The sequence below is a fragment of the Erythrolamprus reginae genome, chromosome 3 (genome assembly GCF_031021105.1).
Source record: "Erythrolamprus reginae isolate rEryReg1 chromosome 3, rEryReg1.hap1, whole genome shotgun sequence".
Taxonomy (NCBI): domain Eukaryota; kingdom Metazoa; phylum Chordata; class Lepidosauria; order Squamata; family Dipsadidae; genus Erythrolamprus; species Erythrolamprus reginae.
Genome location: NC_091952.1, coordinates 99,598,610 through 99,668,802, shown reverse-complemented (window position 1 = coordinate 99,668,802; position 70,193 = coordinate 99,598,610). Strand labels below are relative to the sequence as shown.

Sequence of the window (70,193 nt, the reverse complement as noted above, 5' to 3'; positions counted from 1 at the left end):
GTGGGAGAGAAAACCCCGGCTTCCTGGGCTCTGCCGTCAGCCGCGCCCATCTCCTCCCACGCCCTTCCGCTTCCCCTCGGCGTCGGAGGAGGCGTTGGCTTCCTCCCCAGCCGCTGTGCTGGGAGCTGCCCCCTGGAATCGGGGGCGACGGGCCCGGAATCGGCCTACTCCGCCTCCTCCCCCGCGCCGTGCAGGCCAACAAAGCGTCAAGGCTTCTGAGGTGAGCTGCGTGGCGGCAGCGGGAGGCAGAGCCAAGGGGAGGGCATGCCGGTCAGCAAAGCTGGCTGCCCACCAGCCTGATGCCCGTCCATGTGTGTGTGGGGGGGCGAATCCACCAGCCATGCTGCCAGCCTGATATCCGTCCGTGCGGGGGAGATGAATCCGCCAGCCACACCACCAGCCTGATATCCGTCCGTGCGGGGGGGGGGACGAATCCGCCAGCCACGCTGCCAGCCTGATGTCTGTCCGTGTGGGGGGGCTCTCTTTCTTTCTCTCCCTCCTTCATTCCCTCTTTCTCATCGAGCTGGCGGTTTGGCAGATGGACTCACCCCCACCCCGCACAGACGGACATCAGGCTGCGGGCATGGCCGGCGGATTCGCCCCAACCCCACACGGACGGACATTCCGGGAAAGCAGCGCGCTTTTCAAATTCGCTGCTTTCCTGGGCAGGGGGGGGCAAGAAGGTGGCCGCCTCCCCCCCTGCCCAGGAAAGAGGTGCAGGAAAAGCGCGCCCTGATGTAGCCAAAGCACAAGCTTTGCTTCCTCTCCCGCCGCCGCGCTGGGGGCTGCCCGCCGGTGGGTCCCCTCCGCCACCCAATCCCAGTAAAAGACTTCCCTGGGCATGCTTTCAAACGCGTCATTTACCCGGGCAGCCGGCTTCGCCTTCTCCTCCCCCGCTGCCATGCTGGGGCTGCCTCCTGCCCCCGGGGGCGACAGGCCCGGCCTCGGCCCACTCTGCCCCAGTGTGCCTGAAGCACAAGCTTCGCTTTGTCTCCCGCCACCGCATCGTGCAGGCCAGCAAAGTGTCAAGGCTTCTGAGGTGAGCTGCGCAGCAGCGGCGGGAGGCAGAGCCAAGGGGAAGGCATGCTGGTCAGCAAAGCTGGCTGCCCGCCAGCCCGATGTCCATCCGTGTGTGTGTGGGGGGCGAATCCGCCAGCCTGATGTCCGTCCATGCGGGGGGGGGGGCGAATCCGCCAGCCACGCCGCTAGCCTGATGTCCGTCTGTGCGGGGGGGGGTGAATCCGCCAGCCACGCCGCTAGCCTGATGTCCGTCTGTGCGGGGGGGATGAATCCGCCAGCCACACCGCCAGCCTGATGTCCGTCCATGCGGGAGGGCCCCGAATCCGCCAGCCACGCCGCTAGCCTGATGTCCGTCTGTGCGGGGGGGATGAATCCGCCAGCCACACCGCCAGCCTGATGTCTGTCCGTGCGGGGGGGGCTCTCTTTCTTTCTCTCCCTCCTTCATTCCCTCTTTCTCATCGAGCTGGCGGTGTGGCCGATGGGTTTGCCCCCCCCCCCCGCATGGACAGACACCAGGCTGCCGGCATGGCCGGCGGATTCGGCCCAACCCCACATGGACGGACATTCCGGGAAAGCAGCGTGTTTTTCAAATTCGCTGCTTTCCTGGGCGGGGGGGGGGGGCGAGAAGGTGGCCGTCTCCCCCCCTGCCCAGGAAAGAGGTGCAGGAAAAGCGCGCCCTGGTGTAGCCGAAGCACAAGCTTTGCTTCCTCTCCCGCCGCCGCGCTGGGGGCTATCCGCCGGTGGGTCCCCTCCGCCACCCAATCCCAGTAAAAGACTTCCCTGGGCGCGCTTTCAAATGCGTCATTTACCCGGGCAGCCGACTTTGCCTTCTCCTCCCCCGCTGCCACGCTGGGGCTGCCTCCTGCCCCGGGGGGTGACAGGCCCGGCCTCGGCCCACTCTGCCCCAGTGTGCCCGAAGCACAAGCTTCGCTTTGTCTCCCGCCGCCGCGCCAGGGGCTTCCCCGCCACCACCGGGTCCCCTCTGCCACTCAATCCCAGTACAAGATGGTGGCAGCCCACATCAAGACGTAGCCGGCCACCGTTAAACAGGTAGGAAGAGGGTGGAGAGAGAAAGAGGGGGGAAGGAGGGAAAGACAGAGGGAAGGAGGGAGGGAGAAAGAGCAAAAAAGGAAGGAAGGAAGAGAGAAAGGAAGAGGGATGGAGAGAGAGGGGGAAAGAAAGATGAAGGGAGACAGAGAGAAAGGGGGAGGGAGAGATAGAAAGGAGGGAGAGGGGGATAGTAGGATAGGGGGAGGGAAAAGGAAGGGCTTGGAGAAAGGCGGGGAAAGATAGAAAGGAAAGAGGGAGGAAGAGATAGAAAGGAAAGAGGGAGGGAGAGATAGAAAGGAAAGAGAGAGAAAGGAAAGAAGGAGGGAGAGATAGAAAGAAAAGAGGGAGGGAGGAAAGAGGCAGGGAGAGATACAAAGGAAAGAGGGAGGGTGGAAAGAGGGAGGGAGAGATAGAAAGGAAAGAGGGAGGAAAGGGAGGGAGAGATAGAAAGGAAAGAGGGAGGGAGAGATAGAAAGGAAAGAGGGAGGGAGGAAAGGGAGGGAGAGATAGAAAGGAAAGAGGGAGGGAGGAAAGGGAGACATAGAAAGGATAGAATTATGGATGCAAGAACTCGCTCATGTGTGATAGCGCACACCCACACTTACTTTATTTGGGTTTTTAAAAAAAATTATTTATTTATTTATTTATTCTTATATGCCGCCCAGTCCCAAAGGGACTGCCGCTCAGACACTATACTTTTCCGCCCACCCCGAAAAAAAATTAGAGGGAACACTGGTCCAAGCTATCCGTCTTTTTTGTTGTTTTTAACATGGTTTGATATCCCCCCCCTACTTTTTTAAGTCGCCCAGAATCTATTGGGAGTTGGGCAGCGAATAAATTCAAATCAAAAATAAAAATAAAACAAATATCCGCTTCGATATGGCGCGGAGGAGGAAGACGGCGGACCACATAACCGTTTGAAGACGACAGCTAACGGCCCTTCGCGACTACGGGCACGCGCCTTCCGCCGCTCTGATTGGTTGCTCGCATCGAAGGCCTTATTGTCCCGCAATAATTCATTCCCGTCGAGCGAACGGTGTGACATCCTCGTGGAGGTGCCGTGGCGGTCGCGCGCCAAAAAAAAAAGAAAAAAAAAAGGCGCGAGCCGGAGAAGAAATGGCGTCCGGCGTTTCGGACCACCCACAGAAGGAAAGTGGCCCCAAAGAAGAAGAGGGAGCGGCCGGCACGTCTCCTGTCTCATTGGAAAGCCCGCCTCGAAAAGCTAAAGGCCACCGCCTCTTTCGCCTCGGCGGGGAGGAAGACCATGGGGAGGAGGAAGCGGGGCCCCTGCCGAGGGAATTCCCGTCGTACCTGGGAGCGCTGACCGGCCGGGAGAAGGTGGCGCTCTATTGCGACGATCTCTTGAAGGGTTGCAAGGTGGGTCGGAAGCCGGGAAAGCCGGCGAAGCCTTCCCTCTTACGCCCCGCTCCCCCACCCCTGGCCTCGTGTGACGGTGGGAGCTTTCTGAACTTCGAAGGGATCCCATTCATTGTACACATTATGCTTGCCTGTTTATATCTGTTCTTCCAGAGGAATGTACATAAGGGATGGGGTTGTTGTTGTTGTTTTTGGTTTTTTTTTTCAATGTCCTTTTTTTGAACGTTTGTGTGTATGTGTGTGTGTGTGAGAGAGAGAAAGAAAGAGGGAGGGAGGAAGAGGTGGTTGTGAGGCTGAGAGACTACATAGTGCATTAGACAGAAAGGCAAAGAAAAGCTACACCTTTTATATTCATCCCAGAAATTATTTATTTATATTTATTTATTTAATTTATTTATTTGTTTATTTTGTCTAGTAAACAATGAAGGTTATAGAGGATATAGTAGAGAAGAAATACAAGATATAGGAGAGACTATAGGACAGGGGACGAAAGGCACTCTAGTGCGCTTATGTACGCTCCTTACTGACCTCTTAGGAATCTGGAGAGGTCAACCCTGGATAGTCTTAAGGATAAAATGTTGGGGGTTAGGGGATGATACTACAGAGTCCGGTAATGAGTTCCACGCTCCGACAATCCGATTACTAAAGTCATATTTTTTACAGTCAAGTTTGGAGCGGTTAATATTAAGCTTGAATCTGTTGTGTGCTCTTGTGTTTTTGTGGTTGAAGCTGAAGTAGTCTTTGACAGGCAGGACATTGCAGCATATGATCTTGTGGGCAATACTTAGATCATGTTTAAGGCATCGTAGTTCTAAGCTTTCAAGACCCAGGATTGTAAGTCTAGTATATAAATTATATGGGAGTAATTTGGCATGTTTGGAAATGAACTGCCTAATCCCAGTAAAAGTTTTTCACGGGCATGTTTTGTAATGAAGTTATGGCTTCTGAATATTAAAACATATACCATGTGTTATGGTTAGAATATGAATCACTATGGTTAGAATATGGATCATTCCCCCCAGATAAGACATACCAGAGATATCAGCATAAGGGGTTAGAAAATGTTTTGTATCAAAGAATCCCTTAATGAAGCATTTTGGACATGTTTGAATTTGATTCTCAAAAAGAGATGCAGTCCCTCTTCAATTCTACTCCTCCTCTGTCATCACTATGTTTAGAATAGAATAGAATAAAATTCTTTATTGGCCAAATGTGATTGGAGACACAAGGAATTTGTCTTTGGTGCATATGCTCGGTGTTCGTAAAAGAAAAGATACATTTGTCAAGAATCACGACAATCATGACAATCATTTAATGATTGTCACAGAGGTAAAAAGCAATAGGAAAACTTGATAAAAATCATAAGGATACAAGCAACAACTTACAGTCATAAGTGGGAAGAGATGAGTGATAGGAACAATGAGAAAAAAGAGTAATAATAGTGGTGCAGACTTAGTAATAGTTTGACAGTGTTGAGGGAATTATTTGTTTAGCAGATTGATGGCGTTTGGGGGGAAAACTGTTCTTGTGTCTAGTTGTGTCTATATAGAATCTGTAATATTAAACAAGACAGGCTTGTTTAAAATATATTATCCACAGGATTTTCTTCACCCATGTTAAAGTGCTGACTGCACACAGCAATAAACTCAGTAGCATGAAATCAGCTGCTCCTTTTGCCAGTCCTTATCCTGGTGATTGATTCTGCTCTGACTCACTGCTAACTGATGCTGTCCTGATTTTCCATACTTAGTGATTGATAAAACAAAATAGTTGGTTTTAATGGATCAGCAGATGATGGTAAAAACATTCACCTGCCAGGTACTGATTGGGGCAGGTCTGAATGCATTACTGTAACCTTATTCTCTAAGCTCTTACACAATACCTCACCCTGAGGTAAGAAAATCATAAAAATAGAACAGAATTATGAAAAGAGCTCATTAGTGAAGATTGTGCATCCCTTTCTTTTCCTTGTTTATATAAGTTGCTTTTTGAAACTTGCTGATGGTGAATTTGTCGATGCAATGGTCTTATTAATAAATTTATTTTCTGCCCATCTTGAAGTTCGAGGTAACTGACAAATACAGATCTATCATTGAATGAAAGTGCTAATTTGGACATTTTATATATATTTGGATATTTTATATATATTTCTGTTACTTAAAAGGCAGAAGATGCCAATGAAGCTGTGAGTAAGTATCTAGTAGAAAAACTGAAGATGAAAGAAAATTGGCTTGGAATTTGGAAAACCAACCCAGAGCTTTTTTTTGTCAATTCTGAAGAAATTCCCATACCTTTTATTGGGGTGCTTGTTGAGGTAATTAAATGTATTTTAATATTTTAAATGTTTTTAATAAAACTATAGCTATCATTAAAAAGACTGCCAACCAGGCACAATTAAATTGGAGGCCATCCAATCCATATATATTGACTGGAACTGCTATAGTAAATTTTGATTATAGCACATTTTTAAAAATTTGTGGCTTATATAATTAGTGTGTAGAATAGCTTAAATGTTATTGAATACCAATACAATGGGTAGACCCTTTCCAGGTATAAGATAAGACCTTTCTAAATTAGATATGTTCTTTGGGGCTTCTCATCTGCTTTGCTAGCTGTACTTCCATTGTATATTTTTTCTTCTGAGTAATTGATTGGATATAGAGTGGTACCTGTACTTACGAACTTAGTTCGTTCCGTGATCAGGTTCTTAAGTAGAAACATTTGTCAGAAGAAGCAATTTTTCCCATAGGAATCAATGTAAAAGTTCATAAGTAGAGGCGTTCTTAGGCAGAGGTACCACTGTAAAGGGTTTTCAATATCGAAACCAATTTATTGATACTACTATAGGTTTTTTAAATAGAAAACTGATAAGTTACAGTCTCCTCCTCATCTTATGTTTCAGTTGTTCAAAAGGTTGCTCCTTATGCCTCAGTTTAGAAAAATCATTCCTACTACCCTAAAGTATGATACATGCTATGGTTACATACTGAGTAGACAGTATTTTTGGCAGTATTGTATATACGTGAATGAGATTTGTTTGTGAAAGCAGCCCAGGAAAAACTTTGACATCTATCTTGTCTACCACAGACATGAATTGTCTTCATTCAAGATAAGCCCTGATAAATTCTGTATCATTGCTATATTTCAGTTATGCATGGGGGAGGTGAACAGAGCAGATTCATATTTCTTTAGTAGTGATGTAGAATAAGAGCTATTATATACTTCAAATATATGACTGTCCTGAATTGGGTTTCTATATTATAAAAATCAAAAGAATTGTGAAATATATAAGTTTTAATATCACTTATATTTTATAATTGTTTTATTTCTGTTTTACATTCTAGGTTACTTGTAAACTGCCCAGCAACCCTTCAGCTAATTTCAACGTTTCCATATCTATAGCTGAACCTTTTTCCTCTAATATTGCAAATATTCCAAAACAGTTAGTTGATGAAATATTAGAAGAAATGGACTATTGTGTGCCTCTTTTAGAAGTATATCCTGTTGAGGGACAGGATAGTGTCGTTTTTGATGTAGCCAAGGCTTTAGAAATTGTGAGGTACGTTTTTCTGAAGCTTAATTATGTATGTTGTTTTAACACTTTAATGTGTTTCTTACTATATTAAGATGATGTTAAGTTGCTGTTAACCTATATTTATAATTAATTTGTTAATTTTAAAGCTAAAAGATTTTATTAAGATTCAAATATTATGAACATTTATTTTACAATTCTTAAAGTTGGGAAAGAAACCAATAACCACCACAGAGCACATAAAATTGGCCCTAGCATCTGTTTGAAATATTGGAGATTTGTTAACCATCAACAGTACTGAGCTGAATAGATAAACAATAAAGAAATAATACTAGAATATGGTACTCTTAATATTTTTAATAATTTTATTCTACTAAATGGTGATATTGCTTCTGTTGTGTATTATTGATGGCTACTATGAAGTAGTCACTTCCTTTTTGAACTGTAACACATACATTTAATAAATAACATTATACACAGTATTCTAAATGAAATCTGAGAAGGGTAGAATATAGTGGAACAATTCCTTTCAATAATCTGGATTTCAAAATCCTAGTATTGTATCTCATTTGCTTATTTAAAAGGTACATTACACTGTGGTTCATGTTTCATATCTAGATGCAGAACTTCACGTTTCTGTCAATATCAGCTGTAAAATGTAATCACACCAAGAAATACTTCCAAGCTTTTTTTAAAGATTAGTTATAGTAATACAGTTGTGCAAGTCTGATTATGCTTTACACATTTTCTTTCTGAAACTGATATAAATTGATGTGTGTGTATGTGTATATGTATGTGAGTAATACATTGGGTTTTTAGCTATAGTTTTTTTAATGTATTAGATTTGACTTGTATGCTTTGTTTCTATATTTATTCTGTGAGCTGCCCTGAGTTTTCGAAGAAGGGCGGCATACAAATCTAATTAATAATAATACAGTAGTAGTAATAGTAATAAATAATAATAATAATAATAATAATAATAATAATAATAATAATAATTCTCTGTAACTTGCTTCATTGTTGAATTTCACCAATATTTTCTCTTTCATTGCTTTGGTATTAAGCATTTTCTTTCTCTCCATCCATGGCATTCTCTTTACATTAAAATCCTTTCTGTTCATTTCATCCTATTACTTAGATCTTTTTAAATCCTTTCTAATCTAAAGTATTAATGCCCCTTTCAACTTTATGTCATCTGTATTCTGTATAAGTCTTTGAAATTCTTGAAAGAAAGTGTTGATAAAAAATAAAGTTGAATAGGACAGAGCCCTTTAGCAATCCACTCAGTTTTGCCTTTTGGCTGAAGTGTAACTGTTAATGAGCTCTCTTTGGCTTTGGGCATTTTGCCAACTATGTTAAAAGTAATCTCATTTAGACCTTATTTATTATTTTATTAAGTAGATTATTATGAGGCATTCTCAAAAAGATTCTGCTGAAGTCCAAATAAACTATATAGTATGTTGATATTATTTCCCAATTTAAAATAATTAAGAATATTTTAAGAATAACTCAAAACAAAACTTTAGAATATATTTACATATATAGATAGATCCACATTTGGTAAAGTAGCTTGTAAGATTTAAAAAACTGATAAAATTATGCAGTTGTGAAATGAACAATGTAATATGCATCATCTACTATAGCATCAATAATGAGGTAAATGAAAGGGGTCAATGTATAAATACTGTTCTGAAAATATTACAACAACGAAAACAAAAATTACAACAAAGGCTATTTTCTATATTTTGAAATAGTTTTTCACTCCCTGCACCCTTTTTATAGAACATTAAAATATAAATGTAATATCACTGGTTTTTATTTAGATTTTTCTATGATTTCCTTTGGAGAGATTGGGATGATGATGAAAATAGTGAGACTTATGCTGCATTAATAGAAGAGAGAATTAAAATGTAAGTAGAATAGGTTTAATTATCACCAAAAGAAGATGATGTGTTAAGCCAGAATTTTAACCGTCATGAGTAGTGCTAGAAGCTTTCATGTTAAAATGTTTTCCTACCAAAATATATATACTTTCTGACATGCATATTAAAGATTAATCGTTTTCATAGTAAAGCAGCCTGTTTGAATATCTTCAATTTATTTTTATTTGTTTACTAAGGTTATATGTTGCTTCAGTCATTGATAACAAATAGAATTAACCAACATTGATAAATCTGGTTAAAATGTATATAGAAACATATAATCTTCTGATTTATATTTCACAAATAATCCAAAACATGAACATTAAAACATCGGTGATGGTGTAATAATTAGAATGTTCACTGCCAAGAGTTTGATTTTGACCTACTCAAGATGATCTTAGCCTTCCATCCTTCCAAGGTCAGTAAAATGATGATTCAAATTGTTGGGGGCAATATGCTGTAAAGCACAGTGAAGTAATATAGAAGTCTAATTGCTATTCCAACCTGCAGGACCTACTGGAACATATATTCAAGTTGAATATGCTGTTTTCCTCTAGACATAGGTTCAAACGTACACTTTAGAGTTGGGATTGCTTTGTAGTATTCCAACCCATAGTCATCACCTTATTTGCAGTTATAAAAATGATTTTATGATGTGCACTTTCAAAAGTTGAATTCCTATTTGTCTTAATTTTTAGTTGGTGTGATATTCAGAATGGAATTATTCCAGCTCCAATTGCCCATCGCTTTAGAAGAAATTTGGAAAAATATAAGAGCATGCATTTGGAACTAATTCAATACCAAAGTAACGTCAAAGAGGAGCCCACAGCCGAAGAAGCTGTTGAATGTTGGAAAAAATACTATGAATTAATAATGCTGTGTGGCCTGTTGAAAATATGGGAAGATTTACGTTTAAGGTAATTTCATTTGTTGTGTTATCTAATTTTTTATTTGATAACTGTCAAGATTATTTTATTTTTATTAGTTATTACATGATGGCTTAGTAATAAATTTGATAATTCTTTAATGCTATTCTTGGACATGTTTTTTTTCCAAAAATAAGTTCCATTGCATTCAGTGTTTATAATTCCCATTTATGGTAATAGAGATTGATTCACTATTGTAATTTTTATTTAGTCAATGAAATTTCTATTCAAATCAGTGAGAAACACATTTAGGCTTTTCTCAGGCAAGCTTGAGATAAACAGGAATGCAATAATATAAAAACTTACAACTTATTGTAGAAATGCTAAGAGCATCATTACGTAAGCTGTGTATCTAATGCTAGTTCTGTTTATATTACATCAGTGTTAAATTCTATTTGCATCTATTCATTGCTTGATAAAGATCAAATCTAGTATCAGTCTGCTTGATTTTGTCCATCTGAGCAGTAGCTCCCATGCCATAAATATGTTTCAAATGCTGGTAATTTGGAAAGATGCAATATCCTAAGAAACAATGTTATCTGTTAATACATTTTCAAAATACTAGTATTTTCATAAGTAATAATAGGCCATACTTTGATAAGTGCAAATTTATTCTCCACTGCACTGCTTCAGAGAGTCCAAGGTGGGTTATTATTCAGCCTGATTGGCAGGGACTAAGTTAAAAATTAGCATAATTGTTATGTCCCGCCCACCACTACCCTCCTTAGGTCAGTCTGAAAAACTCAGTCATAGTGTAGGGACACTGAGTTTTTCTCCTCTACGGAGAGTAAAATTCTTTTAATAAATACATGTTTTTATCTAATTGTTTCTTCTCTTTTTCAGGAAGAAGAGAGAATGGATTTCCTTGAGAGCCTCTTCCCTCTGGGGTACTGCTCTCCAACGCTTCACCCCTGAGAGGCCTCTGCTCTCCGGAGCACTGCCTTGTAGACAGGGAAGATGACTATGGGGTCCCTGACGTTCGCGCTCAGACACCCCCCCCTCGCCGTCGCCAGATCACCTACGCTTCGGCTCGGCTGTCCTGAAGTGGATCAGCTGTTTGGCGGCCTCGCAATCGGCCGCGGAAGACTGGAAACGGCAGGAGAAGCCGCGCCGTTTCCCGCCGCTGGGATCAGCTGTTCGGCGGCGTTATAAGCGGCCGCCGATGATTTGCAGCGGCATGACGAGCCGCAGAGGCCCAGAATAGCCGCAAAGCCGAGGGGGTTTCCAGTGAGGTCACAGAGCTGACCGGGACCGCAAGGGGCAATACGGTGGTAAAAACCGCAGAGGGGGCTCCCAGTAGGTCACGTTGCTGACCGGGAGGCACGATCGCCATTTTGGGGCGGTACCCACCGAGCTGCCGGCATGAAAGCAGGGTGAGTCCTCAAGCCACCGAGGGCAGCATAGTTCCGCCCCTCTTTGTGGGGGCTGCCATTTTGGAGCAAAGGTGGGGGCTAGCAGCCAGTGAGTCAGCAATTGCTAGCACTCCACGGCGGCCATTTTTCCTCCACAGGAGGAGAGGGGCGTGGCCAGGGCAATTCAACCAATCCCAACCACAGGAAGTTGATGACTACTTCCTCTGGAGAATGAGATAGCATTCTCTCTAATTGTGATTTCCAGTGCCTGTTATATCGAGCCCTTGGTTTTTACTGTACCGTGAGTGTTGATCATTTATAATGTCTCAACAACAGATTAATCCAGTTGAACCGGCTGTCCCCTCCACTAGTAAGGGGAAGGATAAGAGCCAAAGCTCTAAGTCCAAGGGGAAGTCTTCCCAATCTTCAGCCTTGAGGGAGGCTGAGAAGAAGATCAAGGCCCTAGAGGCCCAATTGGAATTGAATAAGCCAAGGCAAGGCCCTAGCCCTTCTGCCACTTCCATTCCACAACATCAGCACAGCCCCTCGGTCTCTGTTGCTCCCTTTGAGGGACCACATCTCTCTGCAGCTGGGGAATTGTCTCCTGACCGACCAGTGAGTGCTCCACCTCTATCAGAGGGGATTCAAAGAGCAGAATGGTCCAGACCATCCCAATCATGGTCCCAATCTGGGCAGCTGCCTGCAGCCACCTTTACCCCAACAGCTGCGGGGCTCAGGGGCCCCATGGACAACTGGCAGGCTATGTCCCCCTCAATACAGGACATGATAGCGTCTGCATATTCCCAGGGAATCGCAGTGGGTGCCCAGCAACGCCCATCTCCTCAGCCACCCCGAGTCACCAGGTCAGATCCTTGGACAGCTCCTGCTCCTTCCTTGCATGATTCCTTTCAGGAAGATTTGGATCCTGGAGAGATGGCCTCAGATGCAGAGGATGAGCTCTCAGGGGATGAGGCCACTCTTCCAGAGCAGCCACCCTTAATAGGATTGTTCAAACACTCCTTGTTTAGGACCCTCTTGAACAAGGCCAAGGCCACGCTGTTGCCAGATAACTCATTTAAGCCAGCTGGCCAAGAAGTAGGCATCATGCCAGCGGCCAGGCTAATTAATGAGCCCCAGAGGGAATCAGAGCATATCCCTGCCGTGCCTATCTTCGCAGAAAACATTAAAAAGCCCTGGCACAACCCATCAGCGGCCCTGGGTCCATCAGTTATTGACAGATTTTATTCCTTTGATCCGGAGGTGGAGGATTTACTCCAGTACCCTTCAGTGGACACTCCTGTCACCTCTCTGATGTCCAACGCAGTGGTACCTTCAGAGATGGCAGATGGCCTATGCCCAGAGGATAGAAGGGCTGAGAACCTGATCAAGAGAATGCACTAACTTTTGGCCTGGTCCCTGAGGGCTGCTTCGGCGGCCTCCTTCTTCAACAGGGCCTCCATCTTGTGGCTCCAGGATATGCTCTCCAGGCTGGGCCCAGAGGACGCTCGCCTACGTCAAGATGTTAACAAACTCATTGCCACTACTAAGTTCTCTGCAGATGCCACTCTAGCATCTGCAAGATTCTCATCTCGAGCATTGACGATTAATCTCTCTGCCAGAAGATTGGTTTGGCTAAGATCATGGCAAGCAGATGTAAAATCAAAATGGCGCCTTGCCACTGCACCATATCAGGGTACTAAACTCTTTGGTGAGTCGTTAGACACTGTCCTGATCGAAGACAGGGACAAGAGAAAGGTGTTGCCACGATCAGCGAGGAGACATGATAGGCGAGGGGCCCCCTATTTTCGCAGGCAGTCCTTTCGGCCAGAGGCATCCTCAACCTCATCCCCAGTTGCTCGGACCTATGGACAGGGGACATATACCCAACCGTCCTTTTGATCTGACAGAGGCGGATACGGAGATAGAAACCGCCAGTTTCAGCAGTCTCGCAGACCCTACAGAGGTGGCAACAGAGGGGGATTCCGTAAGCAGAAGTGACTTCGGCCACGACCCGCCCATAGGTGGACGCCTGCAATTCTACACCGGATTTTGGGGCTCCATCTCCACCGACGCATGGGCCTTAGAGACTGTGAGCCAAGGTCTGCGGATAAACTTTTGGCGGACCCTCCAGTCAGATTTGTACAATGCCCCATCTTAAGTCATCCTCAAAAGAGATCTCTTATTCTTCAAGAGGTCCAACACCTCTTGGACATTGGGGCGATAGAACCGGTCCCGGCAGAGCAGAGAGGCAAGGGGTTCTACTCCATAGTGTTCGTGGTCCCCAAGTCCTCTGGCGGCTGCCGCCTGATCTTGAACCTCAAACAACTGAACATTTACATCCGGTATCAGAGGTTCAAGATGCATTCACTACAAACCATCCTGGCCTCCATCCGTCATCGGGATTGGATGACATCCATCGATCTCAAAGAGGCGTATTTACATGTTCCGGTTCATCAGCACCACCGTCAATTTCTCCGCTTTTGCCTCCAGGACACGCACTTTCAGTACAGGGCCATGCCCTTCGGCCTGTCCTCAGCACCCAGGGCCTTCACCAAGCTCCTGGATGCGTTAACAGCCAGTCTTCGATCACAGTCCATACGGCTCCTAGCTTATTTAGACGACATAATCGTCCTTTCCAGCAGCCCTCAACGGGCCAACCGGGATTTGGCCCAAACAATAGACTGTCTTCAAAAGGCAGGATTTACATTCAACCAGGACAAGAGCCACTTGCACCCAACCAGGTGTCTGCTCCATCTGGGAACAACAATAGACTCTTCCTCCGGCATTGTCTTCCTGTCATCAGAGAGGCAGAGGAAAATACGGACACTGATATACTCAATATCACGCCGCACCACGGTTCCCCTGGCACTGCTCTCCCAGTTGCTGGGAGTCTTCATTTCATGCATCAATATCGTACCATGGGCTCGGCTGCACGCCCGACCCCTACAGTGGCTCCTTCTTCCATTCCAAAGGGCTCGGCTAAGCAATTCCAAGCATCGAGTGCACCTGACCACAGCAGTTCGGCTTTCCCTACCCTGGTGGACATCTCCAGCAATAACCAGGGGTTCCCCCTTTCTGTTCCATCAGGAAGTGACTATCACCACAGACGCCAGTCTGTCCAGATGGGGAGCGCATTCCGGATCCCAGGTTGCGCAGGGCAGATGGTCAGCCTCAGACCTGACAGACCCCAACATCAACCTCCTGGAACTACGGGCAGTCTTCAGAGCACTGCAAACCTTTTCACAGACTGTAACGGACCGTCATGTCCTCATACTAACAGACAATGTGGCAACAAGAGCCCACATAAATCACCAGGGGGGCACACGGTCGGACCGCCTAATGCAGGAGGCGCACACCCTGATGTCCTGGGCGGAGATTCACCTCGCCTCCATCCGTGCGGAACATATTTCAGGAGTGGACAATACGCAAGCGGACTGGCTCAGCCGCACAACAATAGACCCGGGAGAATGGTCCCTGAATCCAGAGACATTCCAACTGATAGTCCAACGTTACGGCGTTCCAGTCGTGGACCTGTTTGCTTCACACCTCAACCACCAGGTTCCACGGTTCTTTTCCCGGTTCCCAACACCGGGAGCCGAGCAGACGAACGCACTCCTGTCACCATGGCCGGCCGGTCTCCTTTACGCCTTCCATCTGGTCAGTTTAATACACAGAGTTGTAGCCAAGATCATCGCCGAGGGAGCAGACATACTCCTGGTAGCTCCTTTCTGGCCCAGGCGCCCCTGGTTCGCCGACCTGATGGACCTATCGCTGTCTCCCCCATGGAGGATTCCATGCCATCAGCTGACTCTGACACAGGGCTCCATAGTTCACCCGGAGCCGCAGTGGTGGAAGCTTGCCGTGTGGCAATTGAGGGGAACCGCTTGAGAGAGAGACAGGTGCCGGATAATGTCATCCACACCATACAAGCGGCACGGCGCCCCTCAACCACCCGCATATACCAGGCGACCTGGGCAGCGTACAGCACCTTTTGTAGGACACAAGGAGTCTTACCCTCTGCCTCCTCAGTCCTCAATCTACTGGAATTCTTGCAGAAGGGCCTTGACAAGGGGTTGACTCCTAACACCCTTCGCAGACAGGTAGCTGCCATCGCAACTGTACTCCGGCCGGACCCACTCTGCCCAATCTCTCACCATCCTTGGGTCAGGGATTTTCTCCGAGGAGCAGCGAATCTGTCCCCACCGGTGATTCACCATTTTCCATCCTGGGACCTACCCTTGGTTCTCCAGGCCCTCACAGCTCCTCCTTTCGAACCTTTGAGGGAGGTTTCACTGCGCATCCTTTCCATCAAGGTGGCCTTTTTAGTGGCCATAACCTCCGCACGCAGGGTTTCTGAGCTAGCCACCCTATCAGTGCGCCCGGACTTATGCGTGTTTCACCCGGACAGAGTGACTCTCCGCTTGGACCCTAGCTTCATGCCTAAAATCAATACTCGATTTCATAGGTCACAGGACATAGTGCTCCCGGACTTTTGCACCCATGGCTCCCACCCATCGGAGCTCCGTTGGCATAAAGTGGATGTTCGCAGAGCAGTGAAAATATACGTTCGCCGTACAACTGCATTCAGACGATCAGAAGCTCTCTTTGTTTCCTTCCTTCCCAGTTCCATGGGGAGGAAAGTTTCGCCTAGAACAATCAGCAGATGGATCCGTTCCGGTATCATTGAGGCATATAGGGCTAAATCAACTCCATTACCGGACAGAGTTACAGCTCACTCAACCAGGAGTGCAGCCACCTCAGCGGCTTGGACCACTCAAGCACCAATTGAGGACATTTGTAGGGCAGCCACTTGGGCTGCGCCCACAACATTTATTAGACACTATCGTTTGGACTCGTTTGCTTCTGCTGAGGCAGCCTTCGGGAGAAGAGTATTACAAAGAGTTTGTGTTCCAGTACCCCTGGGCCAGCCTAACCCTCCCTAAGGTGTTGCTTGGTTATATCCCACCTTGGACTCTCTGAAGCAGTGCAGTGGAGAAGGACCGTTGAACTTACCTGAACGGTCTTCTTGCTGCACTGCGAAGAGAGTCCAAACCTGCCCGGCTTTTTGCCCAGGTGCACAGTTCAGTTAATTTCTATAGTTAAAGTTTGTTGAATAAATTTGCCTTGTTTCACTATTCCTTCGTTTTTTCTTGACTGACCTAAGGAGGGTAGTGGTGGGCGGGACATAACAATTATGCTAATTTTTAACTCAGTCCCTGCCAATCAGGCTGAATAATAACCCACCTTGGACTCTCTTTGCAGTGCAGCGAGAAGACCGTTCAGGTAAGTTCAACGGTCCTTTTAAATGGAATATATTAAAATATTTTTTCAGGATTTTTTGCCTTTGTTTGCTTAAATTAAGCATTAGAAAATACGAGTAAAAAGAGTAAAATCAAAGTGTTGGTTACTACCTATAAAGCCCTACATGGCTTAGGACCAAGTTACCAAGTTACCTATGGGACCATCTTCAGCCTCACGTATCCCAGTGACCGGTCAGAGCCCATGGAGTCAGCCTTCTCTAGGTGGAGTCAGCCTTCTCTAGGTCCCGTCAGCCAAGCAATGCTGGCTGGCGGGCCCTAGGGGAAGGGCTTTCTCTGGCGGCTCCGACCCTCTGGAACCAACTCCCCCTGAAGATTTGCACTGCCCCCACTCTCCTGCCTTCCGAAAAGCCTTAAAAACTCACTGTTGCCAGCAGGCCTGGGGCCATTGAGCTTCAATGTTTTGATCCGGCCAATAATTTGAAGTTGATTGGGGTGTGAATGAGTGTGAATGTGAGTGTACATTTTTTAAATGGGTTTTTTAGATCATTAATTGGGTCTTTAAATGATTTAATATTGGACTTAGAATTTGTTTATGTATTCTGTACTTTTATATGCTGTAAGCTGCCCAGAGTCCTCAGAAAGGGGTGGAATATAAGTTCAATCAAAAGAAAAGAAAGAAAAAAGTAATAAAAAATTAAATACATTTAATTTTGCAGATTAAAAAAATACCCTTTTGTTACTCAGTCCTTGTCCAATTTATTTTATAGAATAAAATTTATTTCCTTGAACTTCACACTACTTTTTTAAGCTGCAAAAATTAAACTCATTTAAAAATATTTAAGCTAATTTAACTTGGAAATTAATAATAGCATATTATTTTTCATCATTTTTTTTTTAAAAAGCAAACATTTTACTTAAATGAATTGTGTGGGGCGGCTTTTAAAATCTCTTGCTAGTTGTATTCCCAGTTCAATAATTCACAATTGTAATAGCTTCCCATTTTAAAATAATTTGTCTTTCAGAATATCTTGTACAAATAAGGTCTTGGCTAACAATTTTAAATCAGTTTTAGAATAGTTAAGTGGTTTCAAATGCTATTTAAGCCACAGTTTAAATTTTGAGTATTAAAAACACAGATTTTATTTTTTTTAAAGAGAATATGTTAGGATTTGTGGCTTACTTTTTAATCTGGTCCATTCGTTATTTAAATTATAGGTAAGCCCCATCAAAAAGTAAAAATCCTAGGAATTTAATTTTACACATATATTTGGGATGTGTTTTCTGAAGGGGATTTCTCTGCCTTTAAGTATATCAAAGCCTTTTTTCCCCTCAAGTGGGACATATTTATATTTAAGACATTAGCTAATTAAAGCCTTATTCTGTATTCTACCTGTATTGTCTAACCCGTGATATTGATATCATTGGTGGGGAACCAGAGGTCTAAAGTTAATTGTGATAGAGTTCATTTCCAAATTTAGAGCTCATGGACCCCTGGCCCCAAGGATACTGAAGCGTAGAAAAGGACAGAGACATGATGGAGAAATTGTAACTTACATTGTTGCAAAAACGGTAACAGCAGAAGTGGTAAGAAATTTTCAAGTAGATGATACATGTTCCTTAATGCTGCATTCACTAGCAGAAGCCTTTTGTATAATGTGTGTAATTATACTGTACAAAGAAGTATAATTTGGCATTAAGGCTATTCTTTTTGGTCATTGGGAAGATATTTGCTCTGTTTTGATGTATTTTTCATTGCCATAATAAAAAGATGGACTTGGTGTAGTTATGGACTTGGTGTAGTTATACGAAAGTCTGTACAACATGATTAAATGCTATTATATAGATATTTCATGAACCTTAGCAGAAAAGTTCTTGCATGAAAGAACTGTCTTTAGTAAAAATTTGCAAACACTAATTCAACATAGTAACTTATAGTTACTATATTTAAATATATCATATTTTTCGGAGTATAAGACACAGCTTAGTTTTTGGGAAGGAAAATAGGGGGGGGGGGGAGATCTGCCTACCAGGTATTCATCTGGCTAACATCCTTAGTCTGGTCAGCTTCAGCACATTATTTTATTCCCTGGTTAGGGCTTAAAAAAACTCCTTATTCCAAGAGAGTAACAAAGAGCCAGCAAGCTGGGAAGACCATTAGTACCTTGTTAGGGCTGGAAAGAAACTTCTTCGGAGCAAGTAGAGCAATGAAAAAAAGCCTGCAAAGATTAGGACTGGAAAAACATTCTTCGCAGAGAATAAGAATGAAAGAGCTTGCAAGCTGGTAAGAGTTGGGAAGACCATTAGTACCTGGTTAGGGTTGGAAAGAAACTTAAGTAGAGCAATGAAAAAAAGCCTGCAAAGACTTAGGTCTAGAAAAGCATTCTTCCTAGAGAGTAACAATGAAAGAACCTGCAAGGTAAGAGCTGGGAAGATCTTTAGCACCTAGTTAGGGCTGGAAAAAAAAGCTTTGGAAAAAAAGCTACATTCAGAGTATAAGATGCACCCAAATTTTCAGCCCCTTTTAGGGAGGAAATACTCCGAAAAATACAATTCAATATAGTAACTAAAATAGTGAATACATGTTTTATAAGAGTTGGTAGAAAATGTTTTTATATAGTATTTCAATATAATAGTAACTCAATATATGGTACAATATAACTACTTAAAATTAAGTTCCATTATGTACATTGGGGTTTGTTCCCCAGGAACTACTTATACAACTGAAATAAACATAAGAGTCATTGCAACATTATTTGAATTTTGTATTAAAATTCTAAATTTTATATTAAGGTGACTCTAAAAAAGTAAAAGGAGGGAAAGTAAATAGCAATAACAATAGCACTTATATACACTTCATAGCGCTTTACAGCAGTTTGGTCAGCATATTGGCTCAAATAATCTGGATCCTCAATTTACCAACCTTAGAAGGATGAATATGTATCTGTATCGATCTATCTATTTACATTTTTTCTCTCTCTCCCTTTAAAAAAACTAATGTTCAAGGTTCTCTTAATTCCAATGTTATAGGTTTTTTTTCTCTCTGTCATATGTCTAGGCTAAAGAATTATCTGATACAGTTGTTCAACAGAATGAGAACCTAAACATAGCGTTGGACCGCTGTTACAGTGGTGATAATGTGCTTATTTTCCCTGGAGAATATAAAGCATCAAACCTGTCCATGTTAACTGAAGATATTATTATTAAAGGCATCAGTATACTTTCTTTTCTTTTTTTATTTAAAGTTGCCAAATTGAAAAAAATGTTGTAATTTTCTGTTGAGGTGAAAGAAAATATTGGATAGAACAATTTGCCTTGGATTGTCAATTTTTCAGAGCCTTAATTAAATATGAAAACATTTTTTCATATTTATATATTCATTTTTAATATTTAATATTCACAGCTTCTTAATGCATGCATAAAGTAATTGCATATATATACAATATATTGAAAAAATATTGAGGGAACTATTCTGAGATCCCACAAGTTCACCTTCAACTTCCCCAATACCACCCCTTTGAGTCTTGTTTAAATGAGCTTAAAGTATCATGATTATTGCTCCTGATTGTTCTGCCTGCATGTTTCAACTGCCCGTAATTACAGGGTAATTAGTCCAGGAAGACACACACCACACGATAAAAGGAAAACCCAAAAGTTTTTAGAAACAGAAAAACAGAAACAGCTCCCTTTTTAAATGTCAAAGGGATTTTCTGGAACACACAAGGCACAGGTTAAATGCAATCCAATTGCTCACCCAATAACTGGGAACTTGAGTCCAATTCTAAAGTCCAGAGAGTCCACACACACAATCCTGAACAGCAAAAACCCACGATCTTGACGAAACAATGAATCAGATAACTGCCATGAGGCTAACACACCAGGCTGCACTTTTATCTGTAGCACTAATTACAGCAGCCCCACCCAACCACAGGTGGCCTCATTTTCTCTTATAATAATCCTTCAGTTGTTGTCTCCTATGCATCACTCTACGCATGCGTGGATGTGTCATTAATTCTTGTTCAGAATCCAGGGATGATACAGATGATTGATCTGGGCTGTCTGCCAAGCTCCCCTATTCCCTGTCACTCACGCTTCCTTGGTCAGAGGAGACAGATTCTATTGGAAGCAAAACAGGCCTGCGGCATGTGGATGTCTCCCCCACTTCCACCTCCACATTGCTTGGGGCAGGGCTGGGCCAGAGCTAACCACAACACTGATTATATTTGATCAGCATATGTGCACCCTGCATTGTTAAATCAAGCAAGGAATTGCCTATTGCAGCAATGTGTTCATATTCTCATAAGATTGCATTAATTTTTTAAACTTTACTACTGTAGCATTACACTTCATATGTGATATTTGATGTTTATGAAATAGGATGTTAGAGTACTTAAAAAACTTAGAAACAGACTTTATTTCTATCTCTGTCTTATCATACATGTCATATCTATATGTCATCTACTGTATATCATATCTATGTCATGGGTGTCAAACTTGATTTCATTGAGGGCTGCATCATGGTTGTGTTTTACCTCGGGGGCGGGGGGTCATGGTCAGCTCAATGTCATTGTGTGTGTGGGGGTGCCTCTGGTGGCCCAAGTGCTCTGCCAGCGAAAATAGGGTCCTGAGATGTTTTTGGCTTCCACGGCCTCCTGCAATCCTCTGCCAGTGAAAACAGCTCAGGAGCCCATTTTCAATAGCAAAAGCACTGCAGGCCGTCCTTTGCTGTTTCCAGATCTAAGTACTCCACGGGCAGGATCCGAGCCCCTAGGCCTTGAGAGTGATTCCCCTGATCTATAAATCTATCATCTATCCATCCATCCATCATCTATTTGATGTATTATATTTCTTTGCCTCCTAATCTTGCCTCAAGACACCTCTAGATGGCTTACTTATAAAAACTGTAAAACCATTAAACTTACATATTTCTGAAAACAAAATATAATTTTGCTTTCACTGTTGGATGTATTAAAATACTAAGTTGCTTTTTAATATAATTTTCTCTTTTTCTTCAGGAGTTGGAAAACCAGAGGAAATTGTGATAGTTTCAGAACCTACTAATGAGAGTTTTGTAGTATCTAGGGCTAAAAATGTCAAATTAATGAATATTACATTGCTTCAGCAAGGGACTGTTGATGGAATTATTGTGGTTGAATCTGGACACACAATTGTGGAAAATTGTATTTTGAAGTGTGAAGGAACTGGCATTTGTGTACTCGTTGGGGCTTCATTGACACTTATAAATAGTGAAATTACTGGAGCACAGGTATATTCTCTTTCAGTTAATTCAAGATACAGCATGTATGCATGAATGAATGTAAAACTTCATTTACTTAGGTTGAATAATATGTACCTGTACATTAGAAGGGAGATAGGGACAATGGAATTGCTTTGGCATGGAGACTGGTGACAAACATAGATGCATTTTGATTATTATTATTTATTAGATTTGTATGCCACCCCTCTCTGCAGACTCGGGGCGGCTCACAACAGTGATAAAACAATATACAATAACAAATCTAATATTAAAAGTCTAAAATAACAATTTAACATTAAAAGCCTAAAAACTCCATTATTTAAAAAGCATACACACAAACATGCCATACATAAAACTACATAGGCAAGGGGAGATGTCCCAGCTCCCCCATGCCTGACGACAGAGGTGGGTTTTAAGAAGTTTATGAAAGGCAAGGAGGGTGGGGGTAATCCTAATCTCTGGGGGGAGCTGGTTCCAGAGGGTCGGGGCCGCCACAGAGAAGTCTCTTCCCCTGGGTCCCGCCAACCGACATTGTTTGGTCGACGGGACCCGGAGAAGGCCAACTCTGTGGGACCTAACCGGCCGCTGGGATTCGTGCGGCAGAAGGCGGTCTCGCAGATATTCTGGTCCGGTGCCATGAAGGGTTGCTGAAAAAGATAGGAACCGCATTTTGATTGGCTAGTGATAATTTCAAACAATGAGAATGGTCTGTTTAGACTTAGGGAAAATGGCCACGGTCTTGCAAAGGAGTAAGATCCAAAAAGGAGGGAGACCCCCATCCACCCCCGCAACAACAAACCATTGGTGCACATTGAAAGTGAGGGCTAAAGGGTTTGTCTTATTCTAATACTTAGTTCAACCATGCACCTCTCGCGCAGCAAGCAGGTGGCTGGGGACTACAGAGCCCATGTGGCAGGCCCATTATTCAAAGCCACCTGGCAGGAGGTAAAGCTGCCTTGCATCCTGGAAAAGGAAAGGGGTTCGCTTCCACCTTACGTGATTTTTCGCGCTGGGTTGGTTGCGTGGTAAAAGAGGACTAGGTGGGTGGATTGGGTCCCTTTTGGACTGGCGAACGGTGGCCGAAAGAAGGAGAGCCGCATTCACACATGTAGGTGGAGCGGATCCTCACCAAGTATAAACTCGGCCAAGGAAGGTGACACACAGTGGCTCATTTTCATCTAAAAATAGGTTTGGCTCCTAGGTACAGTATTGCATGGTTGGGTGGAACCAACAACCCTGCAAGGTAGGCTGCTCTTCCTTTTGCAGTGGGTCGTCCAGTATCTGAAAGCAGGGGGAGGGAGGAGGGTAGAGAGAGAGAGAGGTCCAAATGTCACCCTTCTCTCTAACGCTAATCCCTGTTCTTCTAAATAAATTGAGCAGGAGGTTGGACTCAACACCTCCAATGTTTCCTAATACAATAAGCTAGTTACTTTATCCTTAATTATTAAATATTTTCCAACCACTAGATGGCAGCAAAAACTATGAATTAAGCATTTTTTCCTTGTTTTTCTGTATCTTCAGGTTCAATTTTCTGTAGGCTGCAACATATTTTTATCGCTTTCTTTTAAAAAATATGTCATTTATCAACAATATTGCCAATAATTAGATTTGAACAATAGGCAGTAAAATTAATTGAATGGTGATTGAATTCATACTTTTGGGCAGAGCAATTAGAACTTTTTAGGAAAGATCTGTCCACACCCCAGCTTAGGGAAATTTCATTTTATATCATTTTCTAAGATATTCTTATTTTGGAAATTGATTATTAAAAAGATGTTTAGCAGTTATATTTCACCCACTCCCGATAAGGGAGCTGAGAGACACAAAATTGGTTCTTGATACAGTAGATGCTTCAAGGAAACCCTTACAGATTTGCTATTGACTGGTCCCCAAGAATAGGGGATGTATAGCAACTGAAAAAAACATTTTCAGTCTAAATATTTAAAGTTTATGGGTAGTCCTTGACTTGCAAACACTATTGAGAAAAATTTCTGTCATAAATCAAGCAATAGATAAATAAAGCAATTAGCAGTCAAGTTACATTTTATAACAATTTTTATTGCAGTCATGAAATAAATCCATGGTGAAGTGAATCCAGTTTCCCCAGTGGCCATATTTGCAAATCACGATCATATAAATCCATGGGTGTCAAACTCACTGCGTCATGTGATGTTTCGTGATGTTTTTCCCTTTCATGGAGCTGGGGTAGATGCGGACTGCATGTGATGCATCTGGCCCAGTCGACCGCTGATATAATAGCAAGATGCCATGGTTAATCAAAAATGTGAGCTGGTTTCCATGTGCCTAAACTCTAGTCAGATGACCATGAGGGGAATCAATTTTTTTTTTGTGGAGAAAAGAGTATGGGGCAATAAAGAAGTTGTAATCATAATACACTGGACACATAAGACTTTGGGTATGGGTCTGATGTTTAATTTGCTTTTTAAGCAACATAAAATTCAGCAATTATGTCATTTCCATCACAATTGGAAACTGCTGTTGGTTTTCATCACCTGTGGTTTCAACCCGGGAACATTAAAAGTAATAGGAGGAGTTCCTGTATATTGTGGTGCGTAAATAATTATGACTTAGTGTTGTACAAACTCCTGGTCAGTTGGAGGATGATGAAGAAATTGAGGACTGATACAGATAGTGTTTATGAATTAGTGGGTCCGGGGTTACAGGTAGTAGAACAGGTGGGAGGCCAGCCACAGGATGTGGCTATGAGTCCAGAATCTAGCGAGGAAGAATCAGACGTTCACTGGGTCAATCCTAAATTCAGAAGGGTCCAAAAACGTAAGGAACAGGTGTTTGGAAGAAGATATTAGATATTAAGGGAAGGAATGTGTTAAATACTGGGATGATGTATTTGTTATGTCAGGGGGTCAGTAGGGAAGAAGGGTGGAGTTTCAATGTTGTAGGGCTAAAATGAAAGGTATTTCCGTTCAGCTCCCAAGCAAGCAAATGCAGTCCGTGTTATTTTACAGTCATTTCTGCTGTTTTTGAATCATGCTGTGAGTACATAAATCTTGTTAAACGGAGAAGGCTGGGAGGAATGTATGAGGAATGCAATTAAGAAAGATAACGGGAGGAAGAGGAATGTGCTAGTATGAACTGTATTTTGAATACAGAAGGGAAGAGAAATAAAGATGGAGTTTCTTTGTTTATGAAATACTGCATTTAGTAAGAATTATTTGTAATAGCTAAAGTTCTACCAGAAACCAGAACACATAGTATGATTTAAGTATGATTCAGCCAACTCTCAAAAGTTATTTGATATACAAGGAAAGATAAAGAACATGAGTTAAACATTTTATGTCTATGATTTAGTTAGTTACATTTTGCTACTGCATATGAAAAACTTATTTTGATTTCTTTTCTCTTTTTTTGGCTCATGACTATTTTGAGTTTTATTCAGTGACAAGTTTGTATCCATTTTCTTCTGACTAACCAATCTCATTTCCTTTTGCAATAAACTACTAGAACGTTTATTCATAAATGCTACATTTAAGTTTGTTTTTATACCCAGGGAGCTGGTGTAGAGTTATATCCAGGAAGTGTGGCTACCTTGGAGGATAACAAAATTCACCATTGCAATAACTTCAGAACGAGTGACTCTTCACGGGGTAGTCTTGGTGGAATTAATATAAAGGTAAAGCATTGCTGACGGTTGATTGTCACTCATAAACTTGTGCTCAAATAGTAGAATCGGCCAATTATTTTAACTTTTAATTTGCTTTCATTAAACTTCACTTGCAGATTTCAGTAATGAGCGTTTTTCAAATGGTTGCTCTTTCTGCCTCAGACATGTTGTTAATGTGAAGAACAAATAAGGCAATATTTTTAGACTTGTGTGAGATAGCTGGCTTAATGCACCTATTTTCTTCCTTGGCACCCCCCCTAGTTCACAAAATTCAAAATAGAGTTGGAAAGGACCTTGGAGGTTTCTATTCCCTCATCTAAATTGTTTATGAAGATATTGAGGAGTACTGGGCCTAAAACAGATTTATTTTGCATACCTCCCTCCTTGTAAACTAAGTTCCATTAAAGACTATTGAGTGCAGTTGTTCAGTCAGTTACAAATCCATCTAGTGGTAATGTTGTCTAACCCAGTGGTTTTCAACCTTTTTTGAGCCACGGCACATTTTTTACATTTACAAAACCATGGGGCACATTGAGGGGGGGGCAGCTAAAAAAAGTTTGGACAAAAAAATTCTCTCTTCCTTTCGCTCTATTTCTCTCTCCCTCTTTCTCTCCTTTTTTCTTTCTCCATCCCTCTCTCTCTTCCTTCTTTCCTCTTTTTTGCTCTTTCTCTCCCTCCCTCCATGTCTTTCTCTCTCCCACCTTCCCTCCCTCCCTCTTTCTTTCTCTTTCTTTCTCTTTCTTTCTCTCTCTTGCTTGTTTTCTCGTTTTCTTTCTCTCTCCTGCTCTTTCTTTCTTTCTCTTTCTTTCTCTTGTTTTCTTTCTCTCTGAGCTTCGCGGCACACCTGACCATGTCTCGCGGCACACTAGTGTGCCACGCCACACTGGTTGAAAAACACTGGTCTAACCCATACTTGTCTATCCACACTTGAGCTGTGACTTAAATCACTCGTGTCCTAAACCATATGCAGTGGTCTACTTTTTGCAATTGACTGGATCAAACTACATACTAAACTAACAGCCTCACCCTAAGCCCAGCTTATGAATCCAGTTGCATTCTGTGTAAAATATCAATGACAGAGATTGTTTAAATAGATAACTAAGCTGAAAAAGATTGAAATTATTAAAATGTTAATTCCTTAACAGGTCCTCCCTCCTCCTAAACTAAAGATGAAAAATAACCATATTTATAGTAACAATGGTTATGGAGTGACAATTATGAAGCCTTCTGAACAGCTGGGTACCACAGCAGAAGAAACAATGGAATGTGCTGCAGCAGGAGATGGAGAAGATTCTGTTTCTAAGCTGATGCAGGAATTGACCCTTCAGATAAATGCAAATACCCTGGAAGACATTAAAGGCATCAGCATAGTTAACTGAAGCTGCAGGGTCTCATGGTTTAGTCATGGCCTATAGCACAAGAGAAATGTTAATATTATTAAAAACATTGCTGTATAATAAATAGTGTTAAAACAGTGGCTTTATAAACATTTCATAGGTAAAGAGAAAACTGAAAAGTGTGGCATGAATTCATTTAAACTTATTTTTTATCTAATAAATTCCTGTATCAGTACTTTAATAAATCAAAGGATTGAATTCTATATGTACCTTTCCATCATATTCATATATGTTGTTACTTAGTAATGTCATCTTTCAAAGATTAGGATAGACTGGCTTTAGGAAAAAGTTAAAACGAATTCATCATTGAATCTACGATGCTTATCAACCTTATTTTTATATCATTATAATTAGCAACATTAGATACCCAGACAAATAGTTTTATCAATCTACATAAAACAAGCATTATATTAAATTTAAAAAATAAGGGAGAAACTACATCCTTAGAAATAGTCCTAATGTGTAAAGCTGTGATAAGGACTTTTAGACAGAGAAGATTGGGATATCACATATTATTATAGACTAGGATATCACCCTTTGGAGATACAAGGCTGGCTCAAAAAACAGACTTAAAAAGTGCTCATCAGTCATTGTTTACCAAATTGGAGAAAGGAACTGAATGGGATTTTAAATATTTTATTATTCTGAAGGAAGAGAGGATGCTTAACAGATTTATAGATGGCATAGTTAGTGGGATAATTAATGACTTTGTTCTTAAAAATTTGTAATAATATAACACTAAAAAAATATAAAGAATTATATATTCCAGTAAATCCAACTCTTCTTACACAGCTACAGTTCTTTGAGCTTCACATAATACTGGAAAGTTTGGAACCATTTCCAGACCTATAATGCAGAAGTGATTCCAATAAATTCAATCTTCTTTGTGTTGTCACAAGTTACATTTTAAAAATATATATATATGCGAGGGCCCTAAAGGCTAAACCCTAATAAACATGCATTTTACTGATTTAATTTTAATTACTGGTATTCTAATTAATCCCTTAGTTGAAATGCCATTCAGAGGATTAGTGTGATGTATGAGCCCAATGACAGAAATCAGATCTGTCTACATTTAGACCTGCTTTGGTCGCGCTGATGGGTGATCCTGGTGCTTCTTGACCTCTCATACCATCGACCATGGTATCCTGCATCAGTTGGAGGGGTTGGGAGTGGGAGGCACTGTTCTTCAGTGGTTCTACTTCTCCGGTTGGTCACAGTCGGTGTTAGTGGGGGGTCAGAGGTCGACCTCTAGATTTCTCCCTTGGGTGCCTCGGGTCAGTCCTCTCCCCCGCTATTTAATATCTACATGAAACCTCTGGGTGAGATCATCCAAGGGCATGGGGTGAGGAATCATCAGTATGCTGATGATACCCAGTTGTACATCTCCACCCCATATCCAGTCAGTGAAGCAGGGGAAGTGATGTGCTGGTGCCTGGAGGCTGTTGGGCTCTGGATTGGTGTCAACAAGCTCAAACACAACCCTGACAAGACGGAGTGGCTGTGGGTTTTGCCTCCCAAGGACAATTCCATTTGTCCGTCCATTACCCTGGGGGGGGGGATTATTGCCCCCCTCGGAGGGTCCACAACTTGGGCGTCCTCGATTCACAGCTAAGATTGGAACATCTTTCAGCTGTGAGGAGGGTGTTTTCACAGGTTCGCCTGGTGCACCAGTTGCGGCCCTATTTGGACGGAGTCATTGGTCAGTCGCTCATGTCCTCATCACCTCGAGGTTCGACTACTGCAACGCTCTCTACATGGGGCTACCTCTGAAGAGTGTTCAGAAACTTCAGATCGTGCAGAATGCGGCTGCGAGAGCTTTTGTGGGGTTACCTAGGTTCACCCATGTCTCTCCAACACTCCGTGGCTTGCATTGGCGGATGACCAGTTTCCGGTCAGAATTCAAAGTGTTGGTAATGACCTATAAAGCCCTATATGGCATCGGACCAGAATACCTCCAGGACCGTTTATGATGAATGTAAGCAATTTTTAATTTGTTTTAGACATAAGCAATTGGAATATAACATTTAAAAGCTGGGAACAAAATTTGTGTTACATCATAACTTTAATTGCTAAACGAATAGTCCCTAAGCTAAAGAATGTAGTTGAGGCTGAACTCTCTGATTAGCAAAGGATACATAATCATGTACTGTATTCCAAGTTCGCAGTTAACCACACAGCAGGTATTCAAAAAATGACTCTATTTTATGACATTTTTGGAGTTGTATTATTTTTATTTTAGAAGTTGCTGTATGTCACAAACATTTCAACACATAAACTTTACGCTCCTAACCGGCAATCCTAGTAGCAAAGGCATCAATCAACTCATACAGTTTTTGATGATACAACTAACAATAAAAAAATTTTCAAGCCTACATCTAGGACTAATCCCTCAAAATAAACATACAAAATTAAAACAATGCGAATACTGGATATAAATATAATTTGAAATTAATACTCTAAACTACGATGAACTAAATCTGGCAGAGATCTGTATTACAAATAAAGAAATGTATGGAACAAAACAAGTTCATGCATACTTTTATTCTGGAATTACTAACATCTAAGGATGCCTATGCCTTAAATGTAGCCGAAATGATGTTTAGAGTGGACGGGCTATTGTCACACCTTGACCCTAAACTTTTTTCTAGAGATCAGGTGCTTACCATGGAACCCAGGAAGGACTGAATTTCTTTAAGCTGCTTTTCAGCTTTAGATTCAATGTGCAACACATCCTCACTAGCATTTTTTCAGTAACCACTCCACCCTCCTCTAAACCCACCACCTCTGTTTCCTCCAGTTTGGTATCCTCCACCTGAATTTTGAAAACCTCCACTGCCTTGAAAACCTCCACTGCCTTGAAAACCTCCACTGCCTTGAAAACCCCCATTACCTTGAAAACCTCCACTGCCTCGAAATCCACCTCCAGCCCCTCCTGAATATCCTCTTCCTCCAGAAGCACCACCTCCAGCCCCTCCTGAATAGCCTCCTCCAGAAGCACCACCTCCAGCCCCTCCTGAATAGCCTCCTCCAGAAGCACCACCTCCAGCCCCTCCTGAATATCCTCCTCCAGAAGCACCACGGTAAGAATTATATCCACCACGATATCCGCCTCCATATCCACCTTGGTAGCCCCTCCTGTAGCTACCACCTCCACCTCTTCCTCTGTAGCCACCTCCTCCACTGTCATATCGAGCCATTTTAGGTGGACGAGGTCCATCGCCAAACCTGGGAGTAAAAATTGAAATTCTTTGTGCTTATCTACAAAGCTGTATAAATGCAATCCTCCAAATATACAATTGTGTATATTTACCAAGAAACACTAACTTTACCTAAGTAATTATAAGTGTGAGAAAACGGCCTGTTTTTAAGACATTTTTATCAGTTTTAACAGTCAAAAATTCCTTATACTAGTTATTTTATAAAAGATATACTTTTGTCTATATATGTACCTATAATCACGTTTTAAAATTCAATTAAAAAAAAAAAACCCTAAAGACTGGTGCTGCCTTATTTTTAAATCCTTTTTGTTACACTTGTTTTCTTCCTTGTCAAAGTACTTTGCTAATATGGATTCCTGTGGATCCCATATATTTAATCATGATGTACCGTGTTTCCTCCAAAATAAGACATGTCCTGATAATAAGGCCAACAAGGCTTTTCAGGACATGCGTCGAAATAATTCCCTCCCCCAAATACCCCCCCCCCCCCCCCCCGGTCCTCTGGGGTCTGCCTACAGCAATTTGAAACATACTTCTGCCTATAAGCCTCTGCCAAAGACTTGTTGTGCAATGGCACAAGAAGCCTATGGCAGTTTGAAATGCGCTCCTGCCTGCGAAGAAGAGGAGGCGAGCATCGATCCCTGCCTTGCTGCCTGATCCTCTGGATCTTCCCTTGCCTCCGGCTCTCAAGCGAAGCGGGGAGGGGAAGCAACTCCTGCATGTTGCATGCAAGGAATCTTTCTCTCTTCAAAACTCCACCAGAAATGAATCTTCGTGAGACTCATCGCACCTCAGCAGTTTCTTGGAGTGAAAGGGGAGAAAGATTTCTTGTGTTCAGAATGCAGCCAAAAGGTTCCTTCTCCTGGTGCTGTGTCTTATGTATACCTCCCCCCCCCCTGCCCAAGAGAGGGGCGTGTTTGGAAGAGACAAGGAAGTGCCGCTGAACCCAGCTAGAAATTTGGTTGTCAGCTCGGCTTCCTTAGGCAGCTCGCGAGTGTCTTCCCCCTCCCGCTTCACTTGAGAGCTGGGGAGCGGATCAGTGGACACAACACTAGGAACGCGACGGAGGTACAAGTCCCATGTAGGATGCACGTCTCTGGGCCCACCCCACCCCCTCGACCTGACACCCCTCAATTGTCCCCCAACGGGAGACACACGTCCTGACACTTGTAGCTCCATTGGGTTCCTCAGTGTTCTGTCCAGGGAAGCCCACTGTAAATGAAAACTCACGAGTTCCAGAAATTTGAATGAATTTGCTAGAAGTTTTCTTTTACAGTGGGCTTCTCTGGACAGAACACTGAGGAATGCAACGGAGCTACAAGTGTCAAGTTGGCCACCTGCCAGAAACGAGTCTGTGAGACTCATCACGCCACTGCCTTGTAGAGGAGGACTCTGCAAGGCTTCTTGTGCCGTCGCATACACGAACAGGAGCACTACCGTGAGGCAGTCCTACAGTTTGTGCATGCAACGGCACAACCAGCCTTGATGATTCCTGCTCCACAAGACGGTTGAGTCAGGCCAGGTTGGGTCGGCCGGTGCCAAGAACAGGGAAGGGAGGCAGTGGCGATGGGATGTCCAGTACCATGCTTGCCCCTTACTGCACCCCCAAGTCTCCCGGATAATAAGCGGGGTTTAAAAATTATAAGCTCCTGTCTTATTTTCAGGAAAACACAGTATCTTAATTTTATACTCGCTATAAATGGTGTTCAATTGCAGGATCCCAATGTACTTGTAAAATATATATTGCAAAATTTCTGGTTAAAGAAGACTTATTTCAAATCTCAGGTGAACTACATTATTAAAAAAAATAAGCATTTTATTACGATTCTAAGCTCACAGTTTGAAGCTTACCTCATGTTACTAGTTACTGCAAGATTAATTCCAGCAGCCAAGGGTTTGGAGACTTCGCAAATTACATTCAGCATCTGTTTGTTCAGATGATCTAAGTCGCTGACGATTTCTGGATTTTTTGTTACTTCAACCACGAGAGCTTCCATTGCTGCACGCAAAGAAATAATACAGGCAGCTGCACTGTGCGGCAATCTCAGTTTGATCCTAAAGCAAAGAAAACAATTTAGCAAACGGCAATTTCTTTTTCTATCTACTGTGTTTCTCCGAAAATAAGATCTTGTCTTATATATATTTTTTGAACTATGAAATAAGTGCTTGGTCTTATTGCCATGCATTCAAAAGCCCAATGGGGCTTATTATCAAGGGATGTCTTATTTTGCAGGAAACGGGATACAATTATTAACCAATCAATCAATCAATCAAATTTATATGCTGCCCAACTCCTGAAGGACTCTGGGTGGCTTACAGCAAAAGATCTAAAGAAACAATTTAAGAACAATTTAAAACTATCTTAAAAAATACATCACAAGAGAATTTGAGTGTCTTGTTCTAAAAAAACACACTATACTGTATAAACAGTAGTTTCATTTGCAATGAAGAAACCAGAGCATAGTAGTGTATCTCTATTCAAGCAATAAAACATACATGTATTTAACAAGAACTACTAAATAAAATATGCCACTTAAAACAACAATGAGCTTGTTTTTCCTTATGATTTTTTCTACTAAGTTACACAATCCCCCCCACCCACTCATGCCTCCTTTAACATATAGTCATCCAAAGGATCATACCAATCATCTAATATAATAATCTCTCCATCAGATAACACTTTCTTTGAGCCAAAGAGAAGCAGTTGTAAAGGGCTCACTAAGGTCATTGCTTTGGCTGAGATAGCCCGTGTCCGGATCTGCAGAAAGATGCATACATAATCAATTGTATAATGTGAAATATAACAAATTTCTATTATTTACCCAACCACTGAGAGGTATTGAACATTGGATATCTTCAAGTAGTGTTTAAGACTACCATCTATGTCCTTGATGGTGAACCTATGACATGCTGAGCCACATCTGAGGGCACCCAAGGCTTTACCCTATGTCAGCTCCAGTGCGCATGTGTGGACTGGCCAGCTGATTTTTGACTTTCTGAAGGGGGGAGGGAGAGGGCATTTTTACCCTCCCCAGGCTTCAGGAAAGATCTGGTTGTTTTCCAAAACACTGGCTAGAAGGGGGGACGGGGAGCAAGCTTCTTTGGATGGTATGTTTTACTTTTAAGATTTTAGTTATTGTCCTTTTTTTTCCTTGATAAATTATGTTTTCTTTGAATTTTTAATCTGTAACTCATCCAAAGTAATTATGGAGTAAAGTAAGTGAAATATTACACAAATACAAGAGCAGGAAACAAGATCCCAATTTCTTCATAGCCCATAAACTCCATTTTGCAAATTTGGAATTATTACAAAATATTTATTAATAAAAATGTGTGCTGATCAAACTGAAAGAAAATTAGGCTTTATAGTACAGTAGTCCCTCGCTCTATCGCGCTTCACCTGCCGCGGCTTCACTTCATCGCAGGTTTTGAAGTCAGCTTCATTTGAATGATTTTACCACACAAACAAGCGCTAGAATCCCCCAGCGGGACTCCCAAATGATGAGCGGGGCGGGGACTGAGCTCCGGCGGAGGCCCGTCCCCTCGTTCAATCCCCCTCACCAGTGCCGAAAGGAAAAAAAAGAAAGGAACGCGACGCGGCGGGGATTTCCAGACTGGGCTCGAGGGCGGAAGAGGAAGTGCTCGAGGGCGGAAGAGAGAGAGAGAAAAAAAGAAACAGCCGGGGCAGCTCACCAGGGACTTTACAGCCGGGGCAAGGCAAAAAACACAACATTTGGCCGAACTGCTGCAAAGAACAGAGTAAGTAGTAGTGGGGGGGGAAGGTTAGCCGGCCGTTGCTCGCCTCCAGGCATCCGGAGCTGGTGGGAAGGAGGATAAATTCCCCATCGCGGATTTCACCTGTCGCGGCAAGGTCTGGAACGTAACTCCCGCGATAGGTGAGGGACTACTGTACATGCTAATAACGAACAGGAAATACTCACATGCAGGTGGAAACATTTTATTAGGAAAACAAATGTATATTTGGTGGTTTTGCTAATGCATTTCAAAACAGCCACTGTTTGACAAAATGAAAATTCTGACTTCTTGTTCTAGGTTCTGAATGAAACAAAATCCAACAGAGCCGCCCCTCAGAAGCTCCATTTTGCCCTAAATGTGCTGGGCAAGGCCCGCACAGGCTTAAATGGAGCTGCAGAGGGACATGTGGGGCTGAGAGGCAGGAAGAGGAGACTGATTGCTAGATCTTTGCACAGCAAGTGACCCAGAGAAGCAGGTTGGGTGGGGAGGAGCAATTGTGGGGAGCGTGAGGTATTTCAATGAGTTGGGGAGACTTTGGGTGGTCTTCAGCAAGTGGGCCTGTTCCATCAATAGGCCATAGCCTTCCCCACCCTGAAAACGTATGTGCACTTAATATGCCTCACATTCAATTAGCAAATGTGTGGGTGAAAGGAGGGAGCGATCCCATTCAAAGTACAAAAATCACTTCTTACGAATGCTTGGGTTACGAATGGAATGGCAGGCTCCATTACATTCGTAACTCAAGGACTATCTGTATTTCTCCCTCTCTGCTTAACAATTTCTAATGGGGCATATTCTTTCAATCCTATTTTCAGAGCAGAGTTTCCCTACCTTCCTTCTCCCTGCACCTTCCCTCTTCCCCTGCTGATGTTTTATTTTCTTTCTCCTTCCTTCCCTGCTAGTCCATAAAAAGAGGTTTATTCCACACAAAATCAAATGCCCACATATTTTAGACCAGGCACTGATCAATCAAAACCAGCTGTTTTGCTTACAAAATGATTCATGAGTGGCATTTTCCGACACACCTGCATGCCACCTAATGTCTCAATATTCAAAGATTACAAGAATGTTTGATAGTCTAAGGTCGTCCCCGTTCCCCCCCCCCCCACAATAATTTTACCTTTTCTCCAAAAACAAAGAAAGGAGAAGGGTACTTCATATCCTGGCTGCTGAATGGGCAGTTAACAGAGGATTTGTGAATGAGAGCATTGCGTCCTTCAGTAGTGAGAATCTTCCTCTTTTCTTTGTGAAAGCAAACATTGGGATACAGGCCAAAAGCCAGCAGAGAAATCACAATATCCAGGTTATTATCTGGTCCAGAGTTGTTGAATACCTGAGTCATTAAACTCTCTAGAGAGAGACAAAAATGGGCTTTTCTCAGCATCTAACCAACAATACATAACTAATTATATAAACTGAATATACAGCAATGTTTGAAACTTTTCAATCCATGCCTATTAATCAGGAATAATGAACTTAAAGTACACATATATTCTATTTAATAGTTTCTTTGCAATTAATAAATTAAAGATTATTACTTTAACATAATTACACTGTGGAAATCTTATTTTCTCCTCGGTGCCAAAAAACCCAATATACTTTAAGTAATGGTTAAGGTATACATAGAACAAAAATTCTTCTCATATTCTTTGAAATTAAGTTTTCGTTTATGAAAATTACTTCAAAATGAGATTAAAAGTAACATGAAAGCAAATGAGAAATCATAAGATTTTGAACAAGTTATAGAACTATTTATTATCTGGGTATCTGTATGGTTGAGGGGGGTGCACGTAGATATAGGCACACAACCACACATTTGTTCTATAGCCCCCACATCCAGAAATCTTAAATATGAAGAATAATCAATTTATCTGTAATAAGAAATATAGCTTAATCTATCAGGTTCAAAATATACAAAAGTGCTATCACAAATAGGTACACTTAGTCCACACTTAATGAATACAATTGGGACTAGCAAATCCACTAGAGTGGTACCTCTACTTACGAACTTAATTTGTTCCATGACCAGGTTCTTGAGTAGAAAAGTTTGTGAGAAGAAGCAATTTTTCCCATAAAAATCAATGTAAAAGCAAATAATGTGTGCAACTGGGGAAACCACACAGATTCCTAGAGAGGCCCCACAGAGGCTTCTCCCTGCCTTTTCCAGTTACAGTTTCGGAGGCTCGGGTTTGTAAGTGGAAAACGGTTCTTGAGAAGAGGCAAAAAAATCTTGAACACCCGGTTCTTACCTAGAAAATTTTGTAAGTAGAGGCATTTGTAGGTAGAGGTACCACTGTACTAAACTAAGTGATGATTAACTTGAAGCCATGGGCATGCTATACAGACATTTGATACTACTCTCTTGAAATCTCTTCCTTTCCTATCTTTCTGATCTGCAAGGGGGGGGGGGAGAGAAAAAAGGTAAGCAATTTCTATAGGCCAGTGACGGAGAACCTATGGCAGAGGTGCCACAGATGGCACGCGGAGCTATATCTGCTGGCATGCGAGCCGTTGCCCTAAGTCAGCACCAACATCCATATGTGTGCCGGCCAGCTGATTTTGGGCTTGGCATAGAGGCTCTGGAAGGGCATTTTTGGCTTCCAGAGAGCCTCTGGGGGGCTGGGGGAGGGTAAAACCACCCTGCTTCAGGGAAGCCTTTGAAGCCTGGGGAGGGCGAAACACGAGCCTACCACCCTTGTAGAGCGGGAAGATTGGAGAGAAAGTAATGTATTTGGGTAGTGTGTCTCGGGCTCCTAACTCTCAGTTGCTGGCATGATTGCATTGCTTTTGATGTGTAGAAGAGCAATCAGTTTAGTTTCCTGAAATCATTATACATGCTTTCTATTTTGCAAATGAGGGGGGGGAAACAAAACCCCAAAGCACAGGACAATACATACTAAGTATAATAGTAATCATGTGATTAAGGGACACTGAAAAGATCGCAAATGGGCTATAAATTTATTTTTTTGTATCTTTGAATGGTTGAAAAATTAATGGTTCATAAGAAGGGACTTTCTTTACATCCATAGTTTTTTCTTTTATTTTTACCTTCTGGGAATCCAGAGTTAACCAGAATTTCTTTCAGCTGTACTTTGGCTTCCCAGGTCATTCTGAGTGTTGCCATGTTGAGTCTCTTAAACTCACAGAAACGAATTTCAGCATTTTCTCCACCCATTCTACAAGAAAATGGGTAAAATCCATCAAACCGCTCCATGTAAGTATAACATGCTGAGATGATTTTTTTTTTCCAAATAAAGCAAAATAGCTTGGTATTGCCCTTAATCAAATTACCTTGCATTATCCCAGGCTTGGAAGACTGAGAGCAGGGCCACATGATCGGAGAACCGGTTTCCAGCAAAATTCCTATGGACATAACCCAGTCTTTTACCCTCACTGATGAATGGCTCAGGGAAGCAGGTGGCAGCAGAGATAGTACATACAGCATCACCAACACTGAAAGAAACAAACACAGAATTAGCTGAGTTGCACTGCAATATAACGAACAGTACTGCTGAGCAGAAGGAACGAATGAGACAAAGACTGCTGGTGGGATTCAATTTATTGCCCACGGGTAACAATGACTTCATTAAAAAAATTAATTCCCTTCATCCTGAGTCCCCCTCCTTTGCCCTCCAGTTATCAGAAACTGATGCTAAGCCTAATAACTACCTTTGAAATTATTATCACTTACTAAAATATGCATCCCATTATCATCATTTTGCCAAGTCGAGGTTCAATGGGGAGCCTTGCTAAAATTCTCCCAAGGGGGGTCAGTTCATCATTGGAATCCAAGGCATCAAGCTCTGAAATAAAAGTAAAGGTAAAGTCTAGTAGCTTTCAATTGATTTTTAAATCAGTTATTCAAATGAGTGGTTTTCAAATCTATACTTCAAGTGATTCAACTCTTCTTCCGTTTTTAATTCAGTTTATTGTGTAGACCATTACAAAACAGACCAAGTACAAGCAGACTCAAAAATTCAGATAAAGAAGAATGCAATTTGTGTTGTTGGATTGTTGGATAACAATTTTGGTAATTAGAAGGTCCAAAACTGATCAAATCTCTAATAGAGGATTAGTTAGGACGAAGAAAACCATCCTATAATAGGAATTGTGTTGTGAATAGATCAGAGTGTTATGTAATAGCAAAGCTTCAAGCAGACTAAAAAGTACCAAAAAAAAAAAAGGTTTTTGAATAAGATCTGTATGAATGGCATTTCAGAAAGGGACCTAGTTATTACAGGGCCTGGAAATGCACAAGGCAGGAAGTAATAGAACTGCTGGGGAGAATTCATTTAGATATCAGAAACTGATGCTAAGCCTAAAAACTACCTACATTAAGCTATTCCTAGTTACTATATGAACTAATAGTTTTATACCCAGGGTAAAAATTGGGTGCCCTTTTAAATGTCATGACCATAGCAATAGCACATATTCACTACCTTATATAGCAGTCATGGTGAACCTATGGCACAGGTGCCAAAGGTGACATGCGGAGCCGTATCTGCTGGTACGTGAGCTGTTGCCTTAGCTCAGTTCCAACGTGCATGTGTGTGCCACATGCTGATTTTTGGATCACACAGAGGGTCTGCGAGGGCATTTTTGGCTTCTAGAGAGCCTCTGGGGGGATGGGGGAGGGCGTTTTTACTCTCCCCCGGCTCCAGGGAAGCCTTTGGAGCACGGGTAGGGCAAAACATGAACCTATTGGGCCCACCAGAAGTTGGGAAACAGGCTTCTTTTACAGAAATACAGACACCTCTACTCTATTGACCTTTTGCAAGTCCAAAAAAGCCTGACTCTTGCTCTAGTTATAGATGCTGAGATATTAATGTGGGAGCTCTGGTATAGGTGTATGTGATTAGTTTACTGAGCCTCAATTTAGCTTTATTTAGTTTCTTGGTTTAATAGAATCCCGTGCTTCTTCTCTTTTTGGCTGCCTGGGTTCTTGCCTAGATGATCAGGAATATAAATTGGATAAATAAACTGCATTTAATATCACAAATTAATGGGAGTTATAAAAATATACACTGTACTTTCATTGACAAGACAATCCAACAGATACCTCGGAGTGTATGCTCTGCTTCAATCACTGCATCCAAAGGGGGCGGCTCTATAGCTTTGGCCAGAAATTGTCCAATCCCGCCTAATCTTAGCAGCTTGATGCTCAAAGCAATTTCATGCAGTGGTGTTCGAAACATTTCAGGGGTCATATGAACCTCAAGTCTGGAAGAGAGGGGGACATTTTGGATATATCCATCTCAACAGCTCATGCTGCAACCTCTTGCTAATAATGATATACAAGTTGCTTTTTTTATATTTACTTCCTCATCCCACAACTTCATAAAAACTATATATCTATATCATACAACAAATATGTAAACCTGCCTTGCAGTATTAGTTAATTAAACTTGCTGTTGGCTCACACAGCACCCATGAATATGTACACACACAAACATCCCACACTTAATTCCTATTCTCTAATCTGGGTTTCCATTTGTTTTTCCACATCAATTATTTAACAGACCCCAGAATATGTAGAAGTGCAGAGTATGAGCCTACCTGTCAAAACGTGCTCTGCTGCAAAGATGAAAGCAGAATCCAGGACTGACACGACCAGCCCGTCCTTTCCGTTGCTCCAGATTTGTTTTTGAGGCCCACACAGTGGCATAATTGGTCATGTTGTTATGAGCAGTGAATAGTTTAACTTTCTGTCTGTGGGATTGGAAAAAAAATACTAAATTAACTCCTTAACATTGGGATGAAAAAGAAAGTAGATCACTTTCACAAAATGAGGACCCAGATTGTGGGGGCAACATGCTGGCTGTTAAAAAAGTGCTATTGCTAACATGTTGTAAGCCGCCCTGAGTCTAAGGAGAAGGGCGGCATAAAAATCGAATAAACAAACAAACAAACAAACAAAAGGCAGAATCCCAAATTTGTTAAAAAAAAAAAGAAGGAACAAAAGGCAAAGCACACGATAATATTTTGCAGTGTGTGGCAAGATCAATGTTATATACAAATTGGTGAACTCTACTATCCTTAACAGGTGACAGCACCTAGGTGACCATGACAGATGTTGGGAAAAAACTAAGTAAGAATGAAATTGGTTAGTATGTGGATGAGTCAGAGAATTCCGAGGCTACACTAGGAAGCCCTTCCGTATTCATTCATAGTCAATACCTACTTCTCCAGTGTGTTCCAGAAAAGGCTAAGGAAAAAGGATCAGCATTACTGCTTCATGCTTAATAGTTCAGAAACTCGAGAATACCAAAAGGTTGCCAGCACGCAATTCATTGAAGAGCATTTGACTGTCTTGACCTCAACAACTTGAGGAATGTTATTAGGAAAATGGGGGTACAACATCTCATTATTCCAATGATAAATCTAAAAACAGGGAACAAAGCCACAACCAGGAGAACATGATGGAATAATTTGGATCCAATTTGTCAAATTGATAGTTTTTAATTAGAATTTTAAGATTGTTTTTAAAGGTATAATTGGATTGTTATTATTGTTTCCTGTTTTTCTGTACATGCTGTGAGCCGCCCCGAGTCCTCGGAGAGGGGCGGCATATAAATCCAAATAAATGAATGAATGAATGAATGAATGAATGAATGAGTCAGATAAGGCTGCAAACTCTCTCACCACTAATTCAACTATCAATTTCATCATCATATCTATATGCTACCAGATTCCCAATGACTCAATGCTGAACCGAAAAAAGACAAGCATTGAGTTTAAAGCTGGAGAAAGAAACATGAATTATCTGCAGTGTTGATTATACTAAGCATATGTCCATATGGAGAACATTGATGAGATGTGAATCCAGTAGCGAAAATCAGACAGCACAGAAAAAAAGAGAGAGGATTACAATTAAATGCAAAGAAGATAGCAAACACAAGCATGGGAAGCAGCTTTAGAACAACTCACTTGCAAGAATCAATAACGTAGACCACATCATTGATGGTTATGCTGGTCTCTGCAATGTTGGTTGATAAGATCACCTAGGGAGACAAACAATACTATATGCTTGAATACAAGACTATTCAGAAATGCACTCTAACATCCAAATCAAATGTGACTTAGGACCATTTTGCATAGTTATGACCTTTGCAGCATTCCCATCATGTGATCAAAATTCAGATACTTGGCAACTGGTTTATATTTATCACCGCTGCTGTGTCCCAAGGTCATGTGCTCATATTTTACGACCTTCTGACAAGCAAACTCAATAGAGAAGCCAAATTCACTTAACAACTGTGTTACCAACTTATTAAATACAACGATTCACTTAACAACTGCTACAAGAAAGATTGTAAAATGAGGCAAACCTCCCTTAACAAAGGTTTCACTTAACAACACAGAGATTTTGGACTCAATTGTGGTCATAAGTCAAGGACTGCATGCATATAAATGGTTGAGCTAAAATTATTCCAAGAGGTTCACCTTGGTTATTCCAGGGGCCACTGGATCAAATACTTTGCGCTGCTCTTCTCGGGGTATTTGGGAATGTAGAGGAAGAACTCGGTATCTCTGGCTTCCTACAGTAAAAGTATAAGAAGGAAAATCACTTTAAGCAAGCTTATTTCATTTGTGTATTTCCTATTTTAAATATTACAATTCTTTTCAGTAATTAACCACTCAGAAGAGCTAGATAATGAGATGGGTGGGATCTAAATTTAATAAATAAGTAAAATTCACTCCTCCATACATACACAAGGAAGCTCTTTCAGTTTTATGATCACTTTAGGGGAAAAAAAGTAAAAAAAAAATACAGCTGAAAATTGCTCATACCAAAGTGTGGATTCATTTCCAGGTATTTCTGCATAGTGTGTATCAGATTCCAGCCAGGCAAGAAGACAAGGACTGCTCCTACAACATTCAAGGTCTCAATATATTTCAACAAAGCCTCAATGAGTTCAAAAGGAGTTTCCTTCTCATTCATCTGGGCCATGCGGGTTTTGGTTTCTAGGCCATATTCGTCACTACAAATGAGGTTGCAATTTGCCTAGAAGAAAATTGAAATGATGGATAAAATGTCTGCATGAAAATGTAGACATTGGAAAAATTTATATAGAAACATTTGACAGACTTCTCACTAATAACAGTACTATTATGCAGATCACTGCTGGGATTGAAAAAACAGAAAGATCCATGAGCACTCTAAATAAAAACGACTGCAATGATTGACTCAAAACATTCATCCTAAATTCCATTGTTAATTCAATATAAAGTGTCCTATTTGCAAATAGAAACAATATATATTTTATATTGCTTATTATAAAAAGACATAATAAAGCTCAAAGTACTATACAAAGATATATGCCACTATAAAATATATCACTACGCATGTATACTCTGGAGGACAAAAGGGAAAGGGGGGACATGATCGAAACATTTAAATGTGTTAAAGGGTTGAATAAGGTTCAGGAGGGAAATGTTTTTAATAGGAAAGTGAACACAAGAACAACGGGGCACAATCTGAGGTTAGTTGGGGGAAAGATCAGAAGCAACATGAGAAAATATTATTTTACTGAAAGAGTAGTAGATGCTTGGAACAAACTTCAAGCTGACGTGGTTGGTAAATCCACAATAACTGAATTTAAACATGCCTGGGATAAACATATATACATATGTTTCTATGTTTTGTCATTATAATTGTAGCTTTTATAAGCAATATTGTAATTTTATTTCAACTAAAAATCCTTAACATACTTACATCATCATCTTCAGTACCTTCATCATCCTTCTCTTTCTTTTTCTTATCCTTTGGTGGAGGAATAAATTTAGTCATTTGAATACAGTCTTCCAGAAAATATTCTACAACCAAGAGAGAAAAATTACTGTAGAAATCATCTGATCAGCTAAATGCCAATTTTTGATGCAATTTCCCCCAAAACATTTATTTGCTAGATTTATATTTTTAATTTCTTCGTACTCCAGCAACATACCCCCTTTTCAGCAACAAAGCTGTCTGCAGATAACCCTCAAAATCCTCAAGTTGAAGACATAAGAAACACATTCATAGGCATAAAAAAATGATAAAAACAATATTTTTGAAGCCTCTTTTTTCCTTCACCAATGAAAAATCCCTCTTATTGTTTTTTATCTTCAGTATTAAAATCATGTTTTCATTCTTCCATGCTTTTTGACATTCAAAATATAACCATATCAGCTCTCTATTAACATAACCACACAAAAGGTTCAAAATCACACAAATCTCAAGCTTCTCTATTACCCTCCCCAAAAAAGAAGCATATTTTTTGTAATGTTACACCAGGCAGATGTTTACCTTGAACTGGATAAGTTCTGCCAAAGACTTCAATAATAGGGCAATTAAAGAAATATTCACAGAACATGCTGGTATCAATAGTAGCAGACATGAGAATAACCCGGATTTCAGGATAGGCTTGGACAACATCCCGCAGAACTACCAAAAGAAAATCAGTCTGTAAAAGAAAAGAAAAAGGGACTGTCCTTTAATAGGTTTTTAAAAATGGAGGTAGTTATCATATTTAAGGATATCAACTTCATCTCACCGTTTCATTTATATACCACCATTCAGTGATATATAACTAACTAAAGTATTTTACAACTACCTGAACTATTTTCATAGCATATAGTTTTCTGCATATAAACTTTAATACTTCTGCCTCTTATTTCCCAGCAACAATCCTCCTGTAAGGTGAATTGGGCTGAAAGAGAGTGAATGACTCACAATCACCAAGAGAGCTTTCATGCCTAAGATAGGGGTAAAGCTCAGTGTCCTGGTTTCAAAGCCAGCACTTTAACCCCTACACTGAGGTTAAACTGGCTACATAAACAAGATTATTTTACTTCTATCTCCCCCCCTCCCCCCGGGAGTAACTTTTACTATTGATAACTCTAAGAAGCTATACATGAGCAAAGCAATTATTTAAAAACACCTACTTTTAATGTAAAATTATGTGCGCAGTATGTGGGTAGAATGCAATTATACGATGACAGAAAGTGTGTTTGCTTTCATATGGCACAGCCAAAAGTCCTGTTTCTTGTTCTTTTTCCTTTTAATTATTATTAATATTATAATCTAATTATAATTATTATCTTCGGAGAGGGGCAGCATACAAGTCCAACTAATAAATAAATAAATAAATAAATATTGATGGTCTTTGACCGTAAATAAAATTTTATTATTATATGGCACAACAGCAGGAACATTTACTTAATGTATAGCAAATAAGCTCTGCTTGGATAAATTAAAAGCTTACTCACATTAATGTCTCTCTCATGAATTTCATCCACTATGACATGACTGATGCCACGAATGCCAGCTTCCAGCTTTCTCAGGAGGACACCTTAAAAACAGGTCTTTATCAATGAGGATGGATTAATTAGAACAAATTATTCCTTTACAGAACAGGTTAGGGAAGACACTGTAATGCAACACAATTACTGATTGTGAATGTATCATGGAGATCCATTTTAAATTGAGTCATATATGTAAGCATACTGAGGTCTGCCAATTCCTCATTTATTTTTCTTATTTCTCTTTAGCAGTTCTTACCTTGAACTGTGGAAAGCTTATAAGATAAAAAAATAATTTACAACCCAGGAACTAAATAAAACCTTTTCTAAACCTCACCCTTGATTTCAATTCATTATGTATACTAAGAAATGGCAGAAACAAAACATCCCACAAATTACAATTGCGACTATCTGTTTGGCAGTTATTTACTACTCAGACAAGCCCAGCCCACTATACACAACAAAACATTTTGTTTTCAATCACTTCTGAATGGACAATAGGAAGCACACATAATAAAAGTTTCTAGCATCAGCCATTTCACATTGTCCAGTAGAGGTATGAGAAAAGATTCTCTATTTTTGTCCAATCCTATTAACCACTCTATCATAACCTATACTTTTTAACGAGCAATACCCACCTACAGTACAGAACATCACACTGGCATGTGGCCGGGGAAGTATTGATTCAAAGCGAACACTGTAGCCACAACTATTTCCAGGTTCTTCTCCTCTTTCATAAGCAACTCTTTCTGCTACAGAGACAGCACTGATCCTCCTAGGCTGTATAGAAAAGATAACACAGGTTGAGTAAGAATCCCAGATCACCTCATCAAAAGGAACACGTCCATGAAGAAAAATAATAAAACTGAACAAAGCTACACAAAACATGCAAGATTTTTATAGATGTCCTGAGAATTTGAAATTAAAATATAACCTGCTGGAAATTAAGTACAGTGGTACCTCATCATATGAACTTAATTGGTTCCAGGAGGAGGTTCGTAAGGTGAAAAGTTTGTAAGATGAAACAATGTTTCCCATAGGAATCAATGTAAAAGCAAATAATGCATGCAAATCCTTCAGGAAAATCCCAAACTTTAGAAAGGAGGCGAACAGAGGGCAGGGAGGAGCAGCTAAAGGGGGCGGGTGGAAGAAGCAAGGCTAGGCTAAAGGGTGAGTGGGAAGGAAGAAAGGCAAGGGGGGCGCCCCTCCCTTTTCTTTCTTCAAAAGACACCGTTTCAGTGCCTCTGCAAGCAAGCTGTTCTCTGCAAAATCTTTCCTCCTCCAAGCCGCCCCTCCCTTTTCTTTCTTCAAAAGACACCCTTTCAGTGCCTTTGCAAGCAAGCTGTTCTCTGCAAAATCTTTCCTCCTCCAAGCCGCCCCTCCCTTTTCTTTCTTCAAAAGACACCCTTTCAGTGCCTTTGCAAGCACGTTGTTCTCTGCAAAATCTTTCCTCCTCCAAGCCGCCCCTCCCTTTTCTTTCTTCAAAAAAGGGGGAAAAAAAGAAACCCCTTCATCCCAGCAGCAGCTGCTTGGGTTCGTAAGGTGAAAATAGTTCGGAAGAAGAGGCAAAAAAATCTTAAACACCGGGTTTGTATCTTGAAAAGTTTGTTAGAAGAGGCGTTCGTAAGATGAGGTACCACTGTATTTGTAGTTATTTGTATATTAAGGTGCTTAAACATTCCTACTGGTATTTCACAATATGAAATACTGCTTCAGATATTGCCTTTATAAATAGTTTATCCCAAATTCATTTGGGAGATATAAAAAAGAACTATGGACATTAAGCACTTTAGATTAAAAAGAAAGAAAGTAGTACTTCAAACTGTTTACTATATGAATTCAAGAAAAATGCATCATCTATAACAAGGGGTCAGCATGCATGATGTACACTCTCATGTCTGCTGTAAAGTACCTTTTCAGCTTTGGATTTAAACAAGCACCTATCAAAAAGTAATTCCAATGCCATTAATATAAAACAGTAGTCTGATTGGAAATATTGGCTTGAATAGGTTTTTCACCTGAGTGACAACAATATTACATTCTGCAGCTCTTCCACTGTAGATGCATTCATCCAAGATGTACTGTGGAACCTGTGTGGTTTTGCCACAACCTGTAGCCCCACGGATGATCACAACAGCGCTTTGATGTATGGCATCTAGGATTGCTCGCTCAAAGTTCTTCACAGGCAGGTTTTCCCTCTCTTGAAGTATCTGAGACAGGAAAAAGTTCACTGTTAGTACTATTCAATTATGATCCATTAATGTCCCAAAGGTGCTTTTTCAAGAGGCATATCATGCCTCTCTAGATGGGGCTAGAGAGACAAATAACAAGTACCATGTTTTTCAGACTATAAGACGCACCAAGATAAGGCATGTAAGAAAAAAATGTTTTTGTCTTCCCCAGCCCCCAGGAGCACTCTGCAAGTCTCCCACACCCTCTGCGCTGTTTGCAAAAACTGGGCTTGTTTTTCACAAAATCTGACCCATTTTTGCGAAAAATGGGGCGGCAGAGGGTTTGGGAGGCCTGTGGAGTGCTCCTAGGGGCTGGGGGCGAAGTCAAAAGCTCTGTTTTTGCAAAAAAAAAAGGCTCATTTATTACCCATATTTTTTCGCAAAAATAGGATTTTTTGCCTTCCCCCAGCCCCCAGGAGCACTCTGCAGGCCTCCCAAACTCTCTGGGCACCACATTTTTTGTGAAAAATAAGCCCATTTTTCACAAAAATGGGGTGCGGGGGCAGGGCTTTTGGAGGCCAAAAATGGCTGCATTCGGTATATAAGACGCACCACCAACATTTCCACTTGGAAAGGTGCATCTTATACTTGGAAAAATGTGGTATATTATTTGAAGCTGACCCAACCCATTTTACCCATCAGCCCGCACTCTCAAATCAAGTGCAATGCTGGGAAGCCAGACTCCATTTCCTTTAGCATTTGGAGAAGGCAGAAGAACATGGTCATCGAAGAAAAAATCCACATCTCACTCAGAGCATCATTGGTGAGATTTAAATTGTTTGTATTTATTAATTGTTATGTTCAACAGTAACTGTCTATCTTGTATGTGGTTCTCATTGTATGTATCCCTATTTTCCCATGTTTCACCATATCCTGTTCTTTCAATAAAGCATTCAGATCTATGTACATGGTCCTTTTTATTGGAGGATAGATGGTTTTAGCTGCATGTCGAGCTGCACACAGACTAATGTGTAGTGGGGATAGAACAAGGCAACTGGACTTTCTGTTTTTTTCTTTGAAGACATTTTGCTTTTCTCATCCAAGAAGCTTCTTCAGCTTTGATCCATCAAGTAATTATTTATTTGCAACTTCTCTGAGTACATCTGTTTAGCTAACCATTGTCCTTCAAGTCGTGACTGAGATTTTAAAAGGAGCTTTAAACAGGTTCTTTGGTTTATTGTTGTAAAACATAAACATTATTAGGAAAACCTGATGAGATGTTAAACAACTTATGTCCACTTGTGTTATCATTTCAGAGATATTTCCTTACCTAAGCAGTGAAACAAAATAATTGGGGAGGGGGGAGGGAGGGATTGGAAGCAGGAGAGACTCGACTTCCTGCCACCTTCTCAGTTGAGTTTCCTTGTGTAAATCTGGCAGGGGGGCATTAGAAATCTTCCTTCGTTCTGTTTCCAGCAGCAGGTGAGTGCTGCTGAAAGAGGGAAGGAGGGAGCAACGGCAGGAGCCCAATAGCAGCCAATAGTACTGGAGCACCCTCTTCTTTCCCAAATTCTCTTGGCAGTTCATAGGTCCCAGATTTTGGTAAATTAGTCCATCTGAGGCACCTTGGTTCAAAACAGCCGGCCTCTGATGCACTGTTTCATCCAATTAAAGGTTATGACATGAAGAGTTTTAGAAGCACATGGACAGAAATATATATTCTTCTTCTTTTCAGAAATGCCGAAGACTGGATAAAGATATATAAGTATGTATTTTAAATTTGGCAACTTTAAGGTATAGCATACCCTCAAGGAATCTACAGATTCAAGTATCTGCACACTTACTTTCTGTATTTCCTGGTCATTTTCCAGCTGATACATGAGGTTGTTCTTTATGTCAACGCTTATCTGTTCTGGTGTAGCCTGGAAACAGAAGATAATTAAATGTACAGTTAATCTATTTCTAAAGGCACTTTATTCATTTGTTTGTTTATTTGATTTGATTTATATGCCACTCCTCTCTGACGACTTATGCTTCAGGATGGCGCATGCACAGTAAAAGCTGAGATTTTTATATAAATATAAATACAGGAAAATAGATGATGATGATAAACAAGGGATTTATGAGAAGCTATAAATTGTAGACTTACATATGACAGAGGACCCTCATCAATATTGCTGCTTGTCCATGGATTCCAGTTTGACTGAGGTGGGGACCATGGCACAACTCCCGTTTGATTTTGCTTCTGGGATGGTTCAAAGTGAGCTAACTTTCCAATGCTGAGCAATACAGGTGAACTGGGATCTTCAGGCTGCCAAGTAAAAAAAAATGGCTGTGAAAACTCTTAACAGAAATCTAGAAAAGGAAACGAAATGCTTTCTTGAACACATACTCACTGGTGGAATGACTTCAAGACACATATCATCTACAATTCTCTTCAACTGGTTTTCCAAATTAGAAGTAAGATTGACATCATAAGGCTCTATCTATCAAATTAAAATAAATATCCAAAATATCATATAAAATCTCAGATAATAAAAGGAATAAAATATCTTGGATTATTTACTAACACTAAAGGTTATACAGAAAAAACCTATGGAATATCCATGGCCCATAATCAATATAAACACCAAAAACCATCAACATTAAATACTTTTAAAAATAAACATTATGGACCATGTTTAAATCCACATAAAAAACCTAAACAAGAGATAATAAGAATGGAAACAAGAAGCATGCACGCGCGCGTGCGCACACACACTCTCACACACACACACACACATATATATATATATACACACATACAGTGATCCCTCGAGTTTCACGATCTTGATCTTCGCGAAACGCTATATCGCGATTTAAAAAAAAAATTAATTAAAAAAAACCCCACTTCCGCGTTTGGCTTCAGGACTCAGATGGGAAGCGGCGCGGCTGTTTTAAAAGGCCGCAGCCGGCCTGGGGGGCTTGCTGGGAAGTCCCCCAGGCCGGCTGCGACCTTTTAAAACAGCCGCGCCGCTTCCCAGCTGAGTCCTGAAGCCAAACGCGGAAGTTCGCCTTTGGCGTTTGGCTTCAGGACTCAGTTGGGAAGCGGCACGGCTGTTTTAAAAGGTCGCAGCCGGCCTGGGGGGCTTCCAAGCGGAAGTTCGCCTTTGGCGTTTGGCTTCAGGACTCAGCTGGGAAGCGGCACGGCTGTTTTAAAAGGTGGCAGCCGGCCTGGGGGGCTTCCCAGCAAGCCCCCCAGGCCGGCTGCAACCTTTTAAAACAGCCGCGCCGCTTCCCAGATGAGTCCTGAAGCCAAACGCCAAAGGCGAACTTCCCAGCAAGCCCCCCAGGCCGGCTGCGACCTTTTAAAACAGCCGTGCCGCTTCCCAGCTGAGTCCTGAAGCCAAACGCCAAAGGCGAACTTCCGCGTTTGGCTTCAGGACTCAGCTGGGAAGCGGCGCGGCTGTTTTAAAAGGTCGCAGCCGGCCTGGGGGGCTTCCCAGCACCCCCCCGAACCCCCAACCTGGGTCTTCCCGGCCGCCCATGCAAAGGGGAAACCCCGGCTCCTCGCTGATGCCCGCCGCTCGCCCGCCCGCCAGCAAGAGGGCGAAGACCCAGGGAAGGTTCCTTCGGCCGCCCAGCAGCTGATCTGCTCGGTAGCGCAGCAGCAGCGAGGAGCCGAATCGGGTTTTCCCTTTGCGTGGGCGGCGGGGAACGCAAACTCCACCATCTACACATGCGCGGCCATAGAAAAAAGGGCGCGCATGCGCAGATGGTGTTTTTACTTCCGCAACCCTACACCCCAAAAAATCGATTATCGCGAGGGGTCTTGGAACGGAACCCTCGCGATAATAGAGGGATCACTGTACACACAAAAAAAACATGTAACCTTTCCCTGGTGCAGAGCTGAAGGGATTGGATACTGTAGCCTAGAGGTTAATTCTCTGCCTTGCAAGGCCAAGGTTGCAAGTTCAAGTCCCAGTGAGGGTATGGCTAGCTGATGAGGCCAGAATAAGGCTGAAATAGATCTATCTTAGACTCCCTTAATTTTCAAATTCAGCAAAAACATGTGACATATATGTAACATATATATTTCACATGTTTTTGCTGAATTTGAAAATACACACACACACACACACAAACAAACACAGACAGAGTGGTACCTCTACTTAAGAACTTAATTCGTTCTGTAACCAGATTCTTAAGTAGAAAAGTTTGTAAGTAGAAGCAATTTTTCTCATAGGAATCAATGTAAAACCAAATAATGTGTGCAAACCCATCAGGAAAGAAATAAAAGCTCGGAATTTGGGTGGGAGAAGGAGGAGGAAGAAGAGGAGAAGGACAATCTCTGCTGAAGGAAGAAGGTGAGGTGAAGGGAATAACCCCCCCCCCCAAAAATTTTAAGGCTTAAAAAAAAGAAAAGAGGGACTCTGAGGCAGCAAGGAGCACGCGCCTCCCATACATCTGGTGCGAGGCTGCCTCCCATATAGTGCGCCAGAGAGAGAAATACAGGAGGAATGGCAGGAAACTGCCCGGGCCTTCGTGCCGCTCTCAAATTTCCTGGGAAATTTTTCTGGGTTTGGGTTCTTAGGTAGAAAATGGTTCTTAAGAAAAGGCAAAAAAATCTTGAACACCCGGTTCTTATCTAGAAAAGTAGAGGTATTCTTAGGTTGAGGTACCACTGTATATGTATAAATATATATATATTTCTAAGTATCACAAAAGGACATCATAGCAGAAAAGCGCTTCTAATATATTTTAATATGTCACTCTCCAAATGTCTTCTTGGTTGATTTGGGAATATCTTATTGTCCGTTATGTGGATTATTTTAAAATTATTCATTTTTTTTGCTTAGTCATCCCACTATTGAAATACTTTTATATCCCCAGGAAAATAGAATAAACATTGCAATATTATAGCTATTTACGTAAGGAAAACTACATTTGGTTCCACAAATTTCTAAATCATAGATAGATAGTCCTTGACTTATTTCCCCATTTGTTTAGCAACCATTCAAAATTACAGTAGCATTCTAAAAATGACTGGTCCCGTTGGAGCACGCCAGTGGTCATGTGATTGTTATGTGGGTGTCCAGCTCACAATGCAGCAGTGCCAGCTTCCCACAAGCAAAGTCAATGGGAATCCAGCAGGGAAAGTTATATAGTTAAGTTGCTCCTGTTGTGTTTTCTTTCAGGGAACCTGCTTGGGAATACCAGATCTCATAGTCTATGGCACCCACTACATTCTATAGTATGCACCTTCCTCAATCTGCATGTAATCTGTCCTGCAAGATTAGGGCTTCAGTTAGTACACCCATAACATTTGCCTACAGTGCATCCTTTCTCCTTGATTGAAATTCCTGCCTCTTCCCACTTAACAACCTACATGGTCCTAGGGGCGACAATGCCAACCAAAATTGCTATTGCTAAGCAGGGAAATCATATGACATTGAGCTTTATAACTAGATCCCTTAGGACAGCAATTCCAGTCCCAACTGCTATCATAACTCAAGGACTAACCGTGTGCATTTTTCTTTGTATCCTGCTTTCCAGGTCTACATTGTTCCCAAATTGGATCATAAGCAAGTCAAACAATATGTACTAATGAACCAGTTACAGAATATTATCTGCAAAACTCACCGATTCACCTTCCTTCTTCTTGGTTTGTCCAGAATAAGCCTCAATGATGCTCAAATGATAGAGCTGTCTGACCAAGGAAAGAGCACAGGATTGTGCTGCCAGCTTTTTATTTGAGCCATGCTCACGAGCAAAGATTCCTGAAATAGAGGAATGCTACCTCTGAGAGCAATTAACCAAAGGCAATCCTTTTATTCCTTTTGTTTTCCCAACTGTGGCAACTTCCAGGTGCGTAGACTTCAACTCTCAGAATTGTCCTCAATGGCCATACTGGCCATGAAATTTTGGGATTTGAAGTCCAAATGTCTAGAAATTGCCAAGCTTAAGAGTTTAATAATAATAATAATAATAATAATAATAATAATAATAATAATAATAATAATAATGATAATGATGATGAAACAAACAGTTTTAGAATGAAAAAAATTAAACAAAACCATAGTTACAACTACTTAAAAATCATCCATGTGCAAGCTCTGAAATTTTACAGATAACAAATTTTTGGGGGGAAATGTTCTATTTAAATTGTGATCTAGCTATAGTATTTTTAGTAACTATATAGACAGGAATGTTGTCAACTGTGTATAATGACAGCTCCAGGTAATGGGGATGTAGGAAAAGGGATTTCACAATCTGAAAGTTCTTTGATTGCAAACTCCTAATCAACATGAAGCATTTCAGTATACTGAATCAATTCAAGCTCACTAATTTCTCTAAATGGAAAAGAATTCTTTTAAATTGGATTGGCATATTATGTGGTGATGTTCATTTCCAGTGAGACAAGGACTTACTTCGGCCCAGCTGTTTAACATAAATAGTCATTTCGGCAATGAAGCTCCTGCAACACATTCAAAGAAAACAGCATTGGTGCTTTAGTTCTGAGGAACCAAACAAGGGTTTCCAACATAGTTGTCTAACAAAATGCTGTGAGAAAACCCATTAATATTCAAATATTCACACACTGAATTAGAATCCACACTTTAAAATATTCTACTCTGATACAATACTAGATAGAAATTTTTCCAAACATATACAATTCCCGTCATGCCTTAGGGGTTAATATACCAATGAAAGAATTTAGAATCTGTATTTCTTTGGAGTGATGATAAAGTTTAACAGATGGACCCATGAAGTTCTTAAATGAATATGTAACTAGGATTAAAGAATTCATGCAAAATAAAATTTTATTTTGGATTCAAATTTATTGGATCCTTTCTGCAGACTAAAAAAATCCCCCCAAAAGTCACCAAAGGCCCAGATCACATTACAAACTTGACTAGAATTTTGCTTGCCTCTGCCTTAGGGGAGCCAATTAAACTGGCTATATACATACCTTTCTTTCTATAAAGGGATTACATCATTAACAAGATAACCAAGGAGTATATGCTCAAATTTGGGACCTGCCTCCAATAAAACAATTAAAACAAATAACTTGATGTGATTATTTCAATCTGTTTTAGGAATACTGTACTCTTATTTGATAAAATAAATTTATACTATCATAATTTATCTAAATGTTTTAGTAAACAAGATTCTAATATGCTTAGTTTGAACATGCATTAATGTTCCAACCGATAATCTGATCCTCATTTGAACATTGTTCAAACAGATAATCTGATTTAACCAAAATACCATAAAAACCAGCCATCTGCAGATGAATCAACCTTTGACATTTTTGTTATGTTTTAATTTTCACAAATGGCTTATCTTTGGGTAGCACATTTTTCATAGTATGTTGGTTAAACATTCAAAGGTTTGTTTATCCAAAAATGGGCTTAGCCATGACTATATAATATATACAGATAATCCTGGAGAGGGTGGCACTGGTGCATAATCTGGAGGTCTTCTTGTTCTCCCAGCTTTTGTAATAAAATCAGGAGGTAGCAACGGCCAAGAGGGCCTTTGCACTTGTTGACATGGACAGCCATAGAAATCAAATCAAACCAATCAATTACTCAAATGCATAGTTTTAAAAAGCATTACTGTGTATATTTATTCATAAGCCTATCTGTTGATAAACTGAATGGAGATTTTAGGTGCATTTTGGCAACTAAAACTCTCAGCTTATCTGCAAGTATTTATGGCAAATGCTTTTAAAATCATTTGCTCAGCATTTACTTAGCAGATATCTCTAACTATGTAAACATGCATACAAACAGGCACTTAGTTATTCTAAGGAAAGACATTCAATTTTAAAGGTTCTAGGACTGCTAAAGACGCTTAAGATCAGATACTCAATATCACAGGAGCTAGACTGATCCTTCTGAGCATTTCTTCTGGAAAATGATATGAATTTATCCAGGTTTTGAAAAGATGACTAGATTTAAAATCTTGCAAAGACAATCTCCACATATTATTTTTAAAGATAAAATAACTGTAATGCATATGTACTCCTATTATACTGTAGGAAAAGTAAGTTATATGTAAAGCTACGTCAACATATATTAGTTATTTCAACATATATTAGTTATTTCACTGTCAAAAAAACAAACGATGATACTAAGTTTATTCTTAGCTCCTTCCTAAGCCACCAATGAACTGACCTTCAGGCACAGCGGCTTCATGAATCAGAAGACCACTGGCTCTCAGGGACAAACAGCCACCCTTTCATTAATGACACCGATGTCAGTATGTTTCTCAGCCAGGCTTAAATTCAGCACTCAATTCATTTCCTCCACCTGGGGGGGAACAACGACACCAGAAATCAGTTTACAATAGTCCCATGTGATTGCTTAGTACAGCCTAAGCAGCAGCACATGTGTGAACAAGCAAAAATCTCTGGTGTCGCAGTTGCCACCCCATTCAGCATAGAATTTATATTGAATTAATATTGAAGTCCTTTTCCTAATGGAAAATCAATTTTGTGCATCAGGGAAATGTGTTTAGATTATTATTTTTTTTAAAAAAAAACCTTTAAAGTAACTTCCAATCACAGATTTACACCTTTACCAACAAAATTATGTATGTAATTAAGTATCTATTCTGTTCCATTATATGGAACAGGGAAATCTCCATAACTGTATTTCTACAAAACAATTCTCCCTATTTCATAAAATAAACTAATTAGTAACTTAGTAATTAATACAATACTAATCAAATTTATTTATTGCACAACCAACCTACTGGAGCTTTGAGCATATATGTTCTTCCTACTACCCCATGCATATAGGAAGAAATTCAAAATACTAACTACCAGTTTTCAATTAACCAGTTATTCATTAATGTGAATTTCTGTCATTTTGAATTGTGATTGATGGGGAAAAACAGGATTGCACAAAAATGATTCAATTTGGTTTGTTAGAATCACAAAGCCACCAATTAGGTAAACAGACTTTGATTCTGGATATAACAAAATTCTAGTTAATTGGGAAACAGAAGACTATAATCTCTGGCACCTAAAAGAGCAGAAAAGATGAAAAGCATAAGATTTCAATTAAGAAATTGATTTGCTTAAATGTACCATTTCAATGCATTACCCCTTCACTTTCCCCCCATATCTAGATGAACCCATTTCAATTACTATCGGTTACTTGGAAAGAAAATGAAATTGTGTGTCTGGGGAAAAAATATCAGTTTGCTTATTTTAAAAACCTCACATCATGACTTTAAAAAGAAAATGGGGAAAAGAGACACAGTACTTGGCAAGACACATTAAATACTGCAATTCTATGGGAATTTGTCTTCTAACAGCTTTTTATCCAAGACTAAATTACACAGGTTTAATATAACTGATTCATTATTCTTTTTTTTTAGCTATCCCAATTTATACCTAAAAACATGGGTACCTTGTAATGTGTTTATTTATTTATTTGGTTGGATGTTTTTAACACAATTTTCTTTAGAGATGCAAGAAATTCATCCAAACTTTCCTGGGAGTAACAAATTCTACACCCTGGAAAGCTCTTGGGAAAACAGCAAACAGACCGAGAAACATACTGTCATCCATGCCTCCATCTTCACCAAGTAAATATTAAATAAAGCTTGTATTTGGAAAAAAAAAAAACCCAGCAGAACTTAAAGAGCTATATATAGTGGAGAAAGTCTAAAATCATAATTTTATGAAGAAATTAGGCAAGGGCATTTTTCTGGGCAAACTGGGAACAGAAAAAGTCTCAGCTACTTCATTTCTTAATGTCAGACTGATGATAAACATAAAGCAATACTTCTATTAATAAATATGATAATCTTGATAGCATGTAACTACTGCACAAAGAACTATATTTTATGGAAGCTGAAAGGGAAATGACCTCAAGTATTCTAAATCAGAAATTGAATCTAACCTCTGATTGTATGTCATCAAACTACACCAGGCATCATCTATAATTTGTTGGAGTGTAAACTAGGAAGTCATTAGAAGCCTTGGTAGCTTTTCACCTCAATTTTTTCTCCTTTTGGAATATTAAATCGAAACCTGTGTACAGCTGTTTTCTTGTTCAGTATTCAGATAGCTGTATATTTCATTTTAGAAGATATATATCATGTACAAGCAAATGTTTAACTAGATTTTTACAAAGAGTAATGTTCATGGAAAAAATATGATTGTGATACCAAGAAAACCAAGACTAATTTATGAAGTTATTAGAAGGTGAATAGCTTCACTTTGGTTAATTTTGGATGTTTAAAGGACAGGTAAGAACATGTAGACAACTGAAGGCAGAGACAGATGGGAGATAATTATTTCTTTATATCCTATTATATATTTACTCAATAATATATTTACTACTATAGCTTTATTTAACATTGTAAGGAATTTTGCAATAGCAATTAGATGTCAAACACACTGCAAATATTAAGGCTTGACTGGCAAGCCACTTTATATTATAAACCTCTTCTGGGATTACATGAAGGTAACTGCATCTCCAAACAAATGGGATTAAAATAAACATCAGGCATCATAAAACAAATGCAAATTTGAACTGTTTTGGTGTGCATATGCTAGCTTTCTACATGTAATAATTTTTATCTTCCCTCCTACTTAAGAGCACAGTAATGTTCTGCCATGAGTTTTTGTTCAAATTGTAATTCAGAGTTTAAGAACAGGCATGGTACTGAATTTCCCCCCACATCATGTTAGCAAACATTATTCCCAGGATTTTCTGATTTTCAAATTTAATAAGATACTATATGACTATTATATAGACTGTGAGACAAAACTAAATTCCTTGTGTGTCCAATGACACTTGGCCAATAAAGAATTCTATTCTATTCTATTCTATGTTATGTACTTTCTATAAATCTTACTGTAAAACTATCCAAAAGTATTTCCAAATTCAAGGGCAGAGATTATATTATTTAGGCCATTTAAATGCCAAACACTTTACTCTGCCAAACCCTTAAGGTATTTCTCTATTTAGAGATGAAGAGCATACAACCATTAACAAGGAAAATGTTTTTCAATAACATCAGCTTTATGAAAAAAACAACCCAAACCTGTTGTGATCAGGTCCCACTTGAGTATATTTATATTCGCCTTGGATTTTCTCCTTTTGGAAAAACTGATTCAGACGGGCTTTAGCATTCTCCAAAGTCCAATTTCCATGAAGGCCAGCATTTAAATCAATTTCTTCTGACTCCAAAGTCTAGTAGCAAGAAACAATTAACTTTAAATTGTTTCAAATACTACTGTAAATTTAATTACATGCTACTGTAAAAAAGATCTTTTAACATTTAATTATATTCTCTGATAACCAAGTGAATTATTCCCAGAAAATTTAAGATTTAGTGCTCTAAAAAGAACCTTTGGAATCTTATTTCCTAGAATCTACAGCATTATTGTATTATAATTCAGATACGTTACATTAGCAAAAGAATAACTAAACATTATTTGTACTATCTGTTAATCAAAGTAAAACTATCAGAATGTTAGCATGATTATATATAGCATTATATATACTGTAGGATTATATCTATGCTAAAGTATAGCCTTGCATCATTGTCTGATAGCTCTGTTGACAAACAAATCTTTATAATGAAAATTGAGCTTGGTTAATAAGTTTTTGAGAAAAAAAACCTTACAGCCTGGACCTCCTGTTCTTCTTTCCGGGAATAATAATCATTCAAGTTAGCGCCACGGTCCCACTGAGCTCCACTATAGCCAGAATTTCCAACTGCTGTTTCAGTAAAAGTAGCACCAGCATCTAGCAATGGGAGGAAAAAAACCATGGTTAATAAGAGCATTAACACCTGTGATGCAGATAGCTTTAATTTAAATGTCTAAACCTCACAAATCCTGTCTTTGTCCTGCCCGAATAAGCTTCATTTGAAACTGACAATACACACCCTTATTAGTAGACATTCACTTTCTGAGCAGCTTTCAAGATTTATTGTAACATCAAATTCAATAGATGTAGGCACAGTGACAACTAGAAAATCTTTGTTCATTTATCTTAATGGCTCCTAACAAGAATAAACAGAAATTGTAGCGTAGGTCTTAGGAAATGAAAAAGAGCGTTCATCCCCTCAATTTCCAATGTATTTAAAGTTGGTTAACTCTAAACTTTTGAAATTACTTGCTTTAAGTGTGAAATAATAAGTGTGCAGATGTTTATTTTGATAAATTCTAGCTTTTTCCTAATTCCAAGAACAAATATTTTAGAAATTTAGATTAGGAAAAAAATGAAGGAAAAAGAATTATTTTGACTTTTTCTACAAATGCCAACTCCACAAGGATTCTGGGTAGCTTACAATAAAAAACAACAATTAAAAGACAGTTTAAGAATACATTAATAATTCTTTAATGAGGGTGGATATCTCTCAATCACTCATGGCCAGATCTAGATAGTGACCTCATTCAATCATTGGCTATAGGCATGTCAGAAAAGCCAGGTCTTAATGGCTTTCCGGAAGACCAGTAGACTGTGGTGTATTATGGATCCCTGGGGGCAGTTGGTTGCAGAGCGTTGGAGCCACCACAGAGAAGGCCTTTCTCCACGGCCCCGCCATTTGACATTGTTTGGTAGAGGGGACCTGGAGAAGGCCAACTCTGTGGCCCCTTATTGGTCACTGCGAGCTGTGCAGTAGAAGGCGGTCCCGAAGATAGTCGGTCCTAAACCAGTGTCCAGAGACTGACTGGGAGCCAGTGCAGCTTGCGAACAGTGGAGTAATCTGGGGTGTACCTTAGGGTGTACCAATAGCATGCACGGCTGCATTCTGGACCAATTTAAGTCTCCAAACGCTTTTCAAGGGTAGCCCCATGTAGACTGTATTACAACTGTCAAGGTGCGAGGTGATAAGGGCATGAATGATTGTGTGAAGAGTCTCCTGGACTAGATAGGGTCGCAAATAGTGCACTAGGCGAACCTGTGCAAAGGTCCCCCTAGCCACAACTGTTGATCTAGTCTTAGCTGGGGATCTAGGAAGATGCTCAAGTTGCAAATCTGATCTGAGAGAGTTATTTCTTACCCCCAGAACCAAAGACAGACAGATGGTACAGTCTTTCGTGGGCAGAACCCACAGACACTCAATCTTGTCGGGGTTAAGCTTGAGCCTCTTAACTCCCATCCAGACCCAGTATACCCTGCTTTACAACTTTGGAGAGTTGTAATGCAGGAAAGAAACAACTTAAAAATAAAATGGATAAGCCATAGAAATATAAAATTAAACTAAACACATCAATAGTTCCTGCTAATTTTAATCTATTTGTCTCACTGTTTTAATCTTTTATACCCTAGTTTTATATATTATAAGATGCTCAGAGTTGTGACAGTGAGATGGGTGACAAATAAATTTAATAAACAAAAATATTTCACATTTGAAACAAGTTTTTATTGCAGAAGAATACAATTTTTACAAACATCAAAAAATATTTTGTTAGAAACTCTGAGGTAAATCCAGATTAAGTATAAAAAAGCAAATAAGTCAGTCAGTTAATTATGTTGGAACATTGTTGGATGGGACTGAACTTCCATTGCTTAATAAGCAGTTTTAATTTGTTTGGTAATATACAATGTATTGAGTGTGCAGAGGTTAAATGACTTACTTGTTTCTGATTTGAGTGCCAAATGAGGGGGAGTTGGCCCTCCTAAAGGAGCGTCAGGCGCGTCTCCAACATCTGCTCCAGAAGCACCTTCAGTACTCGCTCCTCCTGCCTAACCATGATAAAAAAAAACTTTGTAAAATTGCAACCTGTACTCTACTACAGTGTTTTTCAACCAGTGGACATGGTCAGGTGTGCCATGAAGCGAAGAGCAAAAGTTGCGACACTGGAAGCTGAGCTTCCTTCTTCGTGCCTTCCTTCTTCGTGGCAGGTGAGCTTTGGGGCCCGGCGGGAGGGTGCCGGCAGCAGCGGCACTGAGAAGGAGTTGCGGGGTGGCAGCTGCGAGTGGGAGCTCCAGGACGGAGGCACTGGCAGCGCCCCGCCCGGCTGGAGCTTCCTTGGCGGTGACGGCAAGTGAGCTTCGGGGCCCGATTGGAGTGCGCCAGCAGCAGCAGCACCAGGCAATAGCCATGGGACGGCGGCTGCGAGCAGGAACTCCAGGGTGGAGGCATCGGCAGCTGCAGCACCCTGCCCGGCTGGAGCATCCCTGGCGGCGACCGCAAGTGAGCTCTGGCGGGAGGGCACCGGCAACGGGAGCAGGAGGGCACTGGCAGCAGAAAGATAGCAAGAAAGCAAGAGAGAGAGAGAGGGAAAGCAAGAGAAAGAGAGAGAAAGAAAGCAAGAGAGAGAAAAAGAAAGAAAAAGAGAGAAGGAAAGCAAGATAGAAAGAGAGAAAGCAAGAAAGACAGAGAAAGAAAGCAAGAGAGAGAGAGAAAGAGTGCATGTGAAAGAGAAAGCAAGAAAGAAAGCAAGAGATAGAGAAAAAGAAAAAGAAAGGAAGAGAGGAAGAGAGAGAAAAGGAGAGGAAGGGAGAAAGAGAAATGAGAGCAAAAGGGAGAGAAAAGAAGAGAAATGAGAAAATGATTGAGGCAGAGAATGAGAGGAAAAAGAGAGAAACAAAAGAGAGAGAGAGAAGTGACTCTTGATTTAAAGCATATGATAAAAAGCACCCAAAGAATAAGAGAGAAAAAGCCCCAGCCCACACCTGTTTTTGGAAATGGTTCAAGAGTGTGTATACACACACACACAAGGGGGGGAGAAGAGAGATGGAAAAAGAGAGGAGAGTGTCTTAGAGTATTATTCTGTGTCATTTTGATTGGTGGTGTGCCCCAGGATTTTGTAAATGTAAAAAATGTGCTGCAGCTCAAAAAAGGTTGAAAATCACTGCTCTACTAAGAGTATATTTTCAAGCTACACATAACCTCAAGTAGAATTCCAGGAGAAGTACTATGTAACAGTAAGGTTTACTGCTACAAAACAAAGGTGCATGCCTGTTGTTTCCCCTTTCCCCCAAGATAGAATGTAACCTTTGAGTGATTTAAAAAGGTTGACATCTTTAAATGTTTAAAATGTACTTCATGAAATCTCTGCCTGTAATCCTGAATGCACATATAATGAATACATTCCACACAATTTTAGACAAAACCCTCCATTTATGAATAAATCTATTCTTTTTCAAAAAATGTTTTGTATTAATTAAAATATTCAGAATTTGAAATGAAGGATATAAAGCAAATATGACTTCCAAATATGGCTTCTCTTAAAACACATTTTGAAAAAACCTTCAAGTAGTTATTAATAAAAATACTGATTCTCTTCCCCAGACAACAAAATACTGTGCAAAACAACAACCCGCATAAGCACCATGCATGATAAAATATAACACATATTCGCAGGTGGTAGCATTACTTACTCCAAAAGCTGGAATTTCTTCACTTTTGATTTCATTTACTCGAACTAGATAATTAAGGAAGTCTCTTGCAGCATTGGTCTGAGCATCTTTCTTGTTGGTGGAATTGCCCATACCAATATAGTTGAAGCCTGTCACACGAACCTATTATAAATATAAACATATTGCTAAATAACTTCAGCAACATACATGCTTGTTGTATAAAGTTCAGAACAAAATGCAATTTAACATAGTTTTGCAACTCTTCTTAAAACAACATTGGTCAAATAGCAAATCCTACAGCAGGATTTGTATCTGCAACTCTCATGGTTTGTTTGACATGAAAAGTGCAAATGAGAGTAGCATTGTTCCTCTTACCCAGAAATGATTGCATGCTTGCCCAATTCACTGTACAATCAAATAATCAATACAGGTTCTGATTGTTTTCCACCTCTGCTTTCTTTCCAGCAAGTTCCAGCCATGACACAAATATAAATATATACAAATCCAATAAATAATAATAATAATAACAAATATAAAAAATAAACCTTCCCTCTAAATTAGATTTTTCTAAGTAACAGATGGTATATCATTTAAATGTTTTAGTTGTTGTTTTATTATACTTTAGATATTTTTGTTTCATTTTGCAAGCCACCTTAAGATACAACTTTGAGGAGCAATGGGATTTGAATTTTTATGTAGGTAAATCTTTTTTAGAATTATTAATTTAACTAAGAAAGCTAAATACATGCTTACCTCCCTGAAATATAGGAATAAGAGTTCAACTTGGACTGGTTTGTATCTAAATAAATATACTTCATTTGTAAGTCTTGCTTTCTTTATTACTTCCTACCAGCGGTTCTCAACCTTTCTAATGCTGTGACCCCTTAATACAGTTTCTCATGTTGTGGTGACCCACAACCGTAAGTCTAGCGCCAATTCTCCCACACAAAGTTTTAAGATGATTGGCAGGAAGATCAGAGGGACACCCCCACTGAAAACACCTGATTGGTCAGATTGTAAAAATATGTTCCAGAATAGAAGTTTTATTTTCTAACACCATGGGAAATTTGTATTTTCCCATGGTTTTAGGCAACCCCTGAGAAATGGTTGTTCGACCCACAAAAGGGTCCCGAGCCCCAGGTTGAGAACCACTGGCCTAAGTTATATATTGTAGTTCACTATGTAATATAAATTTAGAAAATTTAGATAAATCTTTATGAAGGGAACTGGTGAATAATTATTCTGAGTAGTCATTAAGTGCTCACCTCACAGACAAATTTCTGCCTGTTTTTATTGCCCACAGCACGGATCTCATAAGCAATGGTGATTTTTCGCTTGCCACACCAAGCATATAGGAAATTCTTCACATCCCCCATGGTAGAAGGAGCCTGAGTAGACAGAACCTATGGATCAAAAGTAAAAGCATTAGATTGCCAATATATTTGTAGAGAGACAAGCCTCTGCACACATGGAATAAACAACAATAACTGGTGACAGGTCAAATTCAGGAGTTCTACTTGAACATAATTAGCTGCGTATTCTCTCACATATCTTTTCTTTTATATATCCTGAGAACATAATTAGCTGCGTATTCTCTCACATATCTTTTCTTTTATATATCGTGAGAATATGTGCACCAATACAAATTCCTTGTACTGTATGTCCAATCACACTTGACCAATAAAATTCTATTCTGCTGTTCGTCCATCCTATTCAAGGAGGACCTTGACATCCAATGGGTTGTGGATGTTTCCACAAGTGGCTGGTAAGGCCTATATGGGCACAAATTGCTCTGCCACATGTTGGGAAGACACATGTCAGCACCATTGTCACAGCATTTGCATTTGCATCCCTGGCTTTGCAGTGCTCCCTTCTCTACTGCTCTGAATGTTTTTCTGGCCTCAGAGGTCTGGCAGCCTTGGTGGATCAGCATGTGCCATGTTGGCAAATCTTGTGCCCGGGTTTCCCAGGAGGTGGTGTCAATATTGAGGGTCTTGAAGGAGGCTTTCAACATGCCTTTGTAATGCGTCCTTTGTCCCCCATGTGATCACTTTCCTTTAGACAGCTCACCATAGAGGAGCTGTTTAGGGATATGATGGTCTGGCATCTTAGCAACATGGCCTGCCCAGCGGGTCTGGGCTTTCATTAGCAGGGTGGGAATTGATGGTAGGCCTGCTCTGGAGCAGACCTTAGTGTCAGGCACCTTATCCTGCCTATAGCAGTGTTTCCCAAGCTTGGCAACTTGGAGATATCTGGACTTCAACTCCCAAAATTCCCCAGCCAGCATTTGCTGGCTGGGGAATTCTGGGAGTTGAAGTCCAAATATCTTCAAATTGCCAAGCTTGGGAAACACTGGCCTACAGGAATGCCCCATTCAATTCCAAGTAAAAGCAAATATAGAAAACCACAGCCTTCTGGTTCTTATATGTATTATTTATTAATCATATATTTTCCCGTTACCAACAAATATCTCTGCCACCTTACAACTCACTTTTATATCAAAAATAATTTTGGAATGGAACAATAAAAAAAGCCTTACCCATAGTTTGTATTATCTACCCGACAAACCCATTTCCCACTGTTATTGTTAGCTGCTGTTTCAGATAGTTGGAAAGTGTCCTTGTAATCTCAGGAAAACAATATGTTTCCTATTCCAAGTTAAAATACTCCTTCTACTCCCCTTATTTGTTTAACTCTAATAAATAAATTTATAAATAATATATTTAAATAAATAAATTTAAATAAATGGATTTAAATAAATACATTTGTTTAAAATAATACATAAACTCAAATCTCGTGCTCAATCGAACGGAGATGTGCACCTTGTAATGAAATCCTTTCTAGGTAGGCTTTATTCTTCTTTTAACGCAGCAAGCGCTGGTTTGTTAACTCAAATGGATTAGCTGACCTCTTTCTTCCCACCCAACCTCAAGAGATGCAGAACAACTCAAAGCGGTTATGGCAGCACCACATCCAATGTGGTTGCAAGTTGCAGCCTAGCGCATCTGAAGAGTGATAGCTGTCGTTTTTCCCATCTCAGAGGAAAAAGGGCTGCGTTTCCCTTTCAACCAAGCAGTGCTACTGCGCATGCTCTTCGCCGTTAGGCCTTTCGCTCTTCCCCACCCCACCCCCGCACATGTCGCGTCTGCGCACTCCTTCCCTAAATGTTACGGTCCGTTTACATCCGGGAACGAACGAACGGCCCCGTTGAGCAAAAATACATTTTTTAAAAAATAGACACAACCTAACCTGGTCTGGTCTGCTTCCCAAAACGTTGTCTCGACGAAGGCGAGAAAATCCGCTCCGCTCAGGCCCCTTGCTCAGACTCCCGGTCTCAACACATCCTCAAGATGGCGGCGGCTTTACGCATGCGCAGAGCTAAGCCTGCACGACTAATGGCTAACTTCGAAGAATGTCTCTGCGGGAGAGCGATAAGTACAGCGCCTCCCGTGGGAAGATATAGAATTGCAAGGTATTACAGGGGAAAGACGTGTAGAGGCTTTCCGCATAGGAATTGTGTAATGTGTTCGTGGTAATCACGTAAAAATAAAAAGGATGAAAAATATAGAATTGGTCCTTGGGGTAATGAACAGATGACAGGTAACATGTTAAGAGGTCATCATAGAAACCTATTGATAGGACTGAACACTAAGTGGGAATCTCTGGGAAGGAGATTTTTAAAATCATAAAATTCATTTATGTCTTAGCAAACACAATATTTGGGGCACCTTAAACGAATAACAGTAAAGCCTTATGGATGGAGGACTATTTCACAGGTTCGTGAAATAATTGCTTCATACATGATTGCAGGTCGGCAAGTAGAAACCATAGAGATAGCTTAAATTGTAATGAAAACTGAGGGTGCAGGCTTAGCATATAAACTTGCACCAGGGGTGGGATTATTTTATTATTGATCAATTGATTTTGCCCAATACACAATGAGGGCTTTAGTGGGTATAGACATGGTAAAATACATAATGAAGGTTATAGAGGAGATACTCATAGTAAAATATATCTAAGAAATAATAGAAAAGAAGATATAGTAATAGAACATATCAATGAAACAATAGAAGAAGAGATATAGGAATATAAGAAAGGTGTAGGAGATATAGGAGAGCAATAGGACAGGGGACGGAAGGCACTCTAGTGCACTTGTACTCGCACCTTACTGACCTCTTAGGAATCTGGATAGGTCAACTAGATAATCTAAGGGTAAAGTGTTGGGGGTTTGGGGATGACACTATGGAGTCCGGCAATGAGTTCCACGCTTTGACAACTCGGTTACTGAAGTCATATTTTTTACAGTCAAATTTGGAGCGGTTAATATTAAGTTTAAATCTGTTGTGTGCTCTTGTGTTGTTGTGGTTGAAGCTGAAGTAGTCACCGACAGGCAGGACGTTGCAGCATATGATCTTGTGGGCAATACTTAGATCATGTTTAAGGCGTCTTAGTTCTAAGCTTTCTAGGCCCAGGAGCGCTGCTATCGGTGCGCTGTGCATGCAGCTTCTATTCTCCTGCGTGTGCAGAAGCAAAAAAATCACCAAAATCTCATGTGTGTGGCCGTCCCCTCACATGTGCAGAAGCAAAACCACTGGAATGTGTGTGCACGCAGAACAGAAGTTGCATGTGCAGCGCAACTTTCACTATTAGTGCGCTGTCTTAATCCATACCGGTAGCAACCCAATACTGGCTTGCACATACAGTATATAAAAGCAGCAGTGATTGTTTTACGTGGCAACATAAAATCCTCCTGTTGGTAAATAAACTCCTTCAAGGCAGCGATGAAATGCTGTGGGTGTAGTGTGGCTTAGTGGAGGAGGCAGGGGAAGTATAATGCAAAATCTCCATTCTCACCCCACTCTGGGGTGAGAATTTGCCGGTTTTCTGAACTTTCCAAAATTTCTGCTACTGATTCTCCGAACTGCTCAAAATTTCTGCTTCTGGTTCTCCAGAACCTGTTAGAACCTGCCGGAACCGCCTGCTGCCATAGTTCCCTCTAAGCTGAGCAGTGAGCAATCGTTCACTTAAAAATCATCATCAACTCAGAGTTTTCCAAACCTGCCCAGAAGCCGAGAGGGAAGGAGAGAGAGAGGAAGAGAGGAAGAGAGAGAAACAGATAGAAAAAAGAGAGGAAGGAAAAGAGAAAGAAAAAGAATGGGAGTAAGGAAGAGAGAAAGAAAATCAAAATCTAGTTTGAAACTAGCTCAACTATTTAAGTGGCATTTTGATATTGATAGAGTTGCCCTATTATGAGCTCACTGTTATAGACACACAGTACAGTATTTTCTTTTGAAATTCTCTGAGGCAAAACAGGGTGGGTTTTTTGTTTGTTTGTTTGTCCGCTCGTTCACTCATTCACTCACTCACTTACTCACTCACTTATTTATTTATTTAATATTTCTGTGCCGCCCAGTCCCGAAGGGACTGCCGCTCAGACACTATACTTTTCCACCCCCCCCAAAAAAAATTAGAGGGAACACTGCCTGCTACCGCACGAATCCCAGCGACCGATAAGGTTGCACAGAGTTGGCCTTCTCCAGGTCCCGTCAACTAAACAATGTCGTTTGGCGGGCCCCAGAGGAAGAGCCTTCTCTGTGGCGGCCCCAGCCCTCTGGAACCAACTCCCCCTGGAGATTAGAACTGCCCCCACCCTCCCTGTCTTTCATAAACTACTCAAGACTCACTTATACCGCCAGGCATGGGGGAGTTGAGACACCTTTTCCCCAGGCTTTTTTATACTTTGTTTTATGTTTGGTATGAATGTGCTGTTTGGTTTTTTAAATAATGATAGGGTTTTATATGTTTTTTAATATTAGATTTGTTCCACTGCTATATTGTTTTTATTACTGTTGTGAGCCGCCCCGAGTCTTCAGAGAGTGGCGGCATATAAACAAACAAACAAACAAATAAATAAATAAATAAATTTTACATTTGCTTCAAGGATATAGGATATTATTAACTTTGCCCAAGCCCAGATATAATTATTGCTTTTATTCAACTATATATATTCAAATCTGCAGTAGACTCATTTCAAGTGCATTTAAATCTTCACCCAGAATTTACTTGGTATTCATTTATTCTGCATACATAACAAACATTTTGAAAGTCATCCAGGTCATCCTTGTCCCAAGGATGCTTTTTTCAAGAGGCAACTGGACTTTCCTGTTTTTCTTTGAAGTTGTTTCGCTTCTCATCCAAGAAGCTTCGTTAGCTCTGTCTGGATGGTGAGGAATGGAAGGGTTTATAGTACCTCTACCTAAGAACGCCTCTAGATAAGCACCGGGTGTTCAAGATTTTTTTGCCTCTTCTTAAGAACCATGTTCTACTTAAGAACCTGAGCCCGGAAAAAATTACCAGGAAATCTGAGAGCGGCACGAAGGCCCGGCCAGTTTTCTGCCATTCCCCCTGGGTTTCTCTCTCTGGTGCAGTGTATGGGAGGCAGCCTCACACTGGGTGTAAGGGAGGTGCGTGCTCCTCCTCACTGCCTCAAGAGTCCCTCTTCTTTTTTAAGCCTTAAAGTTTCGGATTTTTTTGAATCCCCTCACCTCACCTTCTTCCATCGGCAGCGACTGTCCTCCTCCTCTTCTTCCTCCTCCTCCTCCTCCCACCCAAATTCCGAGCTGTTATTTCTTTCTGCAAATCCATGCATTATTTGCTTTTACATTGATTCCTATGGGAAAATTTGCTTCTACTTGCAAACTTTTCTACTTAAGAACCTGGTCATGGAACAAATTAAGTTCTTAACTAGAGGTACCAATGTATATTCCTTGCAGAGAGCTGATCATTTGCATTCCGTTAGAGCAGGGGTATCAAACTCAATTTCATTGATGCCTGCATCGGGGTTATTTTGAAACCATGTATGTGTTTTGAAATAGGCATGGCCAGCTCAACATCACTCATGTCATGTGGGCACCTGTGGGCAGCAGAAGAAGGCAAGACCAGGGTGAGTGCCAAATCCTTGTCTTCCAGGAAGCCTTGCTGTCCTTCCGAGGCCACACTGACCCCCAAACGGTGCACAAGCTGTCCAGAGCCCAGCAGAGGGCAAGGGCCCAGCCTGAATTTCAAGCTCCCAAAACTCCACAGCTCAGCCCAGCCACGCTTCCCTAAGGGGACACCTGGCTGTACTTACTTCCTCATTGAGGCTGCTGCTGCTGTTTGCATTCTCCTTGGCCATGTTGCTCATGGTGTGTGTGGGAGGGCAAAGTGTATGGGTCAGAGGGAGGCCCATTCCCTCTCCAGGGGAGGAGACCTGGCGTTATAACTGCGATATAACATCATCTGCGATAGGATGGGAGACCACCAGGAGGGATCAGGAGAAGGAGACAAAGGGGATGGTGAAAAGGCAGCAGGGCTGCTGGTGGCCAAGGACTAAGGCAGGACATACCGTATTTTTCAGAGTACAGTAATCCCTCACTACTTCACAGTTCATCTTTCACGGGTTTTCAAAGGGGGCTTAAATCCATTAAAAATTTTAAATCCATTAAAAATTCATAAAATTATTCTACAGCACTAATGTATTCTATTAAAGAAACTGGTAGGATATCACATGTAGTTCCAGCTGAGAAACATTATAGAATGACTGTTTAAAAGTCCAAATACTCGTTAAATACATGAAAAAATATCTTTCCTCTAGTTCACGGAAATTTGTTTTTCACGGGTGGTCTTGGAACGCATCCCGAGCGAAAAATGAGGGTTCAATGTATAAGACACACCAGAGTATAAGATGCAGCTTAGTTTTCAGGGAGGAAAATAGAGACAAAAATCTGCCTAACAGGTAATAATATGGCTAGCATCCTTAGTCTGGTCAGCTTCAGCACATTATTTTATCTCTTGGTTAGGGCTTAAAAAATGTTTGGAGGGAGTAGCAATGAAAGAAGTTTACAAATTGGGAAGATCCCTAGTGCCTCCTAAGGGCTGGAAAAAAAGCTTTGAAAAAGTATAAGGCACGCCCAAATTTTAGGCCTCTTTTGGGTCGGTGGGTGGGGGAAGGTGCATATTATGCTCTGAAAAATACGGTATAGTGGAACCCCGACTTACGAAATTAATTGGTTCCGGAAGGAGGCTCGCACGTCGAAAAGCTCGTATGTCGAAACATTGTTTCCCATAGGAAACAATGTAAAAGCGATTAATGCGTGCAAGCCCGAGGGCTGAGGGGAAAAGACGTCGGCTGAAGCGGGGAAGTTCGCCAGGAGTCAGCAAAGAAGCCGCGTGTGTGTTTTAAAAGATCGGAGCCGGCATGGGGAGGCTTTCAATCAGCCCCCGAGCCCCCAACCCGGACTCGGGGGTTGATTGAAAGCCTCCCCATGCCGGCTCCGATGTTTTAAAACACACACGCGGCTTCTTCGCTGACTCCTAAAGCGGGGAAGTTCGCCAGGAGTCAGCAAAGAAGCCGCGCGTGTGTTTTAAAAGATCGGAGCCGGCATGGGGAGGCTTTCAATCAGCCCCCGAGCCCCCAACCCGGACTCGGGGGTTGATTGAAAGCCTCCCCATGCCGGCTCCGATGTTTTAAAACAACGCGCGGCTTCTTCGCTGACTCCTAAAGCGGGGAAGTTCGCCAGGAGTCAGCAAAGAAGCCGCGCGTGTGTTTTAAAAGATCGGAGCCGGCATGGGGAGGCTTTCAATCAGCCCCCGAGCCCCCAACCCGGACTCGGGGGTTGATTGAAAGCCTCCCCATGCCGGCTCCGATGTTTTAAAACACACG

The 70,193-nt window shown here is 40.9% G+C and overlaps 2 protein-coding genes across 4 annotated transcripts; one reads left to right on the top strand and one right to left on the bottom strand.

The window, feature by feature from the left end:
* Window positions 1-2,959: 2,959 nt before the first annotated feature.
* SHCBP1L (SHC binding and spindle associated 1 like) lies at window positions 2,960-26,937 on the top strand. The gene is made up of 10 exons (XM_070749004.1): window positions 2,960-3,447; window positions 5,612-5,761; window positions 6,792-7,006; window positions 8,803-8,889; window positions 9,600-9,818; window positions 17,919-18,024; window positions 19,496-19,646; window positions 21,453-21,703; window positions 25,224-25,346; window positions 26,483-26,937. The coding sequence occupies exons 1-10, from the start codon at window positions 3,187-3,189 to the stop codon at window positions 26,714-26,716; spliced, it is 1,797 nt and encodes a 598-aa protein (XP_070605105.1). The 5' UTR covers window positions 2,960-3,186; the 3' UTR covers window positions 26,717-26,937.
* A 2,010-nt stretch (window positions 26,938-28,947) lies between these two features.
* On the bottom strand, window positions 28,948-64,847 carry DHX9 (DExH-box helicase 9). 3 transcript variants are annotated; one of them, XM_070746305.1, is made up of 28 exons: window positions 64,742-64,847; window positions 62,758-62,895; window positions 61,514-61,654; window positions 59,764-59,872; window positions 57,801-57,922; window positions 57,216-57,364; window positions 52,577-52,623; window positions 51,789-51,925; window positions 48,563-48,652; window positions 48,316-48,477; window positions 48,011-48,088; window positions 46,014-46,205; window positions 44,634-44,775; window positions 43,963-44,045; window positions 43,001-43,157; window positions 42,428-42,528; window positions 41,503-41,716; window positions 41,155-41,249; window positions 40,639-40,712; window positions 39,268-39,420; window positions 38,771-38,931; window positions 37,403-37,514; window positions 37,003-37,164; window positions 36,760-36,887; window positions 34,832-35,061; window positions 32,598-32,713; window positions 31,807-32,010; window positions 28,948-29,962 (listed from the first exon to the last, which is right to left on the bottom strand). In XM_070746305.1, exons 2-28 carry the CDS (start codon window positions 62,866-62,868, stop codon window positions 29,485-29,487), a joined length of 3,948 nt encoding a protein of 1,315 aa, XP_070602406.1. In that variant the 5' UTR covers window positions 62,869-62,895; window positions 64,742-64,847; the 3' UTR covers window positions 28,948-29,484. The 3 variants fall into 3 exon arrangements, with proteins under 3 accessions (XP_070602406.1, XP_070602407.1, XP_070602408.1); XM_070746306.1 differs by lacking the exon at window positions 64,742-64,847 and adding an exon at window positions 64,315-64,530; XM_070746307.1 differs by lacking the exons at window positions 57,216-57,364; window positions 57,801-57,922; window positions 59,764-59,872; ... (1 more) ...; window positions 62,758-62,895; window positions 64,742-64,847 and adding an exon at window positions 54,329-54,463.
* Window positions 64,848-70,193: the final 5,346 nt, after the last annotated feature.

What these genes read in the sequence shown, in the direction of transcription:
- SHCBP1L (XM_070749004.1), top strand. Translation starts at nt 3,187, where the DNA reads ATGGCGTCCGGCGTTTCGGACCACCCACAGAAGGAAAGTGGCCCCAAA. An exon ending in ATCTCTTGAAGGGTTGCAAG is followed by an intron (nt 3,448 to 5,611) that starts GTGGGTCGGAAG and finishes GTTACTTAAAAG; the next exon opens with GCAGAAGATGCCAATGAAGC. An exon ending in TGGGAAGATTTACGTTTAAG is followed by an intron (nt 9,819 to 17,918) that starts GTAATTTCATTT and finishes TTCCAAATTTAG; the next exon opens with AGCTCATGGACCCCTGGCCC.
- DHX9 (XM_070746305.1), bottom strand. Translation starts at nt 62,868, where the DNA reads ATGGGGGATGTGAAGAATTTCCTATATGCTTGGTGTGGCAAGCGAAAA. An exon ending in AAGAACAGGAGGTCCAGGCT is followed by an intron (nt 57,365 to 57,800) that starts GTAAGGTTTTTT and finishes TCTTGCTACTAG; the next exon opens with ACTTTGGAGTCAGAAGAAAT. An exon ending in TAACTCTGGATTCCCAGAAG is followed by an intron (nt 35,062 to 36,759) that starts GTAAAAATAAAA and finishes GTCTCTCTCTAG; the next exon opens with AGAGTTTAATGACTCAGGTA.